This window comes from Hippopotamus amphibius, chromosome X, assembly GCF_030028045.1.
Source record: "Hippopotamus amphibius kiboko isolate mHipAmp2 chromosome X, mHipAmp2.hap2, whole genome shotgun sequence".
Classification (NCBI taxonomy): Eukaryota; Metazoa; Chordata; class Mammalia; order Artiodactyla; family Hippopotamidae; genus Hippopotamus; species Hippopotamus amphibius.
The window spans coordinates 31215493-31287581 of NC_080203.1; the positions used below are offsets into that span (position 1 = coordinate 31215493).

At 45.5% G+C, this 72089-nt stretch overlaps 1 protein-coding gene and 4 pseudogenes across 2 annotated transcripts; 2 read left to right on the forward strand and 3 right to left on the reverse strand.

Moving 5' to 3' along the window:
- Positions 1-19178: 19178 nt before the first annotated feature.
- Positions 19179-26100, reverse strand: LOC130841988 (UPF0450 protein C17orf58-like). Of its 2 annotated transcripts, none has more exons than XR_009050321.1 (3): positions 24833-26100; positions 23703-23842; positions 19179-19639 (listed from the first exon to the last, which is right to left on the reverse strand). XR_009050321.1 is itself a non-coding variant. In XM_057718634.1 (3 exons), exons 1-2 carry the CDS (start codon positions 25505-25507, stop codon positions 23810-23812), a joined length of 708 nt encoding a protein of 235 aa, XP_057574617.1. In that variant the 5' UTR covers positions 25508-26100; the 3' UTR covers positions 19179-19639; positions 23797-23809. The 2 variants fall into 2 exon arrangements, 1 of the variants encoding a protein (XP_057574617.1); XM_057718634.1 differs by having other exon boundaries at positions 23797-23842.
- Positions 22178-22285, forward strand: LOC130842784 (small Cajal body-specific RNA 20; annotated as a pseudogene).
- An 11594-nt stretch (positions 26101-37694) lies between the features above and the next one.
- LOC130842788 (small Cajal body-specific RNA 20) lies at positions 37695-37842 on the reverse strand (annotated as a pseudogene).
- Positions 37843-48850: 11008 nt separating this feature from the next.
- On the forward strand, positions 48851-48958 carry LOC130842777 (small Cajal body-specific RNA 20; annotated as a pseudogene).
- Positions 48959-59430: 10472 nt separating this feature from the next.
- On the reverse strand, positions 59431-59576 carry LOC130842786 (small Cajal body-specific RNA 20; annotated as a pseudogene).
- Between the last annotated feature and the right edge of the window lie 12513 nt (positions 59577-72089).

The window sequence follows — 72089 nt, forward strand, 5'->3', positions numbered from 1 at the left end:
TTGATCAGTGACATCCGGTCCCAGCAGGGATGTGAGGAGGCTCTGAGAGTATAAGGAAACATTGAGTGGGGAGGACAAGGGGCTTTGGTGTGAAAATTGTGGTGGACATTGTGGGTTCAGGAGTGTCTCCCGTCTCCTTGCCCCATTCCCTCACAATACCTTTGGGTGGCCATAGCCGTGTTATAGGAGATAGCAAAGCACACGGATGGGTGTGAAGTGACAAAGGTCTCACCTTGCAAAGCTGAGACATTACTGTTGGGAGCAGGTCCTCAGATTTCATTTTCCCAGGGAACTGTGGGCCTCTCTGCCAAGAGGAAGTATTGGTGTCTCTGCCGATTTCTGTGCACTGCAGGTGCCTATGCGGATGTTTTTTTCTCCCGAGGTGTCTTCCTCTTTGCTGTAGCTTTATGGGCTCTTGGGCACTGCTTATGATGTGCATTTCCTGTTCTTCAGGAAGGTCTAGCTGAGTTTCTGGTCTCAGCTGCCCAAGTTGTTCCCTCCTTACCTAGTTCTCATCCATTGCAAGGATTTTTGCTGCCCGGTCCTTGAAGGCACATTCCTGGGTTGTCACGTCGGCAAGAGGCTTATTGAGCTTTTAGAAAAGATTTGCATACATTGCAAAGAGGCAGAGAAAGAACTGACACGTTTTCCAAAGTAAATCCTCTAAGAAACCGGAGTGATGGAAGCCTGCTGTCTGTTTTCAACAGGGATAACTAAACCGTTGTTTCTTGCTTTCTGTTATGCTTTTTTTTATGGAGACCATTTTTAAAGTCCTTATTGAATTTGTTACAGTATTGCTTCTGTTTTCAGTTTTAGTTGTTTTGGCCACGAGGCATGTGAGATCTTAGCTCTCCGACCAGGGATGGGGCCTGCTCCCCCTTTATTGGGAGGCAAAGTCTTAACCACTGGACCACTAGGGAAGTCCCAAATCTTTGTGTCTTATTTGGCAGACTTTGTATTTGCCCTCCAACATGCTACCATGAGATACCAGGTGCCCCCAGGTGTCTGTCCCCCATGAATGGTGGTTCCTGCGTCCTGGCCAAAGTCAAGCCTGTGCAGGGAACTTCCTTAAGCGGAACTTGTGCCAATGGTACCTCAAGGAAAAGGAATAAGTAGGAGTCATTGTTCACCCTTCAGCTTCCTTATGCTTTTACCAATACCTGTGCCCTTATGGCCAGTTCTCTGTGGTCAGTTGGAGTAAGGAATACGACCACAGGCCTTGTTTACAGATGGTTTCATTTGCTGTAGTCTTGGCAAAAGGAGATGTACTGTTCCTCTCATGTCTTCCCTTTCCTGAGTGTCATGGAGGAAACAAACCCAGTTGGCAGAGGAATGTGTAAAATACTTGTGTTTTTTCAATAAAATGTATATGTTGTATATGTGTATGTTGGAAAAGCTGCCACTGGTAGGTGTTATTAGTCACAATGACTACAAGCACGATAGACAAAGATGTGTCTCTGCGTGTGCATCACACCGTGTACCGGGCAGGGCTCTGAGCTCGGTCCTCTGGGGCATTGATGTCAGGGGGTTGGTGGCAGGCTGAGGGGTCTCCAGGCCAGGATTGAAGTTCTCCCCATGTTAAGGTAAGAAAGGTAGTAGGGAATCTGACATCTTCCTATGTGAAGTGATCCTCTTGGCCACTACATGAGGACCACAAACACATGGCTGGATATTGTGGGGGTGGTGAGGCTCAGGGTGAGGCATGGACCCGGCCCAGGGGAGGGGGTTGTGGGGCCAGCATGGTTCTGCAGAACATAGACCAGAAGTCATGGGGAACAAAACTGGAGGCAGTGAGCACAGAGGTAACTCCTGGTTCATCCTGTATTAGAATCCAGGCCCCTTGAGTCTTAGGATTTTTTCTTCTATCACACTCACTACCAGTCTTCCAACAGACAGAATGAAAAGAGATAAATCCGTGGCAGATTCTTTTTTCCTTTGTCTACTGCTTAGAAATATCAAACCTCTACCCACTGTTCTTGTAAAATTTCCAATGCTAAATTTACATTTCCTCTGTATAGCTGAGCAGGGTTGAAACATTTTATCAATCGACATTTTTTTAAAAATTTGTGGTTTTGGTTGCACTGGGTATTAATTGTGGCAGGTGCGCTCTTTAGTTGTGGCATGTGAACTCTTCGTTGAGGCACACGTGGGATCTTTTTCCCTGACCAAGGGTGAAACACGGGCCCCCTGCTTTGGAAGCACAGAGTCTTCTCCACTGTGCCACTAGGAAAGTCCCTATCAATTACCCTTTTCATTGGTAATTTGGGGCTGCAATTCTAATCCCAGAGAATTTTAAGGTACGTTTTCATCTGCCTAATGAACCTTTGGCCTTGTGATCTTTATAATCTTCCCCCTGGGGAAAAGCAGGACTGTGCTGGTCTCTCCTGACTGAAGGTGTGCCCGCTGGGTGGGTGGGCACGGGTATCGTTCCAGGATTTCATAAAGATCTTAGGCTGCCGGTGTCAGCACCTCCATTCTTGCCATCCGGTCTAGAGGGCCCCAAGCTGCAAGGTGTCACGTCCTGCCTGAGAGTTCCTCAGCATGCGGAGGTCAAAGGTCTTCTGTTCTCCCATCACAGTTGGAATTTATTCATTTATACCGCTGTTACTGCTGTGATCCGAGTGCAGGCTGGAAAAGAATTTCCAGACACAAGGCGGAATGCAGGGAAGATAGAGTTTATTAGAGAGAAGGGTCGCTGCAAGAACAGTGGTCCGACATCTTGGTAGGCAGGGAAAGTCGACCATGAGCGTGGGTTGCTCGCCTGTGTTTATAGCCAGGGAATCTGTGCTTATCTGCTGACTGGGCAGAGTAAGTATACTTTCGCTGTGCTGAGTGGGAGAAAAATGGAGTAAATATCCTTCGCTATATGGGACGGGCAAGGGACAGGGCATGCTGCTTGGGAGGGCTCTGGGACATTGCAATGGTTGCATTGTACAGAGTGAGAGGAGTCCTGTAACTCTGTGTCCTGGCAGTAATGGCCCTTTGAGTTTACCTTCTTCTTTGTCCTTGGAGCACACCACATTTCCCCTGTTTCTATTCAGGGGGCCACATCTTTGTCCCTGTTGCATACCCTGCTCATGTCTGTCTATCTGCCCAGCTCCCTCTCAGGTGTTCGGGAACCCCTTTTCGTAAGGGAAAGGACGATGATCTCTCTGGCTGCTTCCTACTGGATGGGGGCGTCATCTGGCCGTGAGTTCCGGTTACCTGCTCCCTGTTAGGGTATCCCTAGGGAGCGGTAGGGGCTGCACGGGACGTGATGACAGCTTCTTCACGTTTTGTCCAGCCGATATTCTCGTTCCATTACCACTTGGAGGTTTATTTGTTATATCCTAGAAGAGACAAACTTAACAAAGAGGTTAAAATACATGGCCCGGAGATCAGTAGAAGTAGGAAGGCTGCTGTAGGACCTGGGAAAGGGGCTGTGCAGGACCAGATATTAGTCTTGAAATTCCACCAGTGGAATCACCCTGAGGCTCCCTTCGTAGAAAACCCATTAGCTCCTTTAATAATATCCCAAAAGTTAGCTTGAATTTTGCCCCATCGGTTGACAACAAACAGCATTCCTCCTTAAACATAGCACAGGTCCCACCTTGGTTGGCTGTTAGTAAGTCTAAAGCTCTCCTATTCTGTAAAACCGCTGTTGCTATAGAATTTATCTGTTCTTGTAGAGTGTTAATTTGAGCTGCTAGGTTAGTAATCTGTTGTGTGAGTTTGAGAGAGAGCTGTCGGGCAGTGAAAATAGAGTTTAGGAGTCCTGTTGAGTGTGTTCCTATCCCAGTGATACTCCCTAGGATTGTTATTACAGTGAGGGCTGGCCGCTTCCGTTTATGTGTTTGAGAGTATAAGGGAACTGGAATACTGTCATTTATAAGGGAAAGATTGGGAATACTGTATGTAAGGGTCCAAGTCCCCATTCAGTTGGCTGCAAGACATAAAGAGGCATTGGATCTGCAGAGGAAATAGGTGCAATTTGTAGGGTCCAACCAGACATCTAAAGTGATGTGGCAATAGAGTTTCCCTAAATGGGCACAGGACTGTTGTATGCCCCCATAGGTGGTGGCTAAAGTCATGCCAGCTAAGGGGGAGAGGCAAGCAATCTTTGAGGGATAGGATTAAAAGTTATAAGCCCAGTATGAAGAAGGAATAATAGGGTTCCACCCAATGTCATAGTCCTCAGGTGTCTTGAGTTTTCTGCATTCATCTTGTTAAATACTAGGGGGTTGGAACCAAATACTGTGATTCTGATAGCGACAGTTTCAGGATGGGGTAGGACAGATGAAGGTCCCAAAATAGCTAGTTTTGTCCAATTGGTGGTGATGTTAGGAGATTTGGGGAAGTAAACGTTGTAGAAAGGGGAATCAGGATAGTAAGTTTGGGGATGGTTTGTTCTGTCATCGGTTACGAGGGAAACCCATGTTCGGTGTGTCTCTGTTGCTACCTTGGTCAGATATTTCTTGAGGGCTTGATGGGGTCTTTCCACCTGCCTGACACCTGAGGACGCCATGCTGAATGAAGATAATGACTCATTTGGAGGGCCTTGCTGACCCCTTGGGTTAGACCTGAAATAATGGCAGGGCCATTGTCTGATTGTAAAGAGCATGGTAGCCCAAACCAGGGTATGATGTGTTCCATGAGAGTAATGGTTACCTCGGATTGTCTCTCGGTTTTAGTGGGAATGCCTATATCCATCCCATGAAGGTGTCCACCGTGACTAGGAGATATTTGAAGGTTTTACAAGGGGGCATGTGGCTGAAATCTATCTGCCAATCTTCTCCTGATTAGTTCCCCCACCTTTGGATTGAATGGAATAGCAGGGGGTGGTGGTGGGGGGCGCTGGTTATACCCCCTGTGGGTTGACCTGGGGACAGACAGGACAGACCTGGAATATAGATTGGAGAGTGGAGAGGATTCCTTTTCCTGTGATTATTGTCCCTACCAGTCTGTAGAGGGAATTGGGTCCTAAATGGGTAGCCTGATGAAGGTGGCTTAGAATCTTCCATCGGGAGGCTTCTGGGAAAAGAAGCTTGGTGTCTGGGCTTTGTAGCCACCCTTCAGGGATGAGAGTGAACCCACAGGTTTGTCTCTCTTTAAGTTGTGATGATGAGTATTGTGGGGGTGAAGAGTCTAAAGCGGGGATCAAAGGGGCCTGTAGGGCACATTGGGTGGCCCTTTTGGCCTCTCTACCTGCCACATTATTTCTTTTAGTTGTGTGGGATGGGTCCTCTTGGTGTGCACTGCAGTGGACGATAGCTATTTCTTTAAGGGGTTTTATGGCCTCTACTAGGTCCAGGATTTCTGGTCCATGCTTGATTTGGGTGGCATGTGTGCTTAGTAGGCCCCTTTCCTTCCAAAAGGCCGCATGAGCATGGATGACATGGAAGATGTATGCTGAATCTGTGTAAATGTTCATTCATAGTCCTTTGCCCAGTTGGAGTGCTCTAGTTAGTGCTATAGGCTGTGCTTTCTGGGCAGAGGTAGTTGCCCCATGGCGTGGGCCGGTCTCAACTAACCTTATTGAACTGACCTTTGCAAATCTGAAACCGTTCATCATTCTTTTTTTTAAATGAATTTATCTATTTATTTGTTGGCTACATTGAGTCTTTGTTGATGCACAGGCTTTCTGTAGTTGCAGAGAGTGGAGGCTACTCTTTGTTGTGGTCTGCATGCTTCTTATTGTGGAGCAAAGGCTCTACGTGCATGGATCTCAGTCATTGTGGCACGTGGTTTTAGTAACTGTGGCTCAAGTGCTTAGCTGCTGTGTGGCATGTTCGATCTTCCCACACCAGGGATTGAACCCCTGTCCCCTGCATTGGCAGGCGGATTCTTAACCACAGCACCATCAGGGAAGCCCTCTTCAGCCTTCTTGAATGAAATTGTCACCCTCTTTACATGATTCTGCACGTGGATTGGGTAAAACTGTGTCTTATAGAACTGGTCTCAACCTTTAGGCATGATCAATAGTTTGTATACAGGAATGTAGCATGGGTGTGTCAGCATTTTGGTTGGGCAAGAGAGTGGAGGTGTTTAAAATGGTGTCCCATACTTCTGGGGGAACTTGTTGGAGGATATGGTGTGGGACGAGTTATGGTAGGCTATGTGATGGTTGTTAAGGCCACATTTACTGGAGTAAATGATAAAGTAGTTTTAAGATTTGTTTCAATAAGTAGTGCTGGGAAAATTGGACAGAAACATGTAAAAGAATGAAATTAGAACACTTCCTAACACCATACACAAAAATAAACTCAAAATGGTTTAAAGACCTACATGTAAGGCCAGACACTATCAAACTCCTAGAGGAAAACATAGGCAGAACACTCTATGACATACGTCAAAGCAAGATCCTTTTTGACCCACTTCCTAGAATAATGGAAATAAAATCAAAAATAAACAAACGGGACCTAATGAAACAAAAGCTTTTGCACAAGGAAAGAAACCATAAACAAGACAAGAAGACAACCTTCAGAATGGGGAAAAAAAAAACCTTGCCAAGGAAGCAACTGGAAAAGGAGTAATCTCCAAAATATACAAGCAGCTCATGCAGCTTAATACAAAAAAAGCAAATAACCCAATCCACAGATGGGTGGAAGACCTAAATAGACATTTCTACAAAGAAGACATGCAGATGGCTAACAAACCCATGAAAAGATGCTCAACGTCACTAATTATTAGGGAAATGAAAGTCAAAGCCACAACGAGGAATCACCTCACACTGGTCTGATTGGCCATCATCAAAAAATCTAGAAACAATAAATGTTGGAGAGGGTGTGGAGAAAATGGAACCCTCCTGCACTGTTGGTGGGAATGTAAGTTGGTACAGCCACTATGGAAAACAGTTTGGAGGTTCCTTAAAAAACTAAAAATGGAATGACCATATGACCCAGTAATCCCACCACTGGGCATATCCCCAGAGAAAACCATAATCCAAAAAGAAACATGTACCATGATGTTCACTGCAGCACTATTTACAATAGCCAGGACATGGAAGCAACCTAAATGTCCATTAACAGATGAATGGATAAAGAAGATGTGGCACATATATACAATGGAATATTACTCAGCCATAAAAAGGAATGAAATGGAGCTATATGTGATGAGGTGGACAGACCTAGAGACTGTCATACAGAGCGAACTAAGCCAGAAAGAGAAAAACAAATACTGTGTGTTAACTAATATATATGGCATCTAAAAAAATGGTACTTATGAACCCAGTGACAAGGCAAGAATAAGGATGTAGATGCTGAGAATGGACTGGAGGACACGAGGTTGGGGGCTGGTGGTGAAGGGGATGCTGGGTGAAAGTGAGAGAGTAGCATAGACATATATACACTACCAACTCTAAAATAGATAGCTAGTGGGAAGTTGCTGTATAACAAAGGGAGATCAACTCAATGATGGGTGATGCCTTAGAGGCCAGGACAGGGAGGGTGGGAGGGAGTCGTGGGAGGGAGGGGATATGGGGATATATGTATAAATACAGCTGATTTACTTTGGTGTACCTCAAAACCTGATACAAGAGTGTAAAGCCATTATATACTAATAAAGAGCCTAAAAAAAAAGATTTGTTAAAACATCTCAGCCTAGAAGAAAGATGACGGCAAAGCAGAAGTAGATGGAATGCATCCCTCTCCACAGATGCATCAGGAATACATCAAAAGGCACAATAATTCCCCCAGAGAACCAGCTGAACACCAGCAGAAGACCTCAGACACCAGAAAGGAATGCAATGCTCCAGACATAACTGGGCAGGACAGAGGGGAGAAAAAAGGAGAAAGAGGAGGAGAGGAAAGGAAAGGGACACGTCTCACACCCTGGGGCTATGGGATCTGAAACAGAGGGGAGAGTGCCAAATTCAGGGAAACATTCCTTATCTGACAGGGCAACCCCTTCTCCAATGGGGAATTTCCCTGGGTCAGAAGGGAGGCACCTGGGACTGTTGAAAGAGGGTGAAGCAGCTGAGCTGTGGTAGATGGGAAAGAGTGAGAAACACACGGAGGGTCTGCACCATGGCTCAGCATGTCCGGACTGAGACATTAGTTCACAGCTGAACAGGGGGTCTGGGAGCTGGAATGTGGGAACTGGAGAACTGGTTCAGGGTGAGAAACATTGTTGGCAGTGGGGAGACGAACTCAGAGGACCGGAGGGAAGAAATCCACAGTGGAGAATGCCTACCACGGAAAGCTGGGCGGCCATGGCGGTGGCTTGATACTGCTGACTCACAGGCAGGGGGGAAGAGCTGCGAATGTAGCCTCTCTCTCGGCACCTGCAATGGACAAAGGAAGGACTCCTCTGGGCCTGGCTGTTGAAGTCAGGGACAGCAAAGGTCCCTGGGCAGGGCTGACCTAGAGTGCCTGCAACAGAGAGTGAAAAGTCCACAGAGTGGCCCAGCTCTGGAGACATTCTGTTTACACCTGAGTCACTGGCATCCCTCTGCAACAGGCACTGCCATGGCTGACCGAGCAGCTGTGACTCAGGGAGGGTGCCCCAGTGGAGTTGTATGCAGGGGGGAGGAGCGGCGCTTGTAGTCACTCTCTCAGCCTGAGCCTCCAGCATCACTCTGCAGCAGGCACCACCACTGCTGCCCGGGCTCCCGTGACCCAGGCAGGGTGCCACTGCTCACTCACTTTCAGGGGAAGGAGCCACTATTGTACCCTCTCTCTCCCCACACACAGGTGCTTACAGACAAACAAAAAAGGAAACTCTGCTGGTCACAGAGTAATACAAAAAGCTCAAGGTGGGTAGAAGGACACTTACAGCTGAGAACCCAAGGAAACAGAAATATTATTATTAATTCTATTGATCTGGTCCATTCTGGGCTCAGTTGTAGCTTTTCTTTTTTCTATCTTTTTTCTTAAATTAGTTACGATCTTAGTCCTAAGGGATCTACACGTTTTATAACAGATTTTAATAATATTTTATCCTCTTTTTTTAATTTTTTACCTTTTTTTAACCTCTTTATTGAAATATAATGGCTTTACACACTTGTACCAGCTTTTGAGGTACACCAAAGTGAATCAGCTGTATTTATACATATATCCCCATATCCCCTCCCTCCTCCGATTCCCTCCCACCCTCCTTGTCCTGGCCCTAAAAGGCATCACCCATCATCGAGTTGATCTCCCTTTGTTATACAGCACATTCCCACAGGCTATCTATTTTATAGTTCGTACTGTATATATGTCTATGCTACTCTCTCACTTCATCCCAGCTTCCCCTTCGCACCCCCCTAAATCCCGTGTCCTCCAGTCCATTCTCTGCATCTGCATGATTATTCTTGCCCTGTCATTGGGTTCAGCAGTACCATTTTTTTTTTATTTCGAATATATGAGTTATCATACAGCATTTGTTTTTCTCTTTCTGGCTTACATCACTCTGTATGACAGACTCTAGGTCTACGCACCTCATTACATATAGCTCCATTTCATTCCTTTTTATGGCTGAGTAATATTCCATTGTATATATATGCCACATCTTCTTTATCCAGTCATCTGTTGATGGGCTAGCTGTTTTATATGTTTCTATTTCTATCTAAGTTTTTTGTAGTGGTGACTGTATCTCTCCTACTTTCTTTTCTTCTCTTTTATACATTTCTATTTTTTCCTCTCTTTTCTTTTTCTTTTCATAATTTCAGTCACACTATGCTCTTCTCTTGCCCTGTCTTCTATCCTTTTTTAGTTTATTTTATCTTAATATACTTATAATCAGTATTACTGTTCTGCTCTGTTTCCTTGCTTTATTCTCCATATGACACACTGCTTTGGTTTTTATTATTAGGTTTGCTCTTTACCTTTGTTCTGATTATACGTGTCTGGTTTTGTTTTGGGAATCTTCAGTCTCTCTGGTTGTACTCTTGCTCTTTATTATATTTGATCCTAGCTTTCAAAATTTCCCTGGATATGTGTTTGTGTGTGTGTGTGTGTGTGTGTGTGTTTTAATTGATTATAATCTTAGTCCTAAGGGATCTACACTTATTATAACATTGTTTTATTCTTTTATTCTAGTTTTTTCTTCTATTTTTATTTTTAGAATTTTTATATATTTCTATTACTAGCTAAGCAATTTGTAGTGCTAACTTTATCTCTCCTACCTTCTTTCCTTCTTTATCTTGTATAAATTTCTATTTTTTATCTTTTCTTTTTCTTTTCATATTTCCATTCACATTATGCTCTTCTGTTGCCCTGTCTTCTATCCCTTTTTAGTTTATTTTATCATAATATACTTATAATCAGTATTATTGCTCTGCTCTGGTTCCTTGCTTTATTCTCCAGATGACACACTGCTTTGGTTTTTATTATTAGGTTTTGTCTTTATCTTAGTCCTAAGTATAATTGTCTCATTTTGTTTTGCGAATCTTCAGTATGTCTGGTGGTACTCTTGCTCTTTATTATATTTGATCCGAGCTTTCAAAATTTCCCTGGATTTGTGTTTGTGTGTGTTTGTTTTTTTTTTTTTGGTTTTGAATTTCTGTTAGTTTTCTCTTTGTCTGATGGCATACTGGGGTTCTTCTCTCAGGTCTTTCTAGTGCCTTATGTTCTATTGAATTCAGTATTTGTGTGTCTTGTACGTGTATGTGTTTCCTTGATTTAGTATTTGTTTGACTCAACACTCTGCCATTACTCTGGGGCTTGGATAGTCTTCTTTAAACCACTTAATTGCCGGGACAAGCAACCTCTGCAGTCTGGACCACTCCATCAGAAGTCACGAAGGAGGCTCTGGGGAGGGAGCACTGAATCCAGGATGCTAGACTACTAGGGAGTCCTCAGACACAGGGAAGATTAACTGCAGAGTACTCTCACAGAGCCCTGTATCAGAGTCTGAGACTCGGCTTCGTCCGACTATCTGCAACTGCTAGTGCTGGACACTTCACACCAACTTACAAACAAGACAGGAACAGAAACCCACCCATCAGCACACAGACTACCTAAAGCCACATGAACCTCACAGATACCCTAAAACACACCTCCTGACATGGCCCTGCTCATCAGAGAGAAAAGACACAGAGGCACACACCAGAAAGCAGACACCAGACCCCCCCCCACCCCCCACCAGGAAGCCGACTCAAGAAACTGGACAAACCCCATCACAGGGGGCAGAGGGCAGAAAAAAGAGGAATTAGTACTATACAGCATAGGGAAAGGAGACAGCAAATCCTATAAATTAGACAAAATAAGAAAACAAAGAATCACCATGCAGGCAAAGGAGCAGGAAAAAAAAAAAACCCACAAGACCAAAGAAATGAAGAGGAAATAGAGAAATTGCTTGAAAAAGAATTCAGAGTAATGATAGTAATGATGACTCAAAATCTGGATAACAAAATACAGAAAATACAAGAAACAGTTAATAAGGACTCAGAATAACTAATGAGCAAAGAAACAGTTTTGGACAACAAAATAAATGAAATTAAAAATACTCCAGATGGTATAAACAGCAGAATAACTGAGGCAGAAGAAGGAATAAGTAAGTTGGAAGATAGAATAGGAGAAATAACTGCCACAGAGCAGGAAAGAGAAGAAAGAATAAAAGGAATGGAAGACAGTCTCAGAGACCTTGGTGACAACATTAAGCGCACCAACATTCGAATCACAGGCATCTGGAAAAAGAAGAAAAATAGAAAGGGTCTGAGAAAATATTTGAAGAGGTTATAGGGGAAAACTTCCCCAACATGGGAAAGGACATAATTAACCAAGTCCAAGAAGCACAGAGAGTCCCATACAGAATAAACCCAAGGAGAAATACACTGAGGCACATATTAATCAAACTAACGAAAATTAAACACAAAGAAAAGAGATTAAATACAGCAAGAGAAAAGTAACAAATAACATATAAGGGAAAACCCAGAAGGATAGCAGCTGATCTTTCTGCAGAAATTGCAGGCCAGAAGGGCATGGTAGGATATACTGAAAGTCCTGAAAGAGAAAAACCTACAGCCAAGAATACTCTACGCAGCAAGAATCTCATTTAGGTTCAACAGAGATATCAAAAGCTTTCCAGACAAGCAAAAGTTAAGAGAATTCAGCACCAGCAAACCAGCCTTACAACAAGTGCTAAAGGAACTTTTCTAAGCAGGAATCACAAGAGAAGGAAAAGACCTACAAAAACAAACGGCAAACAATTAAGAGAATGGTAATAGGAACACACATGTGAATAATCACCTTAAATGTAAATGGATTAAAAGCTCAAGCAAAAGACAAAGACTGGCTGAATGCATACAAAAACAAGACCCTTCTGTATGCTGCCTACAAGTAACCCACTTCAGACCAAGGGGCACATATAGACTGAAAGTAAGCGGATGGAAAAAGATATTCCATGCAAATGGAAGTCAAAAGAAAGCTGGATATCAGACAAATTAGACATTAAAGACTACTACAAGAGACAAGGAAGGACACTACACAATGATCAACGGATCCATCCAAGAAGAACAAATAACAATGGTAAATATCTTTGCACTCAACATAGGAGCACCTCTATACATAAGGCAAATGCTAACAGCTATAAAAGGGGACATCGACAGTAACACAATAATAGTAGGAGACTTGAACACCCCACTTACATCAATGGACAGATCATCCAAACAGAAAATAAATGACACACAAGCTTTAAATGACACATTAGTCCATCTTGACTTAATTGATATTTATAGGACATTCCATCCAAAAACCACAGAATACACTTTCTTCCCAAGTGCACACAGAACATTTTCCAGGATAGAGCACATCTTGGGTCACAAATCAAGCCGGTGCATTCAAAAAAATTGAAATCATATCAAACACCTTCACTGAACACAATGCCAAGAGACTAGATATCAATTACAAGAAAAAACTGTAAAAAAATATAAACACATGGAGGCTAAACAATACGCTATTAAACAACCAAGAAATCACTGAAGAAATCAAAGAGGAAATCAAAAAATATCTAGAAACAAACGACAATGAAAACATAACAATCTGACAACTATGGGATGCAGCAAAAGCAGTTCTAAGAGGGAAGTTTATAGCAATACAGTCCTACCTCAAGAAACAAGAAAAATATTGAATAAACAACCAAACCTTACATCTAAAACAACTAGAGAAAGAAGAACAAAGAAACCCCAAAGCGAGCAGAAGGAAAAAATTCATAAAATCAGGTCAGAAATAAATGAAAAAGAGATGAAGGAAACAATAGTAAAGATCAATAAAACTAAAAGCTGGTTCTTTGAGAAGATAAAAAATATTGATAAACTATTAGCCAGACTCATCAGGATAAAAAGGGAGACGATGCAAATCAACAGCATTAGAAATGAAAAAGGAGAAGTAACAACGGACACCACAGAAATACAAAAGATCATGAGAGACTACTGCAAGCAACTATATGCCAATAAATTGGATAACCTGGAAGAAATGGGTAAATTCTTAGAAAAATACAATCTTCCAAGACTGAACCAGGAAGAAACAGAAACTGTGAACATACCAATCACAAGTACGGTAATTGAGACTGTGATTAAAAATCTCCCAGCAAACAAAATCCCCGGGCCAGATGGCTTCATAGGCAAATTCTATCACACACTTAGAGAAGATCTAACACCTATCCTTCTCAAACTCTTCCAAAATAGAGCAGAAGGAGGAACACTCCCAAACTCATTCTACAAGGCCACCATTACACTAATACCAAAACCAGGCAAAGATGTCACAAAAAAAGAAAATTACAGGCCAATATCACTGATGAATATAGATGCAAAAATCCTCAACAAAATACTAGCTAACAGAATCCAACAGCACATTAAAAAGATCATACCCCATGATCAAGTGGGGTTTATCCCTGGGATGCAAGGATTCTTCAATATAAGCTAATCAATCAATGTGATACATCATATCAAGAAAATGAAGGACAAAATCCATATGATCATCTCAATAGATGCGGAAAAAGCTTTTGACAAAATTCAACATCTATTTATGGTAAAAACTCTCCAGAAAGTGGGCATAGAAGGAAACCATCTCAACATAATAAAAGCCATATATGGGAAACCAAAAGCCAACATCATTCTAAATGGTGAAAAACTGAAAGAATTGCCTCTAAGAACAGGAACAAAATAAGGGTTCCCACTCTTACCATTATTACTGAACACAGTTTTGGGAGTTTTAGCCACTGCAACAGAGAAGAAATGAAATAAACGAAATTCAAATGGGAAGAGAAGAAGTAAAACTGTCACTATTTGCAGATGATATGATTCTATACATAGAAAATTCTGAAGATGCCACCAAAGAATGGCTGGAGCTCAGGAATGAATTCAGTAAAGCTGTAGCATTCAAAACTAATATACAGTAATCTGTTGAATTTCTATACTCTAACAATGAAGTATGAGAAAGAGAAATTAGGAAAATAATCCCATTTACCATCACATCAAAAATAATAAAATTCCTAGGAGTAAATGTAGCTAAGGAAGGAAAAGACCTGTACTCAAAAATCTATCAGACACTGAGGAAAGAAACTCAATAGGACACAAACAGTTGGAAAGACACAGTATGCTCATAGACTGGTAGAATAGAATTAATATTGTTAAAATGGCCATATGACAGAAGGGAACTGTCAAACAAGCTATAGAGTCTTCTCTGAAGTTGGAGAATGAGCTAAAGAAGCCCCTGCAAGACCTGAAGAACTCGGCTTCTAAGAGTAAAGACACCAATCTCTCATGTTTCATGAAAACGTTCCTGGATGAACAGGAACCTACCTGGAATACGAGGTTACGTACCAGAAGGACTTAGGAAAGGTGGCCCAGAGTGAAGGACAGCTTGAAAAGGCTGCTGAAGCAGCTGACGCATCAAGTAAAGAGGCAATACCTGAAGGCAACATCTGAAGGCAACATGGCAAGTCTTCCCACACAGCAGGTCCCAAAGTCAGCTACTTAAGAATCTTGATCTTCTTCTCTGTTTGACAGAAGTATGCATTTCTTTTCAACTTGGATCCTAATCCTCATCATTGTACATGCAAATAAATCTGTTTTGCATTATTAAAAGAGGCAATCTATAGAGTCAATGCATTCCCTATCAAAATACCAATGCCATTATCACAGAACTAGAACAAACAATTCTAAAATTTGCATGGAAACACAAAAGGCCCCGAATAGCCAAAACGATGTTGAGAAAGATTAACAAAGCTGGAGGTATCATGCTCCCTGATTTCAAACTATACTACAAAGCTACAGTCATCGAACAGTATAGTACTGGCATAAAAACAGACACGTAGATCAATGGAAAACAACACAGGGCTCAGAAATAAACCCACAGTTAAATGGGCAATTAATATATGACAAAGAAGTCAAGAATATACAATGCGGAGGGTCTTTCCTGGTGCCACAGTGGTTAAGAATTTGTCTGCCAATGCAGGGAACAGGGGTTCGAGCCCTAGACTGGAAAGACTCCACATGCTGCAGAGCAACTAAGCCCGTGCACCACAAATACTCAGCCTGCTCTCTAGAGCCCACGAGCCACAACTACGGAGCCCATGTGTGGCAAGTACTGAAGCCCATGCGCCTAGAGCCTGTGCTCCACAACCAGAAGCCACTACAATAAGAGCATGCACACTGCAACAAAGAGTAGCTCTCACTCTCCACAACTACAGAAAGCCCACGCACAGCAATGAAGCCCCAAGGCAGCCAATAAACAAAAATAAATAAATAAATAAGTAAATTTTTTTTTAAAAAAGGAAAATACAGTGGGGAAAAACGGTATCTTCATTAAATGGGGTTGTGAATATTAGATAGCTACATGCAAAAGCATAAAATTGTACTACTCTCACACCATGCACAAAAATTAATTCAAAATGGATTAAATCTTAAATGTAAGACCTGAAACCATAAAACTTCTGGAAGAAAATATAGGCAGTACTCTCTTTCACATTGGTCTTAGTAATATTTTTTGTATATTTCTCCTCAGGCAAGGGAAACAAAAGCAAAAATAGGCAAACGGGACTACACGGAACTAAAAAGCTTCTGCACGTTGAAGGAAACGGTGAACAAAAGGAAAAAGTCACCTACTGAATGGAAGAAGAAATTTGCAAACAAATATGTGATAAAGGATTAATATCCAAAATATACAAAGACGTCCTACAACTCAACGTTAAAAAAACAAAAAACGAAGCTTGGTTAAAAAATGGGCAGAGGGTCTGAATAGGTATTTTTCCAAATAAAACATATAAATGCCCAATAGGAATATTAAAAAATGCTCAGCATCACTAATCTTCAATAAATTGCAAATCAAAACCACGAGATATCACCTCACCCTTATAAAATGGCTACTATCAAAAAGACAACAAATAACAAATGTTGGTGAGGATATGGAGAAAAAGGAACCCTTCTACACTGCTGGCGGGAATGTGAATTGATACACCCACTATGCAAAATAGTACGGAGATTCCTCAAAAAATTAAAAATAGAACTACCATATGATCCACTCCTGGGTATTCATCCAAAGAAAACAAAAACACTAATTAGAAAATACATGCACCACTATGTTCATTGCAGCAGTATTTCCATTAGCCAATACATGGAAGCAACCTAAGTGCCCATCAATAAACGAATAAAGAAGTTTTATATATATACAATGGAATATTACTTTGTCATAAAAAGAATGAAATCTTGCTATTTGTGACAACGTGGATGGACCCTGAAAGTGTTATGCTACGTGAAGTAAGTCAGACGTGCGTGGCACTTGAAGGTATCATGCTACATGAAGTCAGACAGAGAACGATGAATACTGTGTAATTTCACTTATAGATGGAATCTAAAAAATTAAACAAATGAATAAACATATCAACATAGAAAGAGAGTCACAGATACAGAGAAGAAACATGGTTGCCAGAGGGGAAGGGGTGGGGGGAGGAAAGAAAGAGGTGAGGGAAATTCAGAGGTGCAAACTTCCACGGGCAAAATAAATGAGTCACAGGTATGAAGTGTAGAGTGTGGGGAATATAATCAATTCCTATATGACATCTTTGTATGGTGACGTATCATAACTAGGCTTATGGTGGAGAGCATTTTGAAATGCATAGAAATACCAAATCTCTTCAAAACAGGAACTGAGTATCGTAGGTTAAATATACTTCAAAAACTAACACACAAACTCATAGAAAAAGAGACCAGATTTGTGGTGGGGTGGGGGAATGGATGAAGGCAATGAAAAGATACAAACTTCCAGTTATAAGAGAAATAAGTACTGGGGATGTAATGTACAACAGGATACATATAATTGACAGAGCTGCATGTTATCTATGAAAGTGGTTAAGAGAGTAAATCCTGAGAGTTCTCATCACACAAACATTTTCTATTTACTTATGTATCTGTATGAGATGACGGATGGTCCCCAGACTTACTGTAATAATCATGTCATGATGTATGTAAGTTAAATCTTATACTGTACGCCTTAAATTCATACAGTGTGGTATGTCAATTACATCTCAATAAAACTAGGGGCAGAAGGAAATGCTACACTTCTTTATGAGGTTAGTCAAAATAAAGATGTCATTATCCCATCCAAATTAAATAAATGAATGAAAAGAGCCAGTTTCGCTCTAGCACCTGACACTATTAAAATGCACTAAGGAAAAGAATAGCAAGACCTCCACCACAGAACACACCAAGAAGCAGTTACAAAATGGCCATGTGCACAGAAGTATCTTGGAGTCAGAAGGGAAGATGGTGCTCAGGACAGCTCTTGCAAGTGACACCTTAAGCGGAGCTGTGGGCTTGGTTTCTGGAGCCTGGGCTGAAGCCTCCACAGCTGATGGCTGAGGCCGTTCAGGTCTCGGGACTGAGGGTAGAATGGGAACAAGAGTGATGTCCACGCGTGGCGCCTGCGGCTTTGCTGGGCTTGCGGATCTTCAAAGAAAGGCTATGGTTTCTCCATATGGACAGAAGATTCTGAAACCTCTGCTACAGTGTAAGAAAGAGGCGATTCCAGTCTCAGTTAGAGAAGATCTCAGATGTCCAGGTTGCAAGAACCCTCTGCAGTGCTACCACCCAAACCTGAGGTAGCCCTGCAAACAGTTATGGGTCCATGAGCAAACCTCTTCCTCAGGCTGGGGTCGTCCTGCCAACAAGAAGCCCTGTGTGTGCCAGTGCAAATACACCAGCCAGGCAGCATGGACACTGTTTAAGTTCCACATGAGCCCCTCACCCGTCCAAGTCCAAGCTGGACAGTGAGCCACGTTCTTTCTCAGCATCGAACCTGAAATAAATGAAGGCAAGACCAACAGGCCACAAGATAAATTTCAGAAGCGTCATTTTAATAACACAAGCCAATTCTGCTTGTGTCCCGGGTACTTCCTAGATACGTTTGTGTATGTATCACAGATATGTGATATAGGGTGCAAAGCCATGTGGTATCTATCTGAATCAGTGCTCAGAGACCACCACCTCCTGGCTTCAGGCAGCACTCCACCAAGAGGCACCCTTTCAGGGCTGAAGTAGCTAGAACCAGGGTTCTCCCAAAGATGTCGAAGGTGCCAAAATACATTTGCAGTCCACATTGCCAGCTCTGAGCTGGGGAAGGCGCTATGACATGCTTTCCACGTCTGGAGGTGGGGGAGGGGGGAGAAGAGCCTCACACTGGCCTAGATGGAAACCCCTCCTGCGTCACCTTTGCAGAAGTGGGACCCTCTCTCCTGCTAGAGTGGTTTCTATCCCGATTTCCCCCCCACGAAAGACAAGGAGGTGAACAGAACTGGGAGAGGACCAGATGATGCCCTGGCCTCTCTCCTCCATAAGCCCTATGAGTAGCCAGTGTAGGAAGCGTCCCTTGGAGTCCTCCTTGTACCTGAGCTCGTCACCATGAATGGGGCTCAGGCCTGCCTTGAAACACACAGTTCTCCCATTAGAGACTCATACTACTCGTCCTGCACATCTAGGTGGTCCCCTGGGGCACGGTTGCGGGAAGATGGGTGTTGGAGGAGAGGGTGGAAGAAAACAGATAGGTCTGTATAAACCCCTCCTGGGCACCTGGGAACCTTCTGACATGTGAGTGGCCTACCTATGGTGACTCAGGGCTGTTGCTACATGAAAGGAGGCCTCCTGGGCATTCAGTGTGAATGGCATTGGCTTAGCAATTTCCATCAAATTTACTAACCCCATGTGACATAAAGAAGAAATATGCAAAGAATTCACAACTTTATTGAAAATACAAAAACATGCTCTAAAAGAGTGGGCCAATAACACTACTTTTATCTGCTACACTGGCAGGCATTTGGTGAACTGTTCTTGTTGGTAAGGTGTGAAGAATTTGAATCTGGCTCAAAGGCACTTTGAAAAATACTGTCACAGAGAGCATTCACGAGGAAACAAGGGCTACAGAATGACCACCGATGGTAGGGCACCTGGCCGAGCCACATGAGGGCAGCTACAGGGAAGCAAAGGTGGAAGAAACCAGGGCAGAGGAGGCAAGAGCAGAGGAGGGAAAGGCAGCAGGGGCAGCTCCATGTATGGCCCCAGGGACGGCCCCAGCAGCAGTGGCTCCAGAAGAACCCAGATGCAATGGGGCTCCAGAACCAGGATGGCACTGCAGAGTCACCCTAGCCGATGGCGACCTTGGGGGCCAGGAACACGGAGGGCCACGGTCCGGAACCCCAATGCTCTCTGATGTCTCCACCATTTGGCCCTTCTATTCTTAAACCAAACCTTCAATCAGAGAGAAAAAGGGACTGAGTTAGTACATTGAGTATTTCAGGTCAGACATGAAAAATAGCAGCTGGGAGCTCTCGGGCCTTGAAGATTTTAAACACCATTAGGAGAAGTTACTTCCTTCTTGCTAAACTATCTTAGAATATTTAGCTGAAGACCCTCCCCACTTCAGCCCCCACCCCCATTAGGGAGCAGTGACCATGGGCCAGGCAACGGTTTTGCAAAGGGCTGTTTCTCTCTCCTCCCACCTTCATTATTATTTCCCCAACTCTTATGTGCAGCTGGAGCTGACCAACTGCACTCAGTCCCTGCTGCTATTACGATGCCTGGTAGGTCTGCATCCTGACAACGGACCATCAGCTCCTGCTGCCACTAACCCCTACTCACTGGGCAGGTGTCACCTTACTTCTGGGGGAAGATGAGCATAGGAAAAAGTGGGTGCCTTTTAAAATCATACTGAGGAGACCAGAACCCATTCTGAAAAACCCATCTTTGGTGTATAGTAACTTATGAATAGCAGAGGGTTGGATTTTTAACAAAAGCCATCCTCAAGGATGACTAAAGGGTCATTCATCCTCTGGAACCTCGGGATGCTTAAAAAGATGGAGATGGTATTGTGACGGAGGTCTGGTCATGGGGGGGCCCAGGGACTGTGAGGCTGGTCTTGCTGGATACCAGTGTAGCTGAAGCCCTGGACACTGCCTTAATAGCAAAGTATAGGACTAATGAATGGTTAGAGCAACTCAGCCCAAATTTACTAAAACTCTTAAAATCTTTGCCCAGCCAGAGTTTTGGGGAAAGAGGCATACCATTGTCACCATTGTCAATTCTGCACTCTCCACCCTGCCCCACCCTCCAAAACTTCCTGGGCTTGGGACCAGGTCAGATCATTCTTCTCTGTCTACAGTTGTAGGACCTTGGACCAGAGCCTCTGGTGCCCAGCATGGTTGGGCCTCTAGGCCCTGCTACTCAACCAAGAGATCCCCATCCTGTCCCTTATGCTTAAGGCAAGAGGGTACAACCTGCGTTTCAGGAAGACTGTCCGCAACCACGTGGGCGAGGAGTCACAAAGTGGCTCCTCCCTAAATATCTGCCAGCCATTAGCAGAAAGTAAAACCTGTCCTGTGGACTCCCCTGCTCCCTCAGCATCCCACTGAAAGGAATTACATCATATTTAGTATGTTTGGATGTTTCCACTCTGCAAAGTGTACATGAGATCAAAGGGTCTCCTCTCTGTCACCTCATTTTCCCTCTCCCATTTTAGTACTTGGGTCCTGCTGCTGCATGAATATGTGGTCTTAAACAGCCAGTGCAATGGAGCTCATTTGGGGGGATGCAGTACAGCAATGGTCAAATCTGCATAAATATGAGCAAAATGCACAGCTGGCTCACGGAGGCTCAGGCTGATACTACTTCCATGTTTCCAATACTGGTGCCATGAAACAATTCTTACGATATTTGAAAAACGAGGGTTTCATTAAATTTTTCTTTCAGAGATTCAGGCTGTAGAGTTTGGAACCTGATGAAAACATTTTCTCCTTTCCTCATTTGTTTCTTGTTGCTCTTTTTCCCTTCTGAACTCCATTAAGACCCCACTGTGTAAATTGAGGAAGAGTTCCCCAAAGCTTCAGTTTTTCTTTTCCTCTGAGCTTGCTTTGCCTGCTTGAGGAAGCAGAGGCCTGGGCCTCCCAAGCCCTGGCCACACCTGACTGTGAGCCCAGCCCCTGGCCTCAGCTGCCAGCACTGCTTTCCAGACTCCCCCATCCCTCCACCAGCTCTGCAGCCCTTGTCCATCACGGCCCTCACACACCCTCTCTGCAACAAAGCTGGTGAACTGATCCCGATTTCTCTTTTTCTTTCTTTCATTTCTTCTTCACCCCCCCGCCGCCCAAATGCTCCTGATATAACTTAGGCTTTTCTATAGTCTGAAATAATCAGTCCCGCTCCACGACTCAAAATATTTCATCACTGCAACAGCAAGAGGAAACGAATTTCACGCTTCCACAGGTAAGAATCCCACCTGAACTCAGTCATCCTCCACGACCAACACATTCCACACAACCCATCTCTCCCTCACGGTACCACAAAAAGGAAGAGAAGTCTCAGGTAGTAGAAATTCCTCAAGAGACTATCATGAATGCATTTGGTAGTCTCAATAAGTTGAATTTTGGAGGAATCCTCACAGCGTGGGCTCCACTCCGTATGGTTCTTGCCTAACTTCCACCTTTCTCAGCTCTGTAGAACTTTCTTTGGAATTGTTAGTTTAGTCTCTGTGTTCACTAGACATATTTCAAAGATGCAAGTCGCCCTCCCACCTCCACTATAATGCATAATCTATTGCGTTAGAAACGCTTTGAGGCTGGCATATCAAACAATTCCAGAAAATGAAGATTTAGAGCTGCCACTCTCTCCACTACTTTACCACACACCTAGAAACTCCAGCAGGAGAGGGCCTGTCTCCCACGCGGCTGTGTGTGTGTGTGTGTGTGTGTGTGTGTGTGTGTGTGTGTGTGTGTGTGTGCGCTCGGTGCGAGGGGTCTCTTTGCTCCTCAGCCCTTGGGTTGGAGGCCCAGATCAGCCCTGGAGGATCCCTGTCAGGGCTGCCATGAGCTGGGCAGCCTTGGTTTCCTACCTCAGACATTTGCAGTTGCTGGGAAGCCCGACTTGGTCTACACCAGGCCGGGCCTTACGTGGCAGCACTGGCCACTGGGCCTCTGGAGTTCCCGGGACACTGCCAGGCCCTCGTGGGCTGATCCTGGCCTAGGTTGTCCCAAAAGTAATTGGGTCCCCTGCCTGCCCCCAGGCTAGGACACATGCACCCCCAACAACTGGTCACCTACCCCAGAGACACCCACCAGGGAGGGGGCCTCTCACCTCCTGCCCTCCTACTAGACAACTGCTGGGTCCCAGTGATGTCACCAGGAAGTGGGTCTAGGCGGGGGGCTGTCCTAGAAGGGCACCTGAGGCCAACTCACTTGGGTGGAAGCTCACCGTTTTCCCTGCCTGGACTCAGTAGGGCGCTAGCAAGGCCGCTCCATCCCTCAGCTCTCAGCTGTGTCCCCTGCACAGGGTCTCCTGCAGGACCGGGAGGTAGGGGTGGCAAGGAAGAGCTCTGAGTAGGTGCTGGAGAAAAAGGGCACCCAAGGCTTCAGGGCAAGGAAGTCAGACCCGCCCTTCAGCACACTGGCCGCGATTCAAGGCCTGGCCTAGGCAGGAAGCTGCCTCCAGTGGGACCCCTCGGGACCCAAAGACTGTGAGCTGTGCCACGCAGCCGAGACCCTCGCCTCTCAAATGTGTTCAGTGTTCAAGTGCCTCCTTCATCAGCTGACAAACAGGTGTTTTACAAAAGCTCTAAAAAATACTGAAGTCCTAAAAGTATTTTCTTCACTAAAAAAGTCCCAAGAGCATCTTATTTTGTTCTAAAAGCAAGAAACCACTCTCTGTGCAAAAGAGAACAAAAGAGCAGCTGTGGGAGGACCTGACTTGGACTGTGTGCTCTCCCCCATCTCAGTATCAGCTTCACTAAACATACATTGGTTGCTCATCTGTTGTGCTCTGAGTGTGAATTATCCCCTGACTCCAATGCCTCAGTATTTACAATTTCACTTCTCATGCAAGGAACTTATGCTTGGTTTTAAATAATTTAATATAATTGGACTCCTCGGTCCATTAATTTGAATAATATCGACTTCAGACTTAACCTCAGTGTGACTCCACACAGAAGTGGTACCTAAAGGATACCAGTGTTAGATGCAATTAAACTTTGTGTGTGTGCCTGTATGTTATTCAGTAACATATAAGTTCATATAGGTATAGTTTATAGAAAGGTGTATATAAATATATATACATATATACATATATATATACATGTATATATATATATGCTCACCTTGTGTACAAGGAATAGTATACTACGGTAGTTTTCTTTTCCTTTAGGAAATCAAATTCTCCTGGTAATGGGCAATTTCCAAAACTGGGGTTTACTTATCCCATTTACCACCAACCAACTCCCCAAAGTTTACCATATTTCCCAAACACAGAAAAGGTTACAAAAACAAACCAATGTGAGAATGTCCAGGACAAAAGTGTGCAAGTCTCAAAGCAGGTTTTAGATGGGCTGCCCTGCCAGATTGCTTTTCTTCAGGTTTGCTGACCTGCACTCTGGTCTCAGTCACACCCATGCGCCTTGCAAGCTGCTGTCTGAGGGGAGAAAATTGCAAGTGTTCAGTATTGGGGGCTGTGGATGAAACTGAATAGAGGATGTTACTGCATCCTTTAAAAATTTATTTTCTGGAAAATACCAGTGATTTATTTTAAGACCCAATTTCTGCAGTCGGAAAGCTCACACATCTTCAGGATTTACAGTGAAAGTAAGGTGACAAAGCATTTAAAGAAAGCCAAGTCTCACGGGTAAAGGAGGCACAGTTCCCAAGAACAAAGGAAATTCCCATTCACACTTGCTTTCAGTGTCACCAACTTCAAAACTGAATAAAATCTCTGACAGAATACCTTTACCAACTTTCAACCATTGCTCTTGCCCATTTTAGGGATTACATTAGACCCTTAAAATAGCTTGCTCAATCCACAAGGGATGAACAGGTTGGAGTACATAATTCCTAGTAGATACGAAAGGTCAGCACACAGTGCTGTTCAATTTTTAGTTGAGCTTATTTGAAAAACTTTGTATCAACATCTCCCCAGAGCCGAGCTATTACACCATTCTGTAACCTGTAGCTACAGGCTTGAGTTACAGAAAGTTTTGTCACAACACAAAATTTAAAAGAACGCACAAAAATCACGAGTCAAGAGAAATAATTTTCAAAATCACTGTTTTAAAATATATCAATGTAAATATAAACCATGACCAACTGATGATCAAAGTTGTAAATAACACTAGACTCCAACCCTGCAAGTCCTCCTCCACTCCTCAGGCAACTCATTATTTATGTTAACTGGTGGCCCACAGGGCTCCCAGAAGGGACTTATTCAAATGCCAGAGGGAAATACTCCTCTCCATTCGCACCAGGCAGAGCCCCCGCCCCGCCTTGGGCCCAGAGTGCTGGGCAGGGGCTGGGCCGCCTCCAGGCCCCAGGGCTTCCAGGTTCCAGGCCCAGCACAGGCACCCGCGAGAGCGCCGCCCGCCGCCGGGACCGCGCAGCATGCTCGCCTCCCCCCAAGCTGCCCACTTACCGCTTGGACCGGTTGGGGTACGGAGTGCGCTGGAAAAGGCGCTCCAGCTGCTGCACCTGCATCGGCGTGAACCTGGCGCGGGGGGGCCCGCTGCTGCCCGTCTGCGGCCATCTGGACCCTCGCCGACCGCCTGCGGGACCTCCTCCTCCCCGCCCTGCTCTGCGCCATCGCCGCCGCCCGTGCCCGCCTTGGCCTCAGCCTTGGTCTGAGCCTTGGCCTCTCAGCTTTCGCCCTCCTTGGGCCCGGCGGTCCCGCGCCAACATCTCCGCCTTCTTTTCCTTCTCCTTCATCTCCCGCCTCTTTCCCTTCCGGGGCTGCTCCCTGCTCAGGTTCGGACTGAGCCTTCTGCTCCTCTCCCCTCTCTCTGGCTAGCGAGATCTCGGCGGCCTTCACCTCTGCAAGGGACGAAAACCAGAAAGAAAATGAGGCCGTCGAGCAAGGCAGGCTGTGGGGAGGAGGCGGGGAGGGACTGCGTCTGAGGCGGGTCCTGCCGCTCGCCCCTCCCTGGGAAAGCTCCTTTCCTGGAATTGGCTGAAGCCAATGCACCGCCCTCCACTGACCAAGGGCTTCTTCCCGCTCCTTGATGCACAGCCTGAGAAAGCCAGCGATGAGGGCAGCCGCGTTGGCATCAGCATGGCCATGGGCATCCTGGCTGCTCCGGGGCGGAGGCTCCATGTCCCTGTTGCTGTCGAGGAGGCTGTGTGCTTTAGCGGAGGCCGCGCTGGATCTCCTGAGACCCCGGCTCAAGACTCAAGGCTACAGCTGTGACCCACCACGCAGCACCATTAGGACTCTGGCGTCTGGTCAGGTTTCAGGGAGTCTGGATAGACGCCCTCCGTGGGTTTACCACCGCCTCCTGGGGGTTGGGTCTCCTGATATGCGCATGCGGCCCGGGCTTGGCCTTGGGGCGGGGTGGGGTGGGGCGAGGGGGCATTGCGCGCCCCAGGGGCGCTGGTACAGAGCATGCGTGAGGACAGAGCTCGGGAACCCAAGGTGCAACTTAGCTGGGTAAGTACTCCGCTCTTGGTCGGGCCTCTTTCGCATCCACGGGGCTATGCCAGATTGTGGAGGGTAAGAGAGAGACCTCATAGACCTTGGAGAAATGTTTGCGGACTATCTCTTGGCCCAGTCCTCCAGATCCAGCAGCCAATACTAAGCAGGGAAGAGTAAGCATACTAATATGGTCGCCCCTTGGTATCCTCGGGGGATTGGTTCCAGGAACCGCCTCGGATACCAACATCGGCGGATGCTCAAGTCCCATAATGTATCTTCCACATCTGCTGATGTGAACCCCGTGGATGTGGAGGGCCACCTGTGTGTTTATTGAAAAAAAAACAAAAACAGCACAACAAACAGTGTTTAAGTGGACTCGCAAGTTCAAAGCCGTGTACTTCAAGGGTCAGCGGTAGTATTAGCTAGACGTTTCCTTGCTCGGAGTTTTTGCAATGAGATTGAAGTCAGAGCCCGCCATACTTCCGGGGTCTCCAGGAGCAGGAGTTCCGGGCTGGGTTTTCTGAGCATGAGGGGTGCTCAGATGCACTATGCAAACGAAACGAAAGCAAACAAAACCCAGCTCGCCCCCTGAGAAAGTCCATTAGCCTATAGATTTTTAGTAATGAATCCATATCCGATTGCAGGCGTAGAAACCTGCACAGTGCTTAGAACAATCAGGAATGCTCACCGGGTACATTTTTTCTCCTCAGTTGCAAGTATGGATTCTGCCACATCTCTGTGCACAGCTTCTGTTGCTTCTGGCTGTACATCCTCTACTAAAGCATACACGTCCCTTGTGCTGGGCCCCTGGGGACTTGGATACATTGACCCAGTTTATGGCTGCTGCCGCCCCTCCTCCCCCCTCCTTCCCTTGCCTCCTCACGTTTTCTAGAATAATTTCCTGGAGCCCTTGCGGGGGAATAAATAAATTTTATTTATTGTCAAATAAAAGAGACTCAGGCCAGACTTAGGGCTCTACGGTTTTTCCTTGAAGAAGTGTTGTATAAATGCCCCAAGACGTGTTAATATCCTCAACACTGGAAATCACTTCGAATAATGGGTGCTATACATGACAATGTACTTGATTTCTCCTGTGTTTCCTTGGACAGGCATTTTCGGCAGCCCCACTGGAGATCAGAAACCAAATCATTTTGGGGGACACCTAAATATTTCATGGGACCTAGTCTCCTCACCTGCAGTACCTAAGGGATTTGAGTGCCCCTCCCTCATGGTTCTGGAGGGTGGCTAAGAAACCAACTTTAAAAGTTTGTTGACCAATTCTTTTTCAAACAGATGGGAGGAGACAGCAATAGGAGTACCTCTTCCTGATTTTAACCAAGACATTTTCTCCTCAGGTTGGCCCTTGTTGAGTTCGGCAGGCCGCCCCCACTCTTGGCTGGATACCCTGTGCACAAGTTTGGCTCCATATTAGTTGTCACAGGAGAGACCTATGAGGGTTTTCATCATGATTTGCATTAGACTAGCTAGGACGTCTGTGACAGCTCAGGAGGTGCGTCCTTTCACATCTCCCACGTCCACAGTGAATTTGTTTTCTCACCTTTAATCACCCACGTGACCCTTGACAAATGTTGCCCTAGTTCGGCATCAGTCATGGTCATATTTATTTATAAGTTTTACTTTACTTCACACTTTGAAAACCTGAAATCCTGAATGGAGCCTCATCCCAAGCAATAAGAGGCATGAATCGTGGTTCGATGGAGTAGATTCATGGGAGCAGGGGCCCTGGAGCCAGATTGCTGGCATCTTAGTCCTGGCCTTGCTCACCACTTCCTAGCTGGCGAAACTGTGAGCTTGCTTATTCTCACTGAATCTTGGTTTCCACATCTGTAAAGCGAGGACAGCAATAGTAACCACCTCCCCAGCTTATTGTGAGGATTAACTGAGATGATAAAAACAAAACCTTACCAGTGGCCATACCACGCTGTGTCACATTTCCCATTTTCATCAATTTAGTGCTTTATGTATTCCCAAAGGTCCCGGAGAGAAGAGAGATGATGGTTAGTCTCTGGCAGTTGACAATGAGGACAGAAAGTTTTCTTGTGAATATGTCGCTACCATGTTTTTTTGTCCCTATATATGCGTCAGTAAGTAATCCTTTGTTGGCTGCTGTGTATACAAGGCCTTACCTCAGGTGGTGTCATGATTCCAGACACAGCAATATTGATATGGGTTCTCACATTCTGGGGAGAGAGATCAGCCCGTGTGAGAGAAAAAAGTTGAAAATTCTGGAGACGGAGTGCCCAGCCCCACCACCACTCACTTGCTGTGTGGCCACAGGTAAATTAGCTGACCTCTCTGCGCCTCAGGTGTCACATCTGTAGGATGGAGATCATGATGGTACCTGCTGTACCCTGTTGTGAAATTACATGAAGGAATACAAGTAAGGCCAATGGTGAGGGCTCAGATAACTTTAGCTGATGTTGGGGTTAAGGGGTCGGGACTGACTGGGGTCAGTCTGCACAGAGGCCCGCACTGGGACTGAAGATGCAGGACATGCAGTGTCGCCCCTGCTCCTGAGTGGATATGAGAGGCTGTGGAGTGGCACATGCTTGCTCATGCCGGTGACACCATGTGGGTGCTCTCTGTGCACCGGGGCCTGGCTAACCAACCTTATCTCCATCCCCTGAGGAGGGGGCCCTCACTCTCTTTATTCCTCACAGAAGAAATGGAGGCTCAGAGAGGTTCAGTGAGTTTTCCCAGGTTACACAGCCCAGAGGTGGGGCCCAGGATTCAAATGTTTGAAGAGACTGTGTTCTTAGCAGCCCATGGTGAAGCAAATTTGGCTTCTTTGTGGGGTGGTGGGGTTTCCCTTGTACCTCACAGAATGGGTCAAATTTTGGGGAATGCTGAGCAGGCTGTGCATGGAACTTCAGTTCAAGGAGGGAGATGAGCAGCCCCAGGAGTGACCGACTCTCAAGCTTGTCTCAGGGAATGCCCCCCTAAACAGGGTGGCCAGGAGAATGAATGCATGTGAAGTGCTGACCTTGAGAGGGAGCTGGAGGGGAGCCTGCAGAGACCTCTCTATTGGGTGGGAAACAAAGTTTAACAGTTAGTTTGGGGTCGAATTTGTGGAAGGAGTTAGAATGTCTGCATTTGGGATCATGGAAAACTGTAAGAGTTCTGTGCCAGGGGAGTGCCTTAATGAAAGCAGTGTTTTAGGGTGTGTTTATAGGAGGGGAGTCTCTAGGCTGGCTCTTGGTTTAGCTCATTGCAGTTACTGGGCATGTGGAACAAGGCACAGATCTGGAGGCTTCCTTGGAGGCCACAGCTGGCTGTCAGCGGGATTGGGAGTCCCCTTGAATTTGAATGTAAAGTTCTGTGTGTATGGTGGCATTAGAATAGTGTGTGCCCCTTTCGTCAGAAAACGTGGGGCACAATGCCCCTAACCACCCCTCCCACCGAAAACAATATTGATAATAATAATAATAATAATAATAATAAATAATGATAGTAATAGGAAAGACCAAGAAATGGAGGAACAGAAGCAGGTCTGGAGTTGGAGCACATGCATCGGGTGTTAGGGCACTTCTACTTCCTGCTCAGAGCAAGAGCTTTGGCCCTGAATTCTCACTACAGGACACAGACAAGCCCCATTGTCCCTGAGCCTCCATTTCCCGAAGAATAAACAGCTATTGCTCTTACTACTACTATGTGGTAAAATAATCATCTCACAGAATTCCTATGAAGTGAGATTGAAGTCTGGAAAGATACTTTATTAACTTGGTGTAGAAACATCAGGGGTGATTTATCTAATTGCTTTCTAAATTTATTTTTTTTGAAGTATAGTTGAATTATGTTTTGTTAATGACTGCTGTACAGCAAAGTGACCCAGTCATACATATACATTCTTTTTCATATTCTTTTACATTAATGTTTATCACAGGATGTTGAATATAGTTCCCTGTGCTATACAGTAAGACCTTGTTGTTTATCCATTCTGTATATACAAGCTTGCATCTGCTAATCCCAAACTCCCAGTCCATCCCTCTCCCATCTCCCCTCCCCTTGGCAACCACGAGTCTGTCCTCTACGTCCATGAGTCTGTTTCTGTTTGTATGTAGGTTCATTTGTGTCATGTTTTAAATTCCACAGGTAGGTGATATCATATGGTATTTGTCTCTCTGACTTACTTCACTTAGGATGATAACCTCTAGTTGCACTGTAATTGTTATCTTTGATAATGAGTTTCCCATGTTTCTTTTTTCTTAAATTTATTTATTTATGGTTTGTGTGTGTGTGTGTGTGTGTGTGTGTGTGTGTGTGTGTGTGTGTTGGGTCTTCGTTGGCTCTAGGGCACAGGCTCAGTAGTTGTGATGCACTGGCTTCGTTGCTCCGTGGCATGTGTGATCTTCCTGGACCAGGGCTCGAACCCTGGATTCTCAACTACTGCGCCACTGGGGAAGCCCATGTATATTTTTTTAATTTTTTTGTTCTGAATTTGTTTAAACTCTGTATTGGAATATAATTGCTTTACACTGTTGTGCCAGTTTTTGCTGTACAACAAAGTAAATCAGCTGTATTTATACCTATATCCCCATATCCCCTCCCTCCCAGGACTCCCTCCCACCCTCCCTATCCCAGCCCTCTAAGTCATCACCCAGCATCCAGTTGACCTCCCTAGTGTGATGCAGCAGCTTCCCACTAGCTATCTCTTTTACATTTGGTGGTGCATATATGTCAAAGCTACTCTCACTTAGTCCCAGCTTCCCCTTTGCCCCCACCCCTTGTCCTCAGATCCCTTCTCTACTTGCCCTTGCATCTTTATTCTTGTCCTGTCACTGGGTTCATCAGTACCATTTTTGTAGGTTCCATATATTTGAGTTAGCGTATGGTATTTGTTTTTCTCTTTCTGGCTTACTTTCACTCTGTATGACAGACTCCACACACAGTGCTTCAGACAGAGAGGAGAGCATGTTGCTGATGTGTTTCTCCGCTCAATCTAAGACCACCACGTAAGTGCCAGACCCCTTCCGAGCAGATTGTTGCTACCTCAGAGTCTGTCACTCAGGACGGCCAGATGGGCTGGGAGGAACATAGGAGGATGCAGCCAACGCCGGACAAGCTCAGCTGGTCAAAGTCCCCAGGCTCCGTGGCCTTGCTCAAGGCCATCCACTCATCTTCCATATTTACCTTCAACCAACCAACAAGTCTTTACTGAATGCCTGCTGTGTACACAGCATTGCTCCGGGGTACTGCATGGGGAATACTAAGAAGTGTGCCAGGAGATGAACATCTAATTCAGAAATCATACAATACACATACATACACATACACACTGCATTCACCCAGGTACACACACGCTTATACATACACCATTTGTGCTTCCTTATATTTAACAGTGACTTGCAATGGAAGCAATGTGTGATAGGGATCCAGTGAATTGGTCCCATTTCAAGAGCAGTAAGAGCTCAGAAGACCAGAGCACTGTGGGCCGGGAAGGCTTCTTCCAAGAGATGGGGATTGAGCTGGAACTTGACATATCTGAAAGTCGACAGGAATTAGCACATTGCCTTTCTTTTACCATCAAGTAGACTAAAAGCAAATAGCTTTTCTCAGTCCTAGCAAGGATCAAGAATGTCATGTAAGGTTTCCCTCTACAGGATGCCCACAGAGAATGTGGCTGTAGGGAGCAGCTCTTTGAGGCTTGAGCCTAGGCTGCCTTAGGTAAAGACATCCTTAGTGAGGCATCTGGGTAGAGCTTCACCACATGAAGCCATGAACAGCGGGGGTTCTACAAGCTTGCTGCTCACAATGGCCTAATATATCAGGCAGAAGTTAAAGAAAAATCGTGCAGTTTTACCTTAATGTGTGGTTACAGCAAAGGGATGCAATGTTCTAGTGTCTGGACTGGGATTTCGTATGCAAATGATGTGGAACAAACCTGAAGGGCCCATGGGGTTCTGAGATAGGGCAGTGAGTGCAAACACTGAATCACTTTCATTGCCATATACAACCACCAGCAGTACTAGATATCCAAGGCTGTCTAATTTCCTCCTCCCCTTTCTAAGGCTGGGATTAGATATGCAAATGCCTCCCCCACCGCCCCCGAGTTTTGCTCTCATTTTATCAGTGTAGACACAGAAATATGTATATCCTAAAAAAACAACTGTACAAAGTCAATTTTGAGGCAATTAGGGAATTCTGCATACAAGCGACTGGGTGATGGGACTAAGGGATTATTATTACCATTCAGGTGCCTGGATGTCCCTCTGGTTATGTACGAAACAAGTCTGCACTTTTTGGAAACTACATACACATCAAGATATATGGATGAAACCATATGCTGTCTTGAGTTTCTTTTAAATTAGCACAGCAAGAACTGAAGAGTGAGTGGTAAGGGAAGGAGGTGAAAAGGACAGAAAGAAGGAAGCGAGGAAAGGAGGGTGGGAGGGAAGTAGGGAGGGAGGGAGCAAGGAAAGAAGATAGATGATACACTTTGGTATGATCCTGGTAAATATTGAAGCTGGATGATGGTGTTTATGGGAGTCCGTTCCAGTACTCTTGCCATGGTTGTGTATATTTGAATATTTTCATGATAAAAACTGTTTTTTAAAAAATAAACATGGGCTTCCCTGGTGGCACAGTGGTTAAGAATCCCAAATCAGGGCCTTTGTACCTGCTATCTCTTTCTCAAGTGCTTTTCTCTCAGATATTCTCGTGGCCACCTTCTCATCATTCAGACCTCTGCTCAAATGTCACCTCCTCACAGCCTTTCCCTGGTCATCCTAGCTGAAGTAGTTCCCCACCACTGTCACCAAGTCACTATCTCATTATGCTGTGCTAGTTTTTTCATAGTATTTACTTTTATCTGAAGTTATACTGTGGTGCCAGTTTTTGCTGTACAACAAAGTGAATCCGCTATATTTATACACATATCCCCATATCCCCTCCCTCCCGCGACTCCCTCCCACCCTCCCTATCCTGGCCCTCTAAGTCATCACCCATCATCCAGTTGATCTCCCTGTGTTATGCAGCTGCTTCCCACCAGCTATATCTTTTGCATTTGGTAGTGTATATATGCGAATGCTACTCTCTCACTTTGTCCCAGCTTCCCCTTCGCCACTCCCCCAACCCCGTGTCCTCAAGTCCATACCCTATGTCTGCATCTTTATTCTTGCCTTGTCACAGGGTTCATCAGTACCATTTTTTTAGATTCCATATATATGAGTTAGCATATGGTATTGCTTTCTTATCTCAGATGAGGTTGATGAAAATGGTTGCCAAGGAAACACGGGAGAAATCAAGTACATTGTCAAGTGTAGCACCCATTATTCGAAGCTATTGTCAATCTTTAGGATATTAACAAGTCTTGGGGCATCTATAAAACAGTTCTTCAAGGGAAAACCATAGAGCCCTAAATCTGGCCTGAGTCTCTTTTATTTGAGAATACATAAAACTTACTGATTCCTCAGCAAGGGCTCTGGAAAATATTTCTAGAAAACATGAGGAGGTAAGATAAGGGAGGGGAGGAGGGGAGGCAGCGGCCCTAAACTGGGTCAATTTATCCCAGTCCACAGGGGCCCACCACAAGGGACGTGTATGCTTTTGTAGAGCATCTACAGCCAGAAGCAACAGGAGCTGTGCACAACGATGTAGCATAGTCCACGGACGCAACAAGGAAAAAACAAAAGTCTGTACCCTGTAAGCATTCTTGAGTGCTCTAAGCACTGTGCAGGTTTCTACACTTGCAATCTGATGTGGATTCATTACTAAAAATCTATAGGCTAATACAGTTTCTCAGGGGGCGAGCTGGGTTCTGTCTGCTTTTGTTTTGTTTGCATAGTGCATCTCAGCACCCAGCATGCTAAGAAAACCCAACCCCGAACTCTTCCTCTTGGAGACTCAGGGAGTATGGCAGGCTCTGACTTCAACCTCGTTGCAAAAACTCAGAGCAAGGAAACTCCTGGCTAATACTACAGTTGGCCCTTGAAGTACATGGCTTTGAACTTTCAAGTCCACTTAAACAGAGGTTTTTTTTCCCTAAAAATATACAGGCGTCCCTGCAGGTCGGTGGGTTTCGCATCAGCAGATAAGGACGCCGGACTATGGGACTTGAGCATCCGCAGATTTGGTTATGCAAGGAGGATGCTGGAACTAATCCCCCGCGGACAGCAAGGGGCCACCGTCTTAGTATGGTTACTGTTCCCTGCTTAGCATGGGCTGCTGGATATGGAGGACAGGACCAAGAGATAATCCCAAACATTTCTCCAAGGTCTATGAGATCTCTCTCTTAGAGAGAGAGATGTCCACAATGGGGCATAGCTGCTTTGGCTGGAAAGAGGTCCGACCACGTGGAGAGCACTTAGTCAGCTAAGCTGCAACTTAGGGCCCCAGAGCTCTGCTCTCACGCATGCTTCCTACCAGCGCCCCTGGGGCGTGCGCCCAAGCCGAGATGGAAGGCGCATCTCAGGCGACCCAACCCCAGCAGCCGGCAGTAAACCCACAGGGGGTGTCTAACCAGACTCCCTGAAACCTGACCACATGCCAGAGCAGCCCTAAGTGTGCCAGATCGCGGGTCACAGCTCTAGCCTTCAGTCTTGAGCCGGGGTCTCAGGAGATCCAGCGTGGCCTCCGCTAAAGCACACAGCCTCCTCGACAGCACTCAGGACATGGAGCTTCCTCCCCGCCTATGCCCATGCAGATGCCAACGCGGATGCCACAGTCGCCAGCTATCTCAGGCCCTGCATTGACAAGGACCTGGAAGAAGCTCAAGGTCAGTGGCAGGCGGTGCATTCGTTTCCGCCAGTTCCAGGAAACGGCCTTTTCCAGGGAGGGGCGAGGAGCAAGACCCCCCTCACAGGCAGTCCCTCCCCACCTCCTCCCGACAGCCGGGCTCTCTCCACAGCCTGATCTTTCTTTTTGGTTTTCCTCCCTTGCAAGAGACAAAGCCCACAGAGGTTTCGCTTCCGGGAGAGGGGGGAGAGGAGCAGAAGGCTCAGTCGGAACCTGAGCAGGGAGCAGCCGCGGAAGGGAAAGAGGCGGGAGACCAAGGAGGAGAAGAAGGCGGCTATGTCGGCGCGGGAGCCACAGGCGCCTAGGATGGCGAGTGCCGCGAGGCCAAGGCACGGGCCCTGGCAGGGGCCGAGGCGGGCACGGGAGGCGGCGACGGCGGGGAGCAGGGCGGGGAGGAGCAGCCCCAGCGGGCCGCCGTCGAGGGTCCAGAGGCCGTAGACGAGCAGCAGCTGGTCCCCCACGGCAGGTTCACGCAGGTGCAGCTGCAGGAGCTGGAGGGCGTTTTCCGGCGCCCTCTGTACCCCAACCCGTCCAAGCGGTAAGCGGGCGGCTCGAGGGGTGGTGGGGGGTGGGGGGCGGCGAGCGTGCGGCGCGGTCCCGGCGGCGGGCGGCGCTCTCGCGGGTCCCTGTGCTGAGCTCCGGACCTGGAAGCTCCGGGGCCTGGAGGCGGCCGGGTCCCTGCCCCACACTGGGGACACTGCGGGCCTAGGGTGGGGGCGGGGGCTCTGCCTGTTGGGAATGGAGGTCAGTATTTCCCTGCTGTGTTTGAATAAGTCCCTTCTGGAATCTCTGTGGGACCCAGGTTAACATAGACAATGAGTTGCCTGAGGCGTGGTGGAGCAAATGCAGGGTTGGAGGCTAGGTTATATAAAATGTTGATCGTCAGTTATTCATGGATTATACGTCAACTGATATATTTAAAAGAGTGATTTTGAAAATTATTTCTCTTGACCAGTGCTTTTTGTGCATTTCCTTAAATTTTGCTCTTGTGAGAAAGCTGTCTCTAACGCAAGCCTCTAGTTACAGATTACAGAATGTACTAGGTCGTAGCTGGGGAGCTGGTGATAAAAAACTGTTTCAAGTAAGCTCAACCAAAGAATGAACAGCAGTGTGTGGCGACCTTTCCTATCTACCGGGACGTGCATACTCCAACCTGTTCATCACTGATCCATCCAGCAAGCTATTTTAAGGGTCGAATGTAATCCCTAAAATGGGCAAGAGCAATGGTTGAAAGTTGGTAAAGGTATTTTGTCAGAGATTCTATTCAGTTTTGAAGTTGGTGACACTGAAAGCAAGTGTGAATGGGAATTTCCTTTGTTCTTGGGAACTGTGCCTCCTTTTCCAGTGAGACTTGGCTTTCCTTAAATGCTTTGTCACCTTACTTTCACTGTAAATCCTGAAAATGTGTGAGGTTTCCTACTGCAGAAATTGGGTCTTAAAATAAATCCCTGATATTTTCCTGAAAAGAAATTTCTTAAAGGATGCAATAACATCCTCTATTCAGTTTCATCCACAGCCCCCAATACTGAACACTTGCAATTTTCTCCCCTCAGACAGCAGCTTGCAAGGCGCATGGGTGTGACTGAGACCAGAGTGCAGGTCAGTAAACCTGAAAAAAAGCAAGCTGGCAGGGCAGCCCATCTAAACCTGCTTTGAGACTTGGACCTCTTTGTCCTGGACATTCTCACATTGGTTTGTGTTTATAGACTTTTCCGTGTTGGGAAATAAGGTTTACACTTTCGGGTCTTGGTTGGTGGCAAATGGGATAAGTAAATCCCAGTTTTTGGAAATTGCCCATTAGCGGAAGAACTTGATTTCCTAAAGGAAAAGAAAATAACTTCCACATTATAGTTCACAAAGGTGAACATATATATATATATATGCATGTATATATGTATATCTATTTATTTACACCTTTGTATAAACTATACCCATATAAACATACATTATATGTTAATGTATTATATATAAGCACATGCACACAAAAAGTTCAATTTCTTCTAACACTCATATCCTTTAGGTTTCACTTCTGTGTGGAGTCACACTGAGGGTAAGTCTGAAGTGGACATTATTCAAATTGATGCACCAAGGAGCCCAAGTACCTTAAATTATTTAAAACGAAGCATAAGTTCTTTGCATGAGGAGTGAATTTGTAAATACTTAGGCTTTGGAGTGAGGAGTAATTCACACTCAGAACACAGCAGATGAGCAACCAATGTATGTTTAGTGAAGCTGATCCTGATGAGAAAGTGGGGAGCACAGAGTCCAAGTCAGGTCCTCCCACAGCCGTTCTTTTGTTGTCTTTTCCACAGAGACTGCTTTCTTGCTTTTAGAACTAAATAAGATGCTCTTGGAACTTTTTTTTAGTGAAGAAGATATTTTTAGGAGTTCCGATTTTTTAGAGCTTTGGTAAAACACCATTTTGTCAGCTGATGAAGGAGGCAGTTCTACGCTGAACACTTTCCAGAGGCGAGGGCCCGGGCTGGGCAGCACAGCTCACAGACTTTGGGTCCCAAGGTGTCCCACTGGAGGCAGCTCTCTGCCTAGGGCAGGCTTTGCGCTGAGGCCAGTGTGCTGAGGAATGGGTCTGACTTCCTTGCCCTGATGCCTGGGTTGCCCTTCTTCTCCAGCATCGACTCAGGGCACTTTCTTGCCCCCACTGGCCCACAGTCCTGCAGGAGACCCTGTGCAGGAGACACAGCTGGGAGCTGAGGGATGGAGCGGCCTGGCTGGCGCCAGAGTCAGTCCCGACAGGGAAAATGGTGAGCTTCCCCCCAAGTGAGGTGGCCTCCGATGCCCTTCTGTGACAGCCCCCATGCCTAGACCCCGTTCCTGGTGACATCCACTGGGATCAAGCAGTTGTCTAGTAAGTGGACAGGTGGTGAGAGGCCCCCTCACTGGTGGAGGTTTTCTATGCAGTAGGTGACCACTTGTTGGGGGTGCTTGTGTCCTTGCCTGGGGGCAGGCGGGGGGCCCAGCTACTTTTGGGGCAACCTAGGCCTGGATCAGCCGATGAGAGCCTGGCAGTGTCCCAGGAATGCCAGAGGCCCAGTGCCCAGTGCTGGCACGTAAGGCACAGCCTGGTGTAGACCCAGTAGGGGCTCCCAGCGACTGCAAATACGTGAGATAGGAAAACAAGGATGCTCAGCCCGTGGCAGCCCTGACAGGGATCCTCCAGGGCTGATCTGGGCCTCCAACCCAGGAGCTGATGAGAAAAGAGTCCCCCCGCCCCAACATACACACAGCTCCAAGGGAGAGAGGCCCTCACCTGCTGGACTTTCTAAGTGTTTGGTAAAGTAGTGGAGAGAGTGGCAGCTCTAAATCTTCATTTTTTGGAATTCTTGGATATGTCAGCCTGAAAGTGTTGCTAACATAGTAGGTTATGAATTATAGTGGAGGTGAGAGGGTGGGTTGCAACCTTAGAAATATGTCTAAAGAACAAACACACTAAAACAACAATTTCGCACAAAATTCCACAGACTTCAGAAAGGTGGAAGTAAAGCAAGAGTCATGTAGAGTGGAGCTTATGCTGTGAGGATTCCTCACACATTCAACTTGTTGAGACTACCAAATGCTTCACGAATGGTCTCTTGAGGAATTTCTACTACCTGAGGCTTTTCTTCCTTTTTGTGGTACTGTGAGGAAGAGATCCGTTTTCTCTTGTTCTTGCAGTGATGACAAATTTGTGAGTCCATGGATCAGGACTAATTGTTTGAGGCTACAGAAAAGCCTGTTAAATCAAATGAGTAGTTGGTGGGGGGAAGAGGAAGAAAATATAGAGTGAAAAAAAGAAATCAAGATGAGTTCACCCGTTTTAATGCAGAGAGCGTGTGTGAGGGCAGTGATAGACAGGGGCTGCAGAGCTGGTGGGGGGCGAGGGGGTGTGGAAAGCAGTGCTGGCAGCTGAGGCCACAGGCTGGGCTCGCAGTCAGGTCTGGCTAGGCCTTGGGAGGCCCAGGCCTCTGCTTCCTCAAACAGGCAAAGCAAGCTCAGAGGAAAAGAAAAACTGAAGTTTTCTTGAGTTGCTTCCCCTAGGTTTACACAGTGGTCTCTTCATGGAGTTCAGAAGGGAAAAACTGCAACAAGAAACAGATGAGGGTAAGAGAGAATGTTGTCATCTATTTCCACAGTCTACAGCATGAATGTCCCAAAGAAATTTTTTCCCGTTTCTGAGTGTAAGGGGCAGAGCATAATGATTTGACTTACAGGCATCATGAAATGATTACCACGATAAGTTTAGTGCCCATTCATCATCTCATATACATACAAAATAGAAGAAAAAGAAATTGTTTTGTAATGAGAACTCTCAGGAGTGACTCTCTTAACAACTTTCATGTATCCCATAGAGCAGTGTTAAATATGGTCCTCAGGCTGTACATTACCTCCGCAGGACTTCTTTTTCGTATAACAGGAAGTCCGTATCTTTTGATCACCTTTATCCAGTTCCCCCTCGCCCAAGCCCGGCCTCTGTTAACCACAGTTCCAATCTCCTTTTCTATGAGTTTGGTGGGGTCTCTCTCACGTCCACATATCAACGAGATCATACAGTATATATCTTTTCTCCATCTGGGCAAGGAAAAATTTAATCGATGTCCTCCCCCCATTCTGCAAATGCAGTAAGAGTTGTTTTGCAAAACCAGTATTGCAAATATGGAACTAGTATCAGCCTATACCTCAGTGAGCCCACTCTGACGTTTTTGTTTATGCATGTTTGACCACCAGTACAATTGGATCCCCCTGAAATGAGCTCCATTACACTGGCTTTTTTAGGCTACCTATCCATGCAGCACAAGGACCTACGTATAGTAAGATGGAGAGCAAAACTGAGGCGACAGACAGAGAGAAGAGGGCTCAGCCTATATTTTCCATTAATTCTGCCTCAGTAATTATGAGGCGTGCCTTATGTTGGGAGCCCTCCACCCCACAAAATGCACATCAAGACGGTACATGTAATGTGGACCAGGATAAAGCATCCTCCGGGGATCCGTGTCACCTTGCACACTCTTTGTGAGGGATCCCTTAGTAGGGACACTATTTTTCCTAACTGGACTATGGCAGCCAGTTGTTTATCTTCAGCCCCCATTAGGTGGAGCTTACTCCCCCACAACACACCTGGTGGCCTGAAGTACCTGTTCAGTAGGACAGCCCCCTCCTTCCTGGGAGGGACAGGAATATCAACGTCTCTGCCTTTAGTCACTTCAGCAAACACTTTAGCCAGCTCAGCCCAAGGGTTGGAGTCTCCATGTTCCTCTGGGGAGGGGTTAGGATGATGCCTTCTTCAGTCCCAGATGCAAGCCTGACAGCAGCACAGCAGGGTCGCTATTTACAAAGGTGACTCCTCTATGTACCCTTAGGATTCTGGCCTCAGCCTGCGAGGTCTGCCTTGTGGGCTCCTTAACCTGCCATAGCAGTAGATGGGGAGAAGGACACCCTCCCGGCTCTAAGTACTGCCAGAGAAGAAAAAGAATTCTCCCTCTACGCTTCCAGGTTCTGGGCTGGGACAACCGACACCTCCCCCCACCACAATAAAAGATTAAGAAGAAAAGAGCAAACAGAAGTGTAGTAACATGTATGACTCCTGGATACACGGGAGAGGCCCAGAAAAACTGAATAACTCCGGGTAGTGGCCCAAAGCACCACCTTAAATACCAGCTACAGAGAAAAAAAGGTGCTGGGGATGGGGGAGCCAGTCATGGGAGGCTTTTAGGAAAAGCATAGTAAACAATGGTATGGTTGTTATGCAGATTTAACTTGCCTGCCTCCTCCACTGATAAGACTTTCTAGTGATTCAGGTCCCCCCTCTTCCAGGTACAGAGAGACTCGCTGTATCAAATGGAGATGTCCCCTCTAGTAACTTCTAGTCGGTATTCAGAACTTCCCCTCTGTCTGCTGTTTCTTAAAAAGAACCAGCTAAAGATAAGCAAAGGGGCAAATTCTGCTCCCCTTAAGTACCAGAAGTCATTAGCCTGCCCATGGGAAGCTCCTCCCACTAGAGCCCATTATCAGGTCAGGGGGAGCCCACCCTCAGTCCAGAGGCATGCACTGCTCTCTTTTTTGTGTATTTAGGGCCACAGGGCTTACAAAGGCTAGCAACTGCCTAGTGGGGGAACCATCCAGGCATGCTGAGCTCCTTCACAGAGCAGCCTTATACCTCTCACCCCAAAAGTTATTTCCAGTGTCATGGGTTCACTCAAATATTGGCACTACTGCTTGGCCAGGTTAATGAAGCAGAGGGTGAGAGCATGAAACATATAGACTGTAATTGTCGACCAAGAAATGCAGAAGGCTGGCAATAAGAAGACAGTTTACTTGGGGACTTAGGAACTGCAATTCCAGAGACACAGATTTGGGTAAAACTGAAAAGGTGTTCTGGGGAAAAGAAATACTCAGGGGCTTATAAAGGAAAAAAAAAAAAAGCAAGATTGTGAAAGTTGTCTGACCCTGATACAAGACAGGAAATATTTGTCCTTAAGGAATAGGTTGTCCTGAGTTATTTTAGGGTAAGAGTTCAATAAGTATCTTGAGTTTCTGGAACATTGCGCAGGTGTTCTGGGTGCCTCTGTGAAGACAGTAAGTGGTTGGAATCCCCTGATGGCACAGTGGTTAAGAATCTGCCTGCCAATGCAGGGGACATGGGTTCCATCCCTGAGCCGGGAAGATCCCGCATGCCGCAGAGCAACTAAGCCAGTGGGCCACAACTACTGAGCCCATGCACCACAACGACTGAAGCCCACGCCCCTAGAGCTTGTGCTCCAAAACGAAGCGTAGCTGCACCTCACCACAACTAGAGAAAAGCATGCGTGCAGCAACAAAGACCAAACACAGCAAAAAAACAAAAACAAAAAGAAAACAAAATACACAAACAAACAAAACAGCTAGTGGTCAAAAACTGAGATTCCATCCAGAGTGAGACATGCAGAAGTCACACTTCCTCACTGGCCTCCCAGCTCCATTTAGGAGAGCTCTCTTAGCAATACTGACTACATTTTAATTTTCCTTTCATATAATACAACTCATAAAAATGAAATGCCAAAATAATCTAAAAAATGGCACTTGATGAACCCAGTGGCAGGGCAAGAATAAAGATGCAGATGAACTGTTGTGCCAGTTTCTGCTGTACAGCAAAGTGAATCAGCTATATTTATACATATATCCCCATATTCCCGCCCTCCTTTGACTCCTTCCCACCCTCACTATCAGCAATTAAATTCCAATAAAGAGCTTAAAAAAAAAGATGCAGATGTAGAGAACAGACTTGAGGACACAGGATGGGAGGCGATGGGTAACCTGGGATGAAGTGAGACAGTAGCATTGACATATATGCACTACCAAATGTAAAATAGATAGCTAGTGGGAAGCTTCTGCATAACACAGGGAGATCAGCTTGAAGATTGGTGATGACTTAGAGGGGTGAGATAGGGAGGTTGGGAAGGAGTCGCGGGAGGGAGGGAATATGGGGATGTATGTACAGCTGATTCCCTTTGTTGTACAGCAGAAACGGGCACAACAGTGTAAAGCAATTATACTCCGATAAAGAGCTTAAGAAATAAGAAATGCAAAACTGATACAGAGGCATCTTAAATTTTGAATCCCAGCTAAGATCATTTTGCCAGTTGTCCTGCTGACTCGGTGGACCCCATATCAGTTTCTAGATGATCTTCAAAATCCTCCTCTTTCCTCATCACGACTTGTAAGTTAGAGGAATTTTAGGGTCGATCAAGGGAAAAGACAGGACTGTGAAGTGGCAGAAGCACACAGTGAGCTTTATTTGGGCGTTGACTTGACAGGTTTACATCCAGGCAAGTCCCTGACGGCGTGAAACCGCACAAAGGCTACACCATGGGGGCCACCTCCCAGAAGGGCAGAGGACAAGGGGGAAACCCCCAGTGGAGAGAGAAATTGGAGAGGGGACCTATAAGTCTAGATGATGTCAGAGCCACACAGTGCAGGGAGTCCTTAGGTCAGAGAGCTCTGAAAGGCAGCAGAGCTGTTATAACCAAAGAATTTCTCTCATTTATGGCTAGCAGGTGTTCAGTGCAGTTCCTTGGGATATGCAGAGCAGGCAGGCTCCAAATGGCTGTCTGCTCATTCAGCCTATACTTAAACCAATTGAACAGGTACTTTGGAGCTAAGGGGTCCTGGCCTGCTGTGAAGAAGTAAACAATATAGAATCAATATACAGAGGTTCCCTCTGGCTCACTTGTATTACACCATAAAGAATCATGTCACATTATGCTATATATAGAAATAGATGATAGCTAGTTAGGAGAAATGATAGTATCATTTTACTTCCTACCAGAAATCATGCATTATAGGTACTTGTTTGATGACTAAATGATGAGTACAACCAGCCACCTGCCCAAATCTGTTTTGGCAACTTACATAGTGACAGCTTAGATTTGTTCTGTGGGTCACTATCTACAAAGTGTATTCTAGAAGCTGAATTAACTCTTTATGACGTAATTAACTCATCAGTACATCTTATTTTAAAAGTGTTGATACTACACAATAAAAACCAAAAGTTCCTCTTCTCCAAACCCTACACCCAGAACGTTCAGAGGCAAGCATGCAATTCTAACCCTGGATTTTCTGCTCCACTACTGATTTAAGCAAATGACTGGGTTGGTTTCTTTTTTGGTATTTTCTTTGTTTGTTTGTTTGTTTTTGGCCACGCTGCGTGGCTTAAGGCATCTTACTTTCTTGACCAGGGATTGAACCAGGGCCCTTGGCAGTGAAAGTGGTGAGTCCCAACCACCGGACGGACACAATTTCCTCACCTGTGGAATGAAAAATATAGTATCTCTCTCATGTTGCCTGTTTTATCAAAAGGACTTTATTTTTCTCTGACTCACTGAAGGGGTTTTATATAAAGATCCAGGTGATTATCGATTGACCCTAGTTTCCTGGACGTAGGGCATAGTTCTTTCATTTAAAGTGATATGTTTTATGTTGTCAGAAAATGAAAAACGATACACCCCTATTATTCTCCTTACATTAGTGATTATAAAATCCAATGCAGTTTATTGACTTGGTAAGAGAAATCTGAGATTTGAAAGCAGTTTCTTCTCTTCCCTTTAAAATAATTTGGTTTTGTTTTAAACTTAATATTTTCTTGTACTTTTTACATCAGGGCCCCCTTCAGTTCTTTGGTCACATATAAATCTTAACATGTAATAGCACATAGAGAAAAAAAAAATGAAGTACAAATACCTCCTACAATGTGGATGAACCTCAAAAACATTATGCCAAGTGAAATTAGCTGGCACAAAAGGACACATAGTGTATGAGTCCATGAATCTTAAATATCCAGAGTAGGCAAATCCATAGAGACAGAAAGCAGATTAGTGGTAGGCAGGGGCTGGAGGACGGGGGACTGGGGAATGGCTGCTAAATAAAAAGGGGTGTCATTTTGGGGTGATGAAGATGGTTTATTTTATTCAGCTGCGTCAGGTCTTAGTTGCAACATGCGGGATCTTTGTTGTCACGTGTGGGCTCTTTGTTGTGGCATGTGGGATCTTTAGTTGTGGCATGTGGGATCTTTTAGTTGTGTCATACAGGCTCTTAGCTGCGGCATGCGGGATCTAGTTCCCTGACCAGGGATTGACCCGGGCCTCCTGCACTGGGAGCACGGAGTCTTAACTGCTGGACCACCAGGGAACTCCCGATGAATATATTTTGAAAGTAGGTAGTGGTTATGGTGGCAGAACATTGTGAATGTACTAAATGCCCCTGAACTGCACACTTTGAAACGGGTAATTTTATAATATTTCAGTTTTACTACAAGTAAAAAAAGTGATATAAGGGAAAAATAAGTATTGTGGATAGACTGTGGTAGAGGGTATGAGTGGAATAAGAAGTGGGACAAGGCTTAAGAAGGAGGAGATTCCTATCTAGGTTAGAGATCTCAGATGTCCAGGTTCCAAGAACCCTCTGCAGTGCTACCTCCCAGACCTGATGTAGCCCTGTAAACACTTTTGGGTCCCTCAGCAAAACTCTTCCTAAGGCTGGGGTCGTCCTGCCAACAAGAAGCACTGTGTGTGCCAGTGGAAATAAAGCAGCCAGGCAGCATGGACGCTGCTTCAATTATACATGAGCCCCTCACCCACCCACCCCAAGTCCAAGGTGGACAGAGAGCCACATTCTTTCTCAGCATCAAACGTGAAATAACTGACGGTAAGGACAACAGGCCGCAAGAAAAAATTTCAGAAGTGTCATTTTAATAACAGAAGCGCATTGTGCTTGTGTCCCAGGTACCTTCTGGGTATGTTTGTGTATATATCAGAGATGTGTGATATAGGGTGCATAGCCATGTGTTATCTGTCTGTGCTTGCGTGTGTGTGTGTATTTTCTACCTGGCGGCTCCATCTGAAGAAGGCAGCATGAACAAAGGCAAGGTCTACCTGCTTCTTTTCAATACAGTGATTGTCTTGGGTCAGGGCTCAGGGACCACCACCTCCTGGCTTCAGGCAGCACTCCACCAAGGGGCTCCCTTTCAGGGTTGAATTAGCTGGAACCAGGGTTCTCCCGAGGATGTGCAAGGTGACAAAATAGATTTGAAGTCCACATCGTCAGCTCTGAGCTGGGGAAGGAGATGTGATTAGCTGTCCATGTACGGAGGGGGGGAGGGGGGGGAGCAGGGGAGGAAGAAGAGCCTCACACTCGCCTAGATGGAACCCCCTCCTGTGTCACCTTTGCAGAGATAGGACCCTCCCTCCTGCTAGAGTGGTTTCTATCCTCATGCCCCCTCCACGAAAGGGAAGGAGGTGAACAGAACTGGGAGAGGACCAGATGATGCCCTGCTCCCTCTCCTCCATAAAGCCCTGTGAGTAGCCACTGTGGGAAGCGTCCCTTGGAGTCCTCCTTGTACCTGAGATCGTCACCATGAACGGGGCTCAGGCCTGCCCTGAAACACACGGTTCTCCCATTAGAGACTCCTGCCCCTCGTCCTGCACATCTAGGTGGTCCCCTGGGGCAGGGTTGCGGGAAGATGAGTGTTGGAGGAGAGGGTGGAAGAAAACAGATAGGTCTGTATAAACCCCTCATGGGCACCTAGGAACCTTCTGACATGTGGGTGGCCTACCTGTGGTGACTCAGGGCTGTTGCTACGTGAAAGGAGGCCTCCTGGGCATTCGGTATGAATGGCATTGGCTTAGCAATTTCCATGAAATTGACGAACCCCATGTGACACACAGAAGAAATATGCAAAGAATTCACAACTGTATTGAAAATACAAAAACATGCCGTAAAACACTGGGCCAATAACGCTACTTTTATGTAATACACTGGCAGGCATTTGGGGAACTGTTCTTGGTGGTGAGGTGTGAGGAATTTGAATCTGGCTCAAAGGCACTTTGAAAAAAACTGTCACAGAGACCATTCAATAGGAAATGGGGGCTACAGAAGGACCACTGATGACAGGGGACCTGGCTGAGCCACCTGAGGGCAGCTACAGGGAAGCAAAGGTGGAAGAAGGCAGGGCAGAGGTGGCAAGAGCGGAGGAGGGAAGGGCGGCAGGGGCGGCCGGGCCGGCAGGGGCAGCCCCAAGGATGGCTCTGGGGACTGCCCCAGTGGCAGTGCCTGCAGAAGATCCCAGATGCAATCCCGCTTCCAAATCATGATGGTACTGCAGGGTCACCCAAGCCGATGGCGACAGGAGGGACCAGAAACACAGGGCGCCATGGTCTGGATCCCAAATGCGCTCTGATGTCTCCGCCAATTGGCCCTTCTATTCTTAAACCAAACCTTCAATCAGAGAGGAAAAGGGATTGAGTTAGTATATTGAGCATTTCATGTCAGACACGAAAAATCACAGCTGGGAGCACTCGGAGCCGAAGATTTTAAACTGCATCAGGAAAAGCTACTTCCTTCTTGCTAAAATATCTTGGGATATTTAGCTGAAAACCCTCCCCACTTTAGCCCCGACTGCCATTAAGGAGCACTGACCACGTGCCAGGCTCTGGACTGGCATATGGCTTTGTCTCTCTCCCGCCACCTTCACTATTATTTCCCCCACTCTCATGTGCAGGTGGAGCTGACCAACTGCACTCGGTCCCTGCTGCTATTACGATGCCTGGTAGGTCTGCATCCTGACAACGGACCATCAGCTCCAGCTGCCGCTAACCCTTACTCACTGGGCAGGTGTCGCCTTAGTTCTGGGGAAGTTGAGCATAGGAAAAAGTGGCTGCCTTTTAAAATCACACAGGAGAATGGCCTCAATTCTGAAAAACCCATGACTAAAGGGTCATTCATCCTCTGGAACCTCGGGATGGTTAAAAAGATGGAGATGGTATTGTGAGGGAGGTCGGGTCACGGGGGGCCCTTGGACTTTGTGGCTTGTCTTGCTGGACACCAGTGTAGCTGAAGCCCTGGACACTGCCTTAATGTTAAACCATAGGAGTAATGAATGGTTAGGCCGACTCAGCCCAAATTTACTAAAACTCTTAAAATCTTTGCCCAGCCAAGAGTTTGGGGGAAAGAGGCAGACCATTGTCACCACCGTGAATTCTGCACTCTCCACCCTGCCCCACCCTCCAAACCTTCCTGGGCTCGGGACCAGGTCAGCTCACTCTGCTCTGGCTACAGTTGCAGGACCTTGGACCAGACCCTTGCTGCCCAGAGTGGTTGGGCCTCTAGGCCCCGCTACTCAATCAGGAGATCCCCATCCTGAACCTTGTGCTTAAGGCAAGAGGGTACAACCTGCATTGTAGGAAGACAGTCCACAAGCACGTGGGTGAGGAGTCACAATAATGGCTCCTCGCTAAATATCTGCCACCTATTAACTGAAAGGAAAACCTGTCCTGTGGACTCTGCTGCTCCCTCAGCATCCCAGTGAAAGGAATTACATCATATTTAGTATGTTTGGATGTTTCCACTCTGCAAATTTTCCCAGAGACCAAGGGGCCTCCTCTCTGTCACCTCATTTTCCCTCTCCCATCTTAGTACTTGGGTCCTGCTGCTGCATGAATATGTGGTCTTAAACAGCCAGTGTAATGGAGCTCATTTTGGGGGGATGCAGTGTAGCAATGGTCAAACCTGGATAAATGGAAGTAAAATGCACAGCTGGCTCACAGAGGCTCAGGCTGACACTACTTCCATGTTTCCAATACTGATGTCATAAAACAATTCTTACGGTATTTGCAAAACAAGGGAGGGGATCCATTAAATTTTTCTTTCAGAGATTCAGGCTGTAGAGTCTGGAAACTGATGAAAACATTCTCTCTTTTCCTCACTTGTGTCTTGTTGCTCTTTTTCCCTTCTGAACTCCATTAAGACCCCACTGTGTAAACTGAGGAAGAGGTCCCCAAAACTTCAGTTTTTCTTTTCCTCTGAGCTTGCTTTGCCTGCTTGAGGAAGCAGAGGCCTGGGCCTCCCAACTCCTGGCCAGACCTGACTGTGAGCCCAGCCCCTGGCCTCAGCTGCCAGCACTGCTTTCCAGAGCCCCTCTCCCCACACCAGCTCTGCAGCCCTTGTCCACCACTGCCCTCACACACCCTCTCTGCAGCAAAGCTGGTGAACTCATCCTGATTTTTCTTATTCTCTATTTTTTCTTCCTCCTTTGTCCCCCAAAATACTCCTTTGATATAACTTTGGCTTTTCTATAGTCTCAAATAATCTGTCCTGATCCATTGACTCACAAATCTGTCCTCACTGGGAGAGGAAAAGAAAACGGATTTCCCCTTACCACAGGGAAGAATCCCGCCTGAACTCAGAGGCATCCTCCACGACCAACACATTCCACACAACCCATCTCTTCCTCACAGTACCACAAAAAGGGAGAAAAGCCTCAGATATTAAACAGTCCTCAAGAGACTATCATGAATGCTTTTGGTAGTCTCAAAACGTTGGATGTATGAGGAATCCTCACCGCATAGGCTCCACTCTGTATAACTCTTGCCTATCTTCTTCCTTTCTCAGGTGAGAGCAACTCTGTCAGGAATTGTTATTTTAGTTTCTTTGTTATTTAGACATATTTAGATGGTTGTAACTCACCCTCCCACTCCACTATAATGCATGACCTATTATGTTAGCAAGGCTTTCACGCTGGCATATCAAAGAACTCCAGAAAATGAAGACTTAGAGCTGTCACTCTCTCTACTACTTTAGGAAACACTTAGAAACTCCTGCAGGAGAGGGCCTCTCTCCCATAGGGCGCTGTGTGTGTGTGTGTGTGTGTGTGTGTGTGTGTGTGTGTGTGTGTGTGTGTGTGTGTGTGTGTGTGTGTGTGTGTGTGTGTGTGTGTGTGTGTGTGTGTGTGTGTGTGTGTTGGGGTGGGGTCTCTTTTCTCCTCAGCCCTTGGGTTGGAGGCCCAGATCAGCCCTGGAGGATCCCTGTCAGGGCTGCCATGAGCTGGGCAGCCTTGTTTTCCTACCTCAGACATTTGCAGTTGCTGGGAGCTCATACTTGGTCTACACCAGGCTGGGCCTCACGTGGCAGCACTGGGCACTGGGCCTCTGATTTTCCCGGGACACTGCCAGGCTCTCATGAGCTGATCCTGGCCTAGGTTGTCCCCAAAGTAGCTGGGCCACCTGCCTATCCCCAGGCAAGGACACATGCACCCCCAACAAGTGGTCATCTACTCCACTGATGCCCGCCAGGGAGGGGGCCTCTCACCTCCTGCCCTCCTACTAGACAACCGCTGGGTCCCAGTGGATGTCGCCAGGAGTGGGGTCCAGGCGTGGGGGCTGTTGTAGAAGGGCATCTGAGGCCATCTCACTAGGGCGGAAGTTCACTGTTTTCCCTGCCTGGACTGACTTGGGCAGCAGCCAGGCTGCTCCATCCCTCTGCTCCCAGCTGGGTCTCCTGCACAGGGTCCCTGCAGGACTCCAGGCTGGGGTAGCGAGGAAGAGCCCTGAGTTGGTGCAGGAGAAGAAGGGCACCACAAGCATCAGGGCAAGGATGTCAGACCCACCCCTCAGCACACTGACAGCAAGGCAAGCCCTGCCCTAGGCAGGGAGCTGCCTCCAGTGGGACACCTCAGGACCCAAAGACTGTGAGCTGTGCCTCCCAGCTCGGGCCCGTGCCTCTGGAAAGTGTTCAGCGTTCAAGTGCCTCCTTCATCAGCTGACAAGATGGTGTTTGACACTACCTCCCAAAAGTTCTAATGTCCTGAAAATATTTTCTACACTAAAGAAAGTCCTGCGAGAATCTTATTTTGTTCTAAAAGCAAGAAACCACTCTCTGTGCAAAAGACAACAAAAGAACAGCTGTGGGAGGACCGGACTTGGACTTTGTGCTCTCCTCTCCCCTCAGTGTCAGCTTAACTAAACATACATTGGTTGCTCATCTGTTGTGTTCTGAGTGTGAATCATCCCCTCACTCCAATGCCTAAGTATTTATAAATTGACTCCTCATGCAAAATATTTATGCTTGGTTTTAAATAACTCAATATACTTGGAACCCTCGGTGCATTAATTTGAATAATATCAACTTCAGACTTAACCTCAGTGTGACTCCACACAGAAGTGGTACCTAAAGGATACCAGTGTTAGAAGCAAGTGAACTTTGTGTGTGTGCATGTGCGTGTACATAATTCAGTACCATATAATATACAGACGTTTATATAGGTATAGATTATAAAAAGGCATACATATATATATATATATATATAATGTTCACCTTTGTGAACAAGGAATAGTATACTATGGTAGTTTTATTTCCTTCAGGAAATCAAGTTCTTCTGGTAATGGGCAATTTCCAAAACTGGGGTTTACTTATCCCATTTACCACCAACCAAGACCCCAAAGTTTACCTATTTCCCAAACAAGGAAAAGGTTACAAAAACAAACCAATGTGAGAATGTCCAGGACAAAGGAGTCCAAGCCCCAAAGCAGGTTTTAGATTGGCTGCCCTGCCAGCTTGCTTTTTTTCAGGTTTACTGACCTGCACTCTGGCCTCAGTCACACCCATGCACCTCGCAATCTCCTGTCTGAGGGGAGAAAATTGGAAGTGTTCAGTATTGGGGGCTGTGGATGAAACTGAATATAGGATGTTATTTCATCCTGTAAAAATTTTCTTTTCTAAAACGTATCAGCGATTTATTTTAAGAACCAATTTCTGCCGTAGGAAAAATGACACATTTTCAGGATTTACAGTGAAAGTAAGTTGAGAAAGTATTTAAGGAGAGCCAAGTCTTATTGGTAAAGGAGGCCGAGTTCCCAAGAACTAATGAAATTCGAATTCACAGTTGCTTTTAGTGTCACCAACTTCAAAGATGAATAAAATCTCTGACAAAATATCGTTACCAGCTTTCAACCACTTCTCTTGCCCATTTTAGGCATTACTTTAGACCCTTAAAATAGCTTGTTCGATCCGTCAGTGGATCCATCAGTGATGAACAGGTTGGAGTACGTCCTACAAAAGGTCGCCACACACTGCTGTTCATTCTTTGGTTGAGCTTATGTAAGAAAATTTTTATCACCAGCTCCCCAGCACTGAGCTAGTACACCATTCTGTAATCTGTAGCTAGAGGGCTGCGTTAGAGCTAGTTTTCTCACAAGAGCAAAAGTTAAGGGAATGTACAAAAATCACTAGTCAAGATAATTTTCAAAATCACGATTTTAAAATATATCAATGCAAATATAATCCGTGAAGAACTGACGTTCAAAATTTTAAATTAAAGTAGACCCCAACCGGCATTCCCTCCCCCTTGCCTCAGGCAACTCATTATTTACTTTAACTGGCCGGCAACAGAGCTTCCAGAAGGGGCTTATTCAAACAACTCAGGGAAATACTGACCTGGATTCCCACCAGGCAGAGCCCCCGCCCCCGCCCTAGGCCCCGAGTGCGGGGGCAGGGTCCCGGCCCGCCTGAGGCCCCGGAGCTTCCAGGTCCCCAGCCCAGGACAGGGACCCGCGAGAGCGCCGCCCGCCGCCCAGACCGCGCTGCCCGCTCGCCGCCACCCCAGGCGCCACCTTACCGCTTGGTCAGGTTGGGGTACGGAGTGCGCCGGAAAAGGCCCTCCAGCTCCTGCACCTGCACCTGCGTGAATCTGGCGCGGCGGACCCGCTGCTGCCCTTCTGCGGCCACGTGGACCCTCGACGGCGGCCCGCGGGGGCCACTCCTCCCCGCCCTGCTCTCCGCCATCGCCGCCTCCCACGCCCGCCTCCGCCTCGCGGCTTTCTCGGCCCTCCGGGCCCGCGGTCCCGGGCCGACGTCAACGCCTTCTTCTCCTTCTCCTCCTTGGTCTCCCGCCTCTTTCCCTTCCGCGGCTGCTCCCTGCTCGGGTTCCGACTGAGCCTTCTGCTCCTCTCCCCGCTCTCCAGGAAGCGAGATCTCCAAGGCCTTCGCCTCTGCAAGGGAGGAAAACCAAAAAGAAAGATCAGGCCCTCGAGTGATCCCGGCTGTGGGGAGGAGGCGGGGAGGGACTGCGTCTGAGGGGGGTCCTGCCGCTCGCCCCTCCCTGGGAAAGCTCCTTTCCTGGAATTGGCTGAAGCTAATGCACCGCCCGCCACTGACCAAGGGCTTCTTCCCGCTCCTTGTTGATGCGCAGCCTGAGAAAGCCAGCCATGAGGGAATCCGCGTTGGCATCAGCATGGCCATGGGCATCATGGCTGCTCCGGGGCGGAGGCTCCATGTCTCGAGTGCTGTCGAGGAGGCTGTGTGCTTTAGCGGAGGCCGCGCTGGATCTCCTGAGACCCCGGCTCAAGACTCAAGGCTAGAGTTGTGGCCCTGGATCCCGCACACTTAGGACTCCTCTGGCGTCTGGTCAGCTTTCAGGAAGTCTGGAGAGAGGCCCTCTGTGGGTTTACCACCGCCTCCTGGCGGTTGGGTCGCCTGAGGTGCGCATGTGCCCAGGGCTTGGCAATCTCGGGAGGGGGCGGAGTGCGCGCCCCAGGGATGCTGGTAGGGAGCATGCGTGAGAGCAGAGCTTGGGGCCCCAAGCTGCAACTGAGCTAAGTACTCGACACGTGGTCGGACTTCTTCCCAGTGCGAGGGGCTATGCCCGATTTGTGCAGGGTAAGAGAGAGACCTCATAGACTTTGGAGAAATGTTTGGGATTATCTCTTGGCCCCGTCCTCTAGATCCAAAAGCCAGTACTAAGCGGGGAACAGTAATCAAAGTACTACGGGTTGCCGTTGGTGTCCTCCGGGGACTGGTTGCAGGACCCGTCGCGGATCCCAAACCCGCGGATGCCCAAGTCCCATAGTCTGTCCTTAGTATCTGCTGATGTGAAACCCATGGATCTGGAGGGCGGCCTGTATATTTATTGGAAAAAAAAAAACCCCAAAACTGTGTTGAAGTGGACTCGCAAGTTCAAAGCCGTGTAGGTCAAGGGTCAGCTGTATTATTAGTGAGGAGTTTCCGTGCTCTGAGAGTTTCGGCAATGACGTTGAATTCAGAGGCCACAAATAGTCCCCGGGTCTCCAGGAGCAGGAGTTCAGTGCTGAGTTTTCTGAGCATGTGGGGTGCTGAGACGCACTGTGGAAACAAATCAAAAGAAAACAAAACTCAGCTCGCCCCTTGAGAAAGTCCATTAGCCTATAGATTTTAACTAATGAATCCACATCAGATTGCAGGTGTAGAAACCTGCACAGTGCTTAGAGTACTCAAGAATGCTTACAGGGTACAAAATTTGGTGGGGGTTTTTTTTTGGGGGGGGTGGTTTTTGGGGTTTTTTTTTTTGTCTTTGTTACAACTATGGACTATAGTACATTTTTGTGCACAGCTCCTGTTGCTTCTGGCTGTAGATCCTCTACAGGAACATACACATCCCTTGTGGTGGGCCCCTGTGGACTTGGATACATTGACCCACTTTCTTGCCACTGCCTCCCCTCCCCACCCCCCTGCTTATCTTGCCTCCACGTTTTCCAGAAATCATTTCCTAAGCCCTTGCTGAGGAATAAACAACTTTTATTTATTGTCAAATGAAAGAGAGTCAGGCCAGATTTAGGGCTCTATGGTTTTTCCTTGAAGAAGTGTTTTACAGATGCCCCCAGACTTGTTAATATCCTAAACATTGAAAATAGCTTCTAATAATGGGTCCTATACTTGACAATGTACTTGATTCCTCCTGTGTTTCCTTGGCAGCCATTTTGGTCAACCCCATTTGAGATCGGAAGCCAAATCATTTGTGTGGACACCTAAATATATCATGGGACCTAGTCACCTCACCTGCAGTGCCTGAGGGATGCGTGCCGCTGCCTCATGGTTTTGGAGGACGGCTAAGAAACTAACTAAAAATGGTTTGTTTACCTATTCTTTTTCAAAAAGATGGGAGGAGACAGCAATAGGAGTACCTCTTCCTGATTTTAACCAAGACATTTCCTCCTCAGGTTGGCCCTTGTTGAGTTCTGCAGGCCACCCCCTCTCTTGGCTGGATACCCTATGCACAATTTTGGCTTGATATTACTTGTCACAGGAGAGACTGTGAGGGTTTTCAACGTGATTTGCATTAGACTAGCTAGGACGTCTGTGACAGCTCCGGAGGTGCGTCCTTTCACATCTCCCATGTCCACAGTGAATTTGTGTTTTCTCAACTTTAGTCACACATGTGACCTTTGACAAATGTTGCCCTCCTTTGGCATCAGTCATGCTCGTATTTGTTTAAAAGATTTACTTCACTTCACACTTTGAAATCCTTAAATCCTGAATGGAGCCTCATCCCAAGCAGTAATAGCCATGAACTGTGGTTCAATATAGTAGATTCATGGGAGCAGGGGCCCTGGAGCCAGATTGCTGGCATCTAAATCCTGGCCTTTCTCACCGCTTGCTAACTGGCGAAACTGTGAGCTTGCTTATTCTCAGTGAATCTTGGTTTGCACATCTGTAAAATGAGGACAGCAATATTAACTACGTCACCAGGTTATTGTGAGCATTAACTGAGATGATAAAAACAAAACCTTACCAGTGGCCAGACCATGCAGCCTCACATTTCCAATTTTCATCAGTTTTGTGGTTTATGTATTCCCAAAGGTCCATGAGAGAAGAGAGATGATGGTTATTCTCTGGCAGTTCGCAATGAGGACAGAACGTTTTCTTGTGAGTATGCTGCAACAATGATTTTTTGTCCCTATACATGCTTCAGTCAGTAATCCTGTGACTCAGTTATACATATATAAGCATTCTTTTTTCATATTCTATTTCGTTATTATTTATCACAGGATATTGAATATAGTTCCCTATGCTCTACAGTAAGACATTGTTGTTTTTCCATTTTATATATACGAGCTTGCATCTACTCATCCCAGAGTCCCAATCCATCTGTCTCCCCCCTCAGCTCCCCTTGGCACCCACGTCTGTTCTCTATGTCCATGAGTCTGTTTCTGATTTGTTGATGGGTTCATTTGTGTCATATTTTAGATTCTACATATAAATGATATCATATGGTATTTGTCTCTCTTTCCGACTAACTTCGCTTAGGGTGATAATCTCTAGTTGCACTGTAATTGTTATTTTCGATAAGGGGTTTCACATGTTTCTTTTTGAAAACACTTTTTATCATGAAAATATTCAAATATACACAACCATGGCAAGAGTACTGGAACGGACTCCCATAAACGCCAATAACCAGGTTCAGCATTTATCAGGATCTTACTAAATTGTATCAATCTTCTTTGCTTGCTCCCTCCCTCCCTGCTTGCCTCTCTCCCTCCTTTCCTCCCTTCCTTCCTTCTGTCCTTTTCTCCTCCTCCCCTCCCAGCTCACTCTCCTCTTCTTGCTATGCTAATTTCAGAGAAACGCAAGACAACATGTGTTTTCATCCCTATATCTCGATGGGCATGTACCTTCTAAAAAGTACAGACTCCTTTTCTACATAACCACAGGGCCATCCAGGCACCTGAGTGGTAATAATAATCCCTTGGTACCATCGCCCAGTGGCTTGTATTCAGAATTCCCTGATTGCCTCAAAAATGACTTTCTACAGTTGGTTTTTTTTAGGATACAAATTTTTCTGTGTCTACACTGATAAAATAAGAGGAAAACTCGGGCGGGGGGTGCATTTGCATATCGAATCCCAGCCTTAGAAAGGGGAGGAGGAAATTAAAGACAGCCCTGGATCGCTACTACTGCTGGTGGTTGTATGTGGCAATGAAAGTGATGCGGTGTTTGCACTCACTGCCCTATCTCAGGACACCATGGGCCCTTCGGGTTTGTTCCAAGTCATGTGCACACGAAATCGCAGTCCAGACGCTGGGACAGTGCATCCCTTTGCTGTAACCACACATTAAGGTAAAATCGCACGATTTTTCTTTAACTTCTGCCTGATATATTAGGCCATTATGAGCAGCAAGCTTGTAGAACCCCCGCTGTTCATGGATTTATATGCTGAAGAGCGAACCAAGCACCTCACTAAGGATGTCTTTACCTAAGGCAGCCTGGGCTCAAGCCTCAAAGAGCTGCTCCCTACAGCTGCATTCTCTGTGGGCGTCCGTTGGAGGGACGCCTTACATGACATTCTTGATCCTTGCTAGGACTGAGGAAAACTATTTGCTTTTAGTCTACTTGATGGTAAAAGAAAGGCAATGTGCTATTCCTGCCGACTTTCAGATATGTCAAGTTCTAGCTCAATCCCCATCTCTTGGAAGAAGCCTTCCCGGCCCACAGTGCTCTGGTCTTCTGAGCTCTTACTGCTCTTGAAATGGGACCAAGTCACTGGATGCCTATCACACATTGCTTCCATTGCAAGTCACTGTTAAATACATGGAAGCACAAATGGTGTATGTATAAGCATGTGTGTACCTGGGTGAATGCAGTGTGTATGTGTATGTATGTGTATTGTATGATTTCTGAATTAGATGTTCATCTCCTGGCACGTGACACACTTCTTAGTATTCCCCATGCAGTACCCCAGAGCAATGCTGTGTACACAGCAGGCATTCAGTAAAGACTCGTTGGTTGGTTGAAGGTAAATATGGAAGATGAGTGGATGGCCTTGAGCAAGGCCACGGAGCCTGGGGACTTTGACCAGCTGAGCTTGTCCGGTGTTGGCTGCATCCTCTTATGTTCCTCCCAGCCCATCTGGCCGTCCTGAGTGACAGACTCTGAGGTAGCAATGATCTTCCCGGAAGGGGTCTGGCACTTACGTGGTGGTCTTAGATTGAGCGGAGAAACACATCAGCAACATGCTCTCCTCTCTGTCTGAAGCACTGTGTGTGGAGCCGCCCTGGAAGTCTTCTCTGAATTGCAAAGGCTCCTCTCTCCTGTTTCTCTCTCCTTCTTCATGGTTATCATCTTTCTCCTCCCTATCCTGTGTGTGTGTGTGCCTGTGCGTGTGCGTGTGCATGTGTGTGTGCGTGCAATTGTTTAATTCAGTGTCCATGCACTATAAACGAGGGCCAAAGACATAAGCAAGTCATAGAGAGAAAGAAAATACATGAGTTAAAGTCACATATATTCTGGAACAAGACCAATGCCACGGCTGAGTAACAATGCAATAATATGGGAGCTCACAGAAGGTAGATATTTTCAATACAAATCTGAAAGCATACGTGGAAGATGTGGACTTAAAGATGGCTCAGTGTGGCTGGGGGTCCTTATTTGTCTTCCCCAAATATATACTCATGAACAAAAGTAACACATTATCATCGTGATTTATATGGAGATTATGAATAAGCTCCCCCCCCTCAAAAAAAAAACAAATTATACTCCAGTATAATCTTGTCAAACGTCCAAGGGTGATAATGAAAACTATTTTTTCTCTTTCTTATCCTGTAATTTCTTTCTTCCATTCTTTGTTTCTTTCTTGGCTGTGTGTGGGCTTTATCTCGTTGCGGCAAGCAGGGCTACTCTTCATTGCAGTGGGAGGGCTCCAAATTGTGGTGGCTCTCTTATTGTAGAGCAGAGGCTCTAGGCATCCAGGCTTCAGTAGTCGTGGAACATGGGCTCAGTAGTTGTGGCTCCTGGGCCCTAGAGCACAAGCTCAGTAGTTGTAGCGCACTGGCTTTGCTGCTCCGTGGCATGTCGGATCTTCCCAGAGTAGGGATCGAACCCGTGACCCCTGCATTGGCGGGTGGATTCCTAACCACTGCTCCACAGGGAAGTCCCTGTAATTTCTTTACAAGGACTAGATTCCACACACTATAGATGGTGTGCACAGTCTTGCTCTTTCTATAATTTGAACTCATACTACATAATCTTCGCCCTCATAGGTGGAAGTTTAATTTCGAGGACCCCAAAAGTTCACAAAAAGTAACTAACCCCACCATTAACTCAATAGCTGGTGGCAGTTAGGGGAAAAGGCTTTGTAGCCTGGTTTCCCAAGCCCTGGGCAGCAATTACATACATGTTGGTGCAAATGAATATGAAGGCATGCAGACAGTGAACTCAAAATGTCTGTACACCTTTTAAAAATCTGTTCTTGAGGCATGGACTTCATATGTGCTTGAGCAGACAGATAGAGATCGTTTTCATGTCTGAAATGAAATGGCAGCGTAGCCATTCTAAAACCTGCTTCAGGACTTGGACACCTTTGTCCTGGACATTCTCATGTTTGTGTGCTTTTGCTGCCTTTTCCATGTCTGGAAAAAAAGTTTTGAGCTTTGAGGTCTTGATAGGTGGTAACTGGGATCAGCAAATGTCAGGTTTTAGAAATTGTCCACTATCAGAGGAACAGGAATTCCTAAAGGAAAAAAATATATATATAGTATACTATTCCTTGTATACAAACGTGAATCTGTATATGTATATATCTACACTCAAATATATATATGTATAGTTTATAAAAAGGTGTATACAAATACATATACCTTTGTGTAAATTATGCCTATACAAACTTACATATTATATGTCACTGAATTATACACACAGACACACAAAGTTCAATTGCTTCTAACATTGCTGTCCTTTAGGTACCACTCTGTGTGGAGTCACACTGAGGTTAAGTCTGAACTGGAAATTATTCAAATTAATTCACCTGGCAGTCCAATTATATTAAATTATTTAAAACCAAGCATAAGTTCCTTGCATGAGGAATACATTTACAAACACTTAGGCATTGGAGTGAGGGATAATTCACACTCAGAGCACAACAGATGAACAACCAATGTATGTTTAGTTAAGCTGACCCTGATGGGAAGGAGGGAGCACAGAGTCCAACTGACATCCTCCCACAGCTGTTCTTTTGTCGTCTTTTCCACAGAGAATGCTTTTAGCACAAAATGAGATGCTCTGGAACTTTTTTAGTGAAGAAAGTACTTTTAGGTGTGTAGAAATTCTTAGAGCTTTCGTAAAACACCATTTTGTCAACTGAAGAAGCAGGCGCATGAAAGTTAAGCAATGTCCAGAGGAGTGGGCCCGGGCTGGGTGGCACAGCTCACAGGGTTTGGGGCCTGAGGGGTCCCACTGGAGGCAGCTCCCTGCCTAGGGCAGGGCTTGTGCTGCAGCCAGTGCGCTGAGGGGCGGGTCTGACTAGCTTGCCCTGACTCCTAGGGTGCCCTTCTTCTCCAGCACCAACTCAGGGCTCTTCCTCTCCACCCCTGCATCGCAGTCCTGCAGGGGACCCCGTGCAGGAGACGCAGCTGAGAGCTGAGGAATGGAGTGGCCTGCCTGGTTCCCAAGTCAGTCCCGGCAGGGAAAACGGTGAGCTTCCCCTGCAAGCGAGGTTGCCTCAGATGCCCTTCTACAACAGCCTCCACGCCTGGACCGTGTTCCTGGTGACATCCGCTGTGACCAAGCAGCTGTCTAGTAGGGGGGCAGAAGGTGAGAGGCCCCCTCGCTGGCGGGCACCTCTGGGGTAGGTGACCACTTGTTGGGGGTGCATGTGTCTTTGCTTGGGGGCAGGCAGGAGGCTCAGCTACTTTGGGGCCAGCCTAGGCCAGGATCAGTCCACGAGAGCCTGGCAGTGTCTCGGGAAAGCCAGAGTCCCAGTGCCCAGTGCTGCCACGTAAGGCCCAGCCTGGTGTACACCAAGTATTGGCTCCCCGAGGTAGGAAAACAAGGCTGCCCAGCTCATGGCAGCCCTGACAGGGATCCTGCAGGGCTGATCAGGGCCTCCAACCCAAGGGCTGAGGAGAAAAGAGACCCCACCCCAACACACGCACAGCCCCACGGGAGAGAGGCCCTCTCCTGCTGGAGTTTCTAAGTGTTTGGTAAAGTAGTGGAGAGAGTGGCAGCCCTAAATGTTCATTTTCTGCAATTCTTTGATATGTCAGTCTGAAAGTGTTGCTAACAAAGTAGGTTATGCATTATAGTGGAGGTGGGCGGGTGGGTTGCAACCTTTGAAATATTTCTAAAGAACAAACACACTAAAAAGACAATTTCAAACAAAGTTCCACAGACCTGAGAGAGGTGGAAGTTAGGCAAGAGTTATACAGAGTGGAGCCTACTCCATGAGGATTCCTCACACATTTAAATTTTTGAGTCTACCAAATGCATTCATGAATAGTCTCTTGAGGAATTTCTAATACCTGAGGCTTTTCTTCTTTTTGTGGTACTGTGATGAAGAGATGGGTTGTGTGGAATGTGTTGGTCGTGGAGGATGATTTTAAGTTCAGGCTGGATTCTTCCCTGTGGTAAGGTGAAATATATTTTATCTTGCTTTTCCAGTTATGACAAATTTGTAAGTCAGTGGAACAGGACTGATTATCTGAGACCTTACAAAAGCCAAAGTTATGTCAAAGGAGTATTATGGGGGAAAAATTGGAAGAAAAGAAAGAAAGACAGAAAAAGATAAATCAGGATGACTTCAGTAGCTTTGCTGCAGAGAGTGTGTGTGAAGGCAGTGATGGACAGGGGCTCCAGAGCTAGTTGGGGCGGCGGTTGGGGGGGGTGGTCTGGAAAGCAGTGTTGGTGGCTGAGGCCACAGGCTGTGCTCAGAGTCAGGTCTGGCCAGGGCTTGGGAGGCCCACGCCTCTGCTTTGTCAAGCAGGCATAGCAAGCTCAGAGGAAAAGAAAATCTGAAGTTTTCATGAGTTGCTTTTCCTAGGTTTACACAGGGATCTCTTATTGGAGTTCAGAAGGGAGAAACAGCGACAAGAAACAAATGAGGGTAAGAGACAATGTTTTCATCTATTTCCAAACTTTACATCATGAGTGTCCCAAAGAAATTTTTCCCATTTCTGTTGAGAAGGAATTGACATACAGCACTGTATGAGTGTAAGGGGCAGAGCGTAATGATTTGACTTACAGGCATCATGAAATGATTACCACAGTAAGCTTAGTGACCATTCATCATCTCATATACATACAAAATAAAAGAAGAAGAAAAAATTATTTTGTGATGAGAACTTTTAGGATTGACTCTCAACAACTTTCATGTATCCCATAGAGCAGTGTTAAATATGGTCCTGAGGCTGTACATTACCTCCCCAGGAATTCTTTTTCTTATAACAGGAAGTCCATATCTTTTGATCACCTTTATCCAATTCCCCCTCCCCCACCCACGGCCTCTGTTAACCATAATTCGAATCTCCTTTTCTATGAGTTTGGTGGGATTTCTCTCAAGTCTACATAGCAACGAGATTATACAGTATCTGTCTTTCTCCGTCTAACCAAAGAAAAATTTAATCGATGTCCTCCCCCCATTCCGCAAGTGCAGTAAAGGTGATTTTACAGAACCAGCACTGGAAATACAGAACTAGTATCAGCCTATACCTCACTTAGCCTGCTTTGAGCTGTTTGTTTATGCATATCTGACCACTGGTACACTTGTATCCGCCCAAAATGAGCTCCATTACAGTGGCTGTTCTGGACTACATATTCATGGAGCAGAAAGACCTACGTATACTAAGATGGAGAGCAAAACTGAGGCGACAGACAGAGAGAAGAGGGCTCAGCCTATGTTTTCCATTGAGTCTGCCTGGGTAATTCTGAGGCCTGCCTTAGGTTGGGAGCCCTCCACACCTCAAAATCCACATCAAGCAGGTGCATGTGATGTGGACCCGGATAAAGCCTCCTCTGGGGATCATTCTCATCTTGCACACTCTTTGTGAGAGATCCCTTAGTAGGGACACTATTTTTCCTAACTGGACTATGGCAGCCAGTTGTTTGTCTTCAGCCCCCATTAGGTGGCGCTTACTCCCCCACAACACACCCGGTGCCCGGAAGCACCTGTTCAGTAGGACAGATCCCTCCTTGCAGGGAGGGACAGGAATATCAACACCTCTGCTTTTAGTCACTTCAAGAATCACTTTAGCCAGCTCAGTCCAAGGGTTGGAGTCCCCATATTCCTCTGAGGATGGGTTAGAATGATGCCTTCTTCAATAGCAGATGCAAGCCTGACAGCAGCACAGCAGGGTCGCTATTTACAAAGGTGACTCCTCTACGTACCCTTAGGATTCTGGCCTCAGCCTGCGAGGTCTGCCTTGTGGGCTCCTTAACCTGCCATAGCAGTAGACAGGGAGAAGGACACCCTCCCGGCTCTAAGTACTGTCAGAGAAGAAAAAGAATTCTCCCTCTACCCTTCCAGGTTCTTGGCTGGGACATTCGACTCCCCCCCTACCCCCCCCCCCCCCCGCCCCGCCACCCACCGCAATAAAAGATTAAGAGGAGAAGAACAAACAGAAGTTCAGTCACATGTATGACCCTTGTATACACGGGAGAGACCCAGGAAAACTGAATAACTCCTCGAAATGGCCCCAACCACCACCTTAAATACCAGCTAAAGACAAAAGAAAATGTTTGGGGGGAGCCAGTTATGGGAGGTTTTTAGGAAAAGCATAGTACACAAGGTATGGTTGTTATGCAGATTAAACCTGGGTGCCTTCTCCACTGATAAGACTTTCTAGTGATTTAGGTATCCCCCTCTGCCTGGTACAGAGAGAGAGCTGCTCTATCAAATGGAGATGTCCCCTCTAGTAACTTCTACTCAGTTTTGAGAACTTCCCCTCTGTCTGCTGTTTCTTAAAAAGAACCAGCTAAAGATAGTCAAAGGGGCAAAATCTGCTCCCCTTAAGTACCAGAAATCATTAGCCTGCCCATGGGAAGCTCCTCCCACTAGAGCCCATTATCAGGTCAGGGGGAGCCCACCCTCAGTCCAGAGGCATGCACTGCTCTCTTTTTTGTGTATTTAGGGCCACAGGGCTTACAAAGGCTAGCAACTGCCTAGTGGGGGAACCATCCAGGCATGCTGAGCTCCTTCACAGAGCAGCCTGATACCTCTCACCCCAAAAGTTATTTCCAGTGTCATGGGTTCACTCAAATATTGGCACTACTGCTTGGCCAGGTTAATGAAGCAGAGGGTGAGAGCATGAAACATATAGACTGTAATTGTCGACCAAGAAATGCAGAAGGCTGGCAATAAGAAGACAGTTTACTTGGGGACTTAGGAACTGCAATTCCAGAGACACAGATTTGGGTAAAACTGAAAAGGTGTTCTGGGGAAAAGAAATAGTCAGGGGTTTATAAAGGCAAAAACACAAGGTTGTTAAAATAGTCTGACCCTGATATAAGACAGGAAATATTTGCCCTTAAGGTATAGGCTGTCACGAATTATTTTAGGGTAAGAGTTCAACAAGTATCTTGAGTTTCTGGAACACTGTGCAGGTGTTCTGGGTGCCTCTGTCAAGACAGAAAGTGGTTGGATTCCTCTGGTGGTGCAGTGATTAAGAATCTGTCTGCCAATGCAGGGGTCACGGATTCCATCTTGGGGCTCGAAGATCCCACATGCCTCAGTGTAACTAATCCTGTGAGCCACAACTTCTGAGCCTGCACTCAAGTGCCCTCGGGCCACAACTACTGAGCCCACGTGCTGCAACTACTGAAGCCCATGCACCTAGAGACAATGTTCTGCAGCAAGAGAGGCCTCCACTTACCATAACTAGAGAAAAGCCTGAGAGGAGCAATGAACACCAGCAGGGCAAAAAAAAAAAAAAAAAAAAACCAAAATACAAAAAAACAAAAAACAAACCAAAAAAAAGGTCAGCAAGTGTCAAAAACTCAGATTCCATCCAGGCTGAGACATGCATAAGTCACACTTCCTCATTGACCTCCCAGCTCCATTTAAGAGAGCTCTCTTAGCAGTACTGACTGCACTTTAATTTTCCTTTCATATAATACAACACAGAGAAATGAAATGCGAAATTCATACAGAGGCGTTTTAAATTGGACATCCCAGCTAAGATCATTTTGCTAGTTGTCCTGCTGACTGGGTGGCCCCCATATTAGTTTCTGGATGACCTCCAAAATCCTCCTCTTTCCTCACCACCACTTGTGCGAAGTTAGAAGAAGTTTAGGGTCGATCAAGGGAAAAGACATAACTGAAGGACAGAAGCAGACAATGAGCTTTATATGGGTGTTGACTTGACAGGTTTGCATGTAGGCAAGTCCCTGACAGCGTGAGACCTCACAAGCTATGGCATGGGAGCTACCTCCCAGAAGGGGAGAGGACAAGGGGGAAAACCCCAGTGGAGAGAGAAAATGGAGAGGGGACTTATAAGTCTAGATGATGTCATAGCCACACAGTGCAGGGAGTCCTTGGGTCAGAGAGCTCTGAAAGGCAGCAGAGCTTTTATAACTAAAGAATCTCTCTCATCTATAGCTAGCAGATGTTGAGTGCAGTTTTGTGGAATATGCAAAGCAGGCAGGCTCTAAATGGCTAAGTGTCTGCTTATTCAGCCTATATTTAAACCAGTTGAACAGGTACTTTTGAGCTAATGGGTCCTGGCCTGTTGTGAAGCAATAAACAATATAGAACCAATATAAAGAGGTTATCTTTGTCTCACTTGTATTACACCATAAAGAATCACGTAGAGACAGAAAGATGGTGGAGGAGTAAGACGTGGACATCACCTTCCTCCCCACAAATACATCAGAAAAACATCTACCTGTGGAAAAGCTCCTATAGAACAAGTTCCGAATACTGGCAGGGGATCTCAGACCTCCAAAAGGATGAGAAAATCACCATGTAACTGGGTAGAACAAAAGAAAAAAGGAGAAAAAAGAGACAAAGGAATTCCAAGAAGAAGTGTTGCTCTGAGAGAGAGCTGTGAAGGTGGGGAAAGCTTCCACACACTAGGAAGCCCACTCACTGGCGGGGACAGGTAGGGGGAGCTTCGGAGCCCCTGGAGGAGGGAGCAACAACAGGTGTGGGGAGAGCAGAGCACAAAGGTTCCAGCATGGAGGATTCAAGCAGCACTCCCCAGCTGGAGACTCTAGTCTGCTCACCTGCACTGGCGGGTGGGGGCTGGGTGCTGAGGCTTGGGCCCTGGGCAACAGACACCAGCGAGAGTGCTGGGGTTGGCTGCTCGAAAAGAGCCAGGGGGCAAGTGCGCCACAGCTAGCTGGGAAAGAGCTTGGGGAAAAGCCTGGGCCTGACTGAGAGGAAGGAGACCATTGTTTTGGGGTGCTCAAGAGGAGCTTGCTGCTCCACGAATGCACAGTTTGCAGAGCAGTGCCTGTGCGAGCACCACCCACAATCCACAACTGCTAAATCAAAACACAGATCCTGCCACTGCTGCCAAGTGTCCTGTGTGTAAGGCACGTCACTGGCCAAACCCCCTGGCAACAGGTGCAGCCCGCTGGCACCAGAGGTCCTGTGTTCAGGACCAACGTCCTGCGTTCAGGACCAACTTCCCTGGGAGAATGCTCGACACGCGTCAGGCTCATGCCGACCTCTGCTGCTGCAAGGACTCCCACAAATTTCACTTAGACTGCCATATCTCTCCCTCCCCCCCGACCTGAATTTGAAAGTGAGCCCCAATCACCCTCTTTTGCCCCCTCTTGCCTGGGTGGGGAACCAACTCCTGAGAGCAGCCCACACGCAAAGAAGGGACCAAAACGAAAACTGATCCCCAAGGACTGTAGGACCAAAGAAGAGAAAGGGAAAGAGCCACAGGAGGAGCAGATTTAATTCCGACAATAGGCTTGATAGACGCTGCATCTGTGGATCACCTGAATAGACGAGTGTTTCTACAATAGAGGCTGCAGACTTAGGGGGCAACTGTAGACTGTGGGGGCAAATACACAGGACTAATACCAGATCACAGTCTGAGCTCTCCACAGTCCTTCCCACAGCAGGTACAGAGACCAAGCTAGAAGTATTGGAGGACTTCCTGGTATGTTTGACTTGTTCCTGGTTTTATGTATTTGTTAGCTTAATCTTTACTGTATGTATTTATATATGGATTTGTTAGTTTATTGGTTTGATTACTCCCTTCTTTGTTTTCTTTTTTCTCTCTCTTGCTCTTTTCTTTCTTTTCTCTTCTTATTCTGTATTTGGAAGTGCAAGTGTGCACATCTCCTTGTGTTATTTTGACTGATTAGAGTTGCCTTTACCACCAGTCTTGGGGATTTCTCTCTCCTTTACATTTCTTCCTTTTCTTTTCTGTTTTTCTTTCTCCCCTTCTACCTACTTTTTCTCTGTGCTGTGCAGATTGCAGAGTCTTGGTGGCCCAGCTGCCAGTAAAACTTGCACATATGAGGCAGCAGAACTGAGTCCAGGAGGTTGAACCACCAGAGAACTCCTGAACCCATGGAATATTAATCAGCGAGTGCTCTGCCAGAGATCTCATTCTCAACACTAAGATCCAAATGCAACCAAAGACCAGCAAGCCCCGGTGATAGATACCTCAAGCCAAAGAGAACAGAGATAAGAGGAATTACTACCAGGCAGCATAGGGAAAGGAGACAGCAAACACTATACATTAGACAAAATGAGAAAACAAAGAAACACCTTGCAGGCAAAGGAGCAAGATAAAAAAAAAAAAACCACAAGACTAAACAAATGAAGAGGAAATAGACAAATTGCCTGAAAAAGAATTCAGAGTAATGATAATAAAGATGATCCAAAATCTCGAAAACAAAACAGAGAAAATAAAAAAACATTTAATAAGGACCTAGAAGAATTAAAGAGTAAACAAACAGTAACGAACAACACAAAACTGAAATTAAAAATACTCTAGATGGAATCAACCACAAAATAATTGAGGCAGAAGAATGACTCAGTTGGAAGACAGAAAGGTGGAAATAATTCCTGCCACAGAGCAGGAAAAAGAAAAAGAAAAAGAATAAAAAGCATGGAAGACAGTCTCAGAGACCTCAGGGGCAACATTAAGCACACCAACATTCGAATCATAGGTGTCTCAGAAGAAGAAGAAACAAAGAAAGGGTCTGAGAAAATATTTGAAGAATTTATACTGGAAAAGTTCTCCAACATGGGAAAGAAAATAAGCAATCAAGTCAAAGAAGTTCAGAGAGTGCCATACAGAATAAAGCCAAGGAGAAACACACTGAGGCACATATTAATCAAACTAACAAAAATTAAACACAAAGAAAAAAATATTAAAAGCAGCAAGAGAAAAGCAACAAATAACATATAAGGGAAAACCCATAAGGATAACAGCTGACCTTTCTGCAGAAACTCTGCAGGTCAGAAGGGAGTGGCAGGATATTCTTCAAGTCTTGAAAGAGAAAAACCTACAGCCAAGAATACTCCACCCAGGAAGAAACTCATTCAGATTCAACAGAGAAATCAAAAGCTTTACAGACAAGCTAAAGTTAAAAGAATACAGCACCACCAAACCAGCCTTACAACAATTGCTAAAGGAACTTCTCTAGGCAGGAAAGACAAGAGAAGGAAAAGACCTACAAAAATAAACCCAAAACAATTAGGAAAATGGTAATTGGGATATACATGTCAATAATTACCTTAAATGTAAATAGATTAAATGCTCCAAGCAAATGACACAGACTGGCTGAATGGTACAAAAACAAGACCCTTCTATATACTGTCTACAAGAAACCCACTTCAGACCTAGGGGCATGTACAGATTGAAAGTAAGGGCATGGAAAAAGATATTCCATGCAAATCGAAGTCAAAAGAAAGTGGGAGTAGCAATACTCATATCAGACAAATTAAACTTGAAAGTAATGACTGTTACAAGAGACAAGGAAGGATACTACCTAATGATCAAGGGATCAATCCAAAAAGAAGATAGAACAATTGTAAATATCTATGCACCCAACATAGGAGCCCCTCAATACATAAGACAAGTGCTAAGAGCCATAAAAGGGGAAATCAACAGGAACACAATAATAGTAGGAGACTTCAACACCCCACTTACACCAATGGACAGATCATCCAAACAGAAAATAAACAAGGAAACACAAGCTTTAAATGGCACATTAGACCATCTCGACTTAATTGATATTTATAGGACATTCCATCCAAAAACTACAGAATACACTTTCTTCTCAAGTCCACACAGAACACTCTCCAGCATAGATCACATCTTGGGTCGCCAGGCAAGCCTCGGCAAATTCAAGAAAATTGAAGTTGTTTCAAGCATCTTCTCCAACCACAACACCATGAGACTAGGTATCAACTACAGGAAAAAAAACTGTAAAAAATACAAACACACGGAGGCTAAGCAATACATTATTAAACAACCAAGAAATCACCAAACAAATCAAAGAGGAAATCAAAAACTCCCTAGAAACCAATGACAATGAAAACATGACAACCCAAATCCTATGGGATGCAGCAAAGGCAGTTCTAACAGGGAAGTTTATAGCAATAACATCCTACCTCAAGAAACAAGAAAAATTTCGAATAAACAACCTAACCTTACATTGAAAAAAACTAGAGAAACAAGAAGAAAAAAAAAAAAAAACCAAAGTGAGCAGGAGGAAAGAAATCATAAAGATCAGATCAGAAATAAAGGAAAAAGAAACAAAGGAAACAATAACAAAGATCAATACAACTAACAACTGGTTCTTTGAGAAGATAAACAAAATTGATAAACCATTAGCCAGACTCATCAGGAAAAAAAAGGGAGTAGACGGAAATCACCAGAATTAGAAGTGAAAAAGGAGAAGTAACAACCGACACCACAGAAATACAAAAGATCATGAGAGACTACTACAAGCAACTATATGCCAATAAATTGGATAATCTGAAAGAAATGGCTAAATTCTTAGAAAAGTACAACCTTCCAAGACTAAACCAGGAAGAAACAAAAAATATGAACAGAACAATCACAAGCACTGAAATTGAGACTGTGATTAAAAATCTCTCAACAAACAAAAGCCCAGGGCCAATCACCAGATGAATGGATATAGAAGATGTGGCACATATATACAGTGGAATATTAGCCATAAAAAGGAATGAAACTGAGCTATTTGTAACGAGGTGGATAGACATAGAGACTGTCATACAGAGCAAAGTAAGCCTGAAGGAGAGAAACAAATACCATATGCTAACACATGTATATGTATGCTAACACATGTATACGGAATCTAAAAAAAATGGAACTGAAGAACCCAGTGACAGGGCAAGAATAAATCTGCGGATGTAGAGAACAGACTTGAGAACATGGGGTTGGGAGGGTGGGGTGAAGGGGAAGCTGGGACAAAGTGGGAGAGTAACATTGATATATACACTACCAAATGTAAAACAGATAGCTAGTGGGAAGTTACTGCATAACATAGGGAGATAAACTCAATGAGGAATGATGACTTACAGGGCCAGGATAGGGAGGGTGGGAGGGAGTAGTGGGAGGGAGGGATATTGGGATATATGTATAAATACAGCTAATTCACTTTGGTCTACCTCAAAAACTGGCACAAGGGTGTAAAGCAATTATATTCCAATAAATAGCTTTAAATATACATATATATATTATATATATATAATATATATATATATATAGAACCCCAGGGCCAAATGGCTTCACAAGCAATTTCTATCAAACATTTAGAGAAGAGCTAACACCTATCCTTCTCAAACTCTTGCAAAATAGAGTAGAAGGAGGAACACTCCCAAACTCATTCTACGAGGCCACCATCACCCTCATACCAAAGCCAGAAGAAGATGTCACAACAAAAGAAAATTACAGGCCGATATCACTGATGAATATAGATGCAAAAATCCTCAACAAAATACTAGCTAACAGAATCCAACAGCACATTAAAAAGTTCATATACCATGATCAAGTGGGGTTTATCCCTGGAATGCAAGGATTCTTCAATATATGCAAATCAATCAATATGATACATCACATTAACAAATTGAAGGATAAAAACCATATGATCATCTCAATAGATGCAGAAAAAGCTTTTGACAAAATTCAACATCCATTTATGATAAAAAACTCTCCAGAAAGTGGGCATAGAAGGAAGTTACCTCAACATAATAAAAGCCATATATGAGAAACCAAAAGCCAACATCATTCTCAATGGTGAAGAACTAAAAGCTTTCCCTCTAAGAACAGAAACAAGACAAGGGTGCCCACTCTCTCCACTATTATTCAACATAGTTTTGGGAGTGTTAGCCACAACAATCAGAGAAGAAAATGAAATAAAAGGAATCCAAATTGGAAAAGAAGAAGTAAATTTGTCACTCTTTGCAGATGGCATGATATTATAAACAGAAAATCCTAAAGAAGCTACCAGAAAACTGCTAGCACTAATTGCTGAATTTAGTAAAGTTGCAGGATACAAAATTATTGCACAGAAATCTCTTGCATTCCTATACACTAACAACGAAAAAGCAGAAAGAGAAATTAAGGATACAATCCCATTTACCACGGCAACAAAAAGAATAAAATATCTGGGAATAAACCTGCCTAAGAAGGCAAAATACCTGTATGCAGAAAACTATAAGATTCTGATGAAACAAATCAAAGAGGATACAAACAGATTGAGGGACATACCATGTTCTTGGATTGGAAGAATCAACATTGTGAAAACGACGATACTATCCAAAGCAATTTACATATTCAATACAATCCCTATCAAATTACAATGGCATTTTTCACAGAACTAATACAAGAAATTTTACAATTTCTTTGGAAACGCAAAAGACCCCAAATAGCCAAAACAATCTTGCGAGGGAAAGATGAACCTAGAGGAATCAGGCTCCCTGACTTCAAACTATACTACAAGCCCACAGTGATCAAGACAGTATAGTACTGGCAGAAACACAGAAATATAGATCAATGGAACAGAATAGGGAGCCCAGAGATAAACCCACACACATATGGGCACCTTAACTTTGACAAAGGAGCCAAGAATATACAATGCAGAATAGATAGCCTCTTCAATAAGCGGAGCTGGGAAAATTGGACAGCTACCTGTAAAAGAATGAAATTAGAACACTTCCTAACACCATACACAAAAATAAATTCAAAAGGGATCAAAGAGCAAAATGTAAGACCAGACACTATGAAACTGTTAGAGGAAAACATAGGAAGAACATTCCATGACATAAATCAAAGAAGATCCTTTTTGACCCACCTTCTAGAATACTGGGAAAAAAATCAAAACTAAACAAATGGGACCTAATGAAACTCAAAAGCTTCTGCACAGCAAAAGAAACCATAAACAAGACAAGAAGTCAACCCTCAGAATGGGAGAAAATATTTGCCAAGGAAGACACTGACAAAGCCTAATCTCCAAAATATACAAGTAGCTCATGCAGTTCAATATCAGAAAAGCCAATAACCCAATCCAAAAATGGGCAGAAGACCAAAATAGACATTTCTCCAAAGAAGACATGCAGATGACTAACAAACACATGAAAAGATGCTCAACATCACTAATCATTTGAGAAATGCCAGTCAAAACCATGAGGTATCACCTCACACTGGTCAAAATGGCCATCATCAAAACATCTAGAAACAATAAATGATGGAGAGGGTGCAGAGAAAAGGGAGTACTCCTGCACTGTTGGTGGGAATGTAAATTGGTACAGACACTATGCAAAACAGTATGGAGGTTCCTTAAAAATCTAAAAATAGGACTACCATATGACCCAGCAATCTCATTACTGGGCATATACCCTGAGAAAACCATAATCCAAAAAGAAATATGTACCACAATGTTATTGCAGCACTATTTACAATAGCCAGGACATGGAAGCAACCTAAATGCCCATCAAAGATGAATGGATAAAGAAGACATGGCATACACACACACACACACACACACACACAATGGAATATTACTCAGCCATAAAAAGGAATGAAATTGATTTATTTGTAGTGAGGTGGATGCACCTAGAGTCGGTCATACATAGTAAAGTAAGCCAGGAAGAGAAAAACAAACACCGTATGCTAACTCGTATATATGAAATGTAAAACAAAACGGTACTGATGAACCCAGTGACAGGGCAAGAATAAAGATGCAGGTGTAGAGAACGGACTTGAGGACCCGGGATGGGGGGCAGCGAAGGTGAAGCCTGAACGAAGTAAGAAAGTAGCATAGACATATATATACTACCAAATGTAAAATAGATAGCTAGTGGGAAGTTGCTGCATAACATAGGGAGATCAACACGATGATGGGTGATGACTTAGAGGGCTGCGATAGGAAGGGTGGGAAGGAGTCGCGGGGGATATGAGGATATATGTATAAATACAGCTGATTCACTTTGGTGTACAGCAAAAATGGGCACAACAGTGTAAGGCAATTATATTCCAATAAAGAACTAAAAAAAAAGAATCAGGTAACATTATGTCATATATAGAAACAGATTATAGCTAGTTAGGAATAATAATAGTATCATTTTAATACCAGAAATCATGCATTATAGGTACTTGTTTGATGATTAATTTTTGAGTTCAAGCATCCACCTGCCCAAATCTGTTTTGGCAACTTGCATAATGATAACTTAGATTTGCTTTGTGGGCAACTATAT

Excerpts from the sequence above, each read along its gene's own strand:
- LOC130841988 (XM_057718634.1), bottom strand. The coding sequence starts at position 25,507 with ATGGAGCCTCCGCCCCGGAGCAGCCAGGATGCCCATGGCCATGCTGAT. Across the intron at positions 23,843-24,832 it reads TACCCCAACCGGTCCAAGCG|ACAGCAGCTTGCAAGGCGCA; the intron begins GTAAGTGGGCAG and ends TTCTCCCCTCAG.